At 45.1% G+C, this 72089-nt stretch overlaps 1 protein-coding gene across 2 annotated transcripts; it reads left to right on the top strand.

Moving 5' to 3' along the window:
- Window positions 1-21717: 21717 nt before the first annotated feature.
- Window positions 21718-61957, top strand: B3GNT2 (UDP-GlcNAc:betaGal beta-1,3-N-acetylglucosaminyltransferase 2). Of its 2 annotated transcripts, none has more exons than XM_075925617.2 (2): window positions 21718-21858; window positions 53639-61957. In XM_075925617.2, exon 2 carries the CDS (start codon window positions 53648-53650, stop codon window positions 54839-54841), a length of 1194 nt encoding a protein of 397 aa, XP_075781732.1. In that variant the 5' UTR covers window positions 21718-21858; window positions 53639-53647; the 3' UTR covers window positions 54842-61957. The 2 variants fall into 2 exon arrangements, with proteins under 2 accessions (XP_075781732.1, XP_089633658.1); XM_089777532.1 differs by lacking the exon at window positions 21718-21858 and adding an exon at window positions 48793-53498.
- Window positions 61958-72089: the final 10132 nt, after the last annotated feature.

Genomic DNA, 72089 nt, shown 5'->3' with positions numbered 1-72089 from the left:
CAGAAATTATAAATACCTTCACTAGAAAAAGAAGCATATCTAACTTTTTTTTTTAAGTCCCAAACTAATTTCTGTTTGTCCTCAAAGCTTTCCTTCCCCTTCAAGAAGGAATTTGTGCAATGATATGTATGGTATGACTTAACATGTAACTTGAGGAAGGTTTCATTTACCTAATGAGAGTAAGTATGTATTTCTTTGCAAGTAATTACAAAAAATTACTATATCTAAGGCCAGGTCCACACTACAGGGAAAGGTTGGCTAAGGAACACAATTCCAGTTAGGTAAAAAATGTAACTGGAATTGACGTACCTTAAGTTGAGCTTTGGCACCACCCTTGCAGTGTGAAGTCAACAGGAGAAATGTTCTCATTGACTTTCTTTATTCCTCTTAATAGCAAGGAGTACTGGCACCGACAGGGGTACCCTCAGCATTCAATTTATTGGGTCTTTACTAGGTCCGCTAAATTGAATGATGGAAAATTGACCACCACAGCATCGATCTTCCTGCAAGTGGAGAGGTGGCTTTAGGAAAGAGGAACAAGGTGGGAGCAGTGTAGTATCTTTTATTGGGCTTCTGGTGGTGAAAGAAACAAACTTTTGTGCTTCTTAAGGTCTGGGAACAGTGTGTCAAAGCAAAACAAAGGGTTGAACAGACTGTTGAGCATAAGGAGTAAGAAATCATCCAAAAAATAATGCCATCATCCAAAAGAACATCACTGCAACAACATGACTTTTTGTCCTGTAATAGCAGAGGTGTTAACAGAAGTCTGCAGGCCCACATCCTAAACTCAGAACTCCAGTCATCTGAAGAAGTGAGCTGTGCCAATGAGCGCTCATGATACCATCTACATGTTTTGTTAGTCTGCAACAGGATAAACTTAAAAAACAACAAATGGTCTGGTAGCACTTTATAGACTAACCTGGTTACCTCCTGAAGCCATGGTTATTATAGTTGAGGTATTTGATGCACTGGATGAGGTACAGCACATGCTGGGATAGGCGTGTGCTAGGGTGCTTGAGAGCTGTGCCCTGGTAGGCACTAATCACCATAGCAGTGAAGAAATGGCGACAGATTTTTGCATTTACTGTTCTAGCAGCATCTCATGCTGCCTTGAGTTGGTTTGGCCGAGTCGGTTGTTGAACTTGGCAAAACTCACATTGACTTAAATAAAGCCAGGACTTCAGAGCGTCTGGTCCCTGGACGCAGACGTAAAGTAGCGCGTCTTCCGCATTCCGGGCCTGCAGCGTGTCGCTAGCTATTTGAGCAACTGCTGGACACTCGTCGTTCAACAAACCGTCTTGGTTTCAACTTAGTGTTTTCTCCTTGAGGGAGGCAGTGTGGTCCAGAGACACAAGAGTGCGGGCCGAGGGTGAGGAGCTCCTGTTTTCTAATCCAAGCTCTGCCAGTGACTATTGGGCCAGTCACTTTTAACCTCTCTGTCAGGGGTGGTGGATAAAATAGTTGGGGGCCTTCCCAAACCACCAGCTCTGCCCCCCCAGAATTCTGTCCCGTGCACCTGCCCTCCCTGAGGTCCAGAGCCGGGGAGGCTGGGGCCATGCGCTGCCTCCCCCAGCCCTTCCTTCACCCACTGCCCATGCTTTCTGTCTATCTCCCTGTTTGTCAACTGGAGAGAATTCTCATGTGCCGATCTCCCAAGGTGGGGAGGGTTGTGAGGATCAGTGAGTTGATGTGGGTAAAGCACTTTCTAAACGTAAAGCGCTGGTGTTTGGGATTAGTCAATCCAGCCATGTAAATTGGTTAAATCCCAGTGTGAGACTCTTCAAGCCTTATGTTGGCCAGATGTCCAGCGGCTCTTAAGGCGTTATTCCTAGCAGAGAGAGCTGCACAGTACTCAGGCTTGGTCTGGCATTAGCACGCGAGAGAAAAATGATCAGGAATTCCAATCTTCATGCTCTGGGGATCCAGCGCCTGCCTTAAACACAGGCCATGCAAGGAGCTGTGAGGGGCCCAGCTTTCATAAGACAGCCTGATCTTTTCCTCCAGCAGTGCCTGGGAATAGAAGCAATAGACATAGCCTTCCCACCGACGGCCATCAGCATAAAGGGAGAGGGAGGTAACTGGTCATCCCTATTTCTCTTTGTGTGGTCCCCCCTCCTCACATGGCTTTTCCAGAGTAGGCCGTGCCGGGGGACACTCAAATAGCAAAGCCAGTTGGCTGTTGCCAGAGTGCGGGACAGGGGGGAGGTAGGGGCCTTCACATGGGCGGCTCCCCCAAAGCCCCTGCAGGGCAGCCTTTCCACCAGTGGAGGGGCCCCAACACGGTGACACAAGGAGATCTCTATGAGGAGATGCTCACCGAGATGCCGTCTCAGCTCCCTCCCAGAGCGGTTCCAGGATTGTGCTGCTGGAGCCGTGTTTTCAGGATGTGAAACTTAGGTCTCCATTTCCTGCAACCCCGAGGAAACAATTTCTGTATTTCCCTCAGGTGCAATTAGCCGGCAGTGCCACCCGCACGCCCCCAATCTAACCCATTTTTGAGCACCACCATTCAGAACAGGCCTCTCCTCCACCTTTTCCCAACCATTATCTTTTGCCGAACAAAGCAGCTTGCCCCCATTTTATAAGCAAGGCCTTGCTGCTTCAGTGCCAACCGGGAGTGTCTCGCTGTGGGAGGGACAAAGCTTGTGAAAAGCATTTGGATTGAAACCAGGATGCTGTGAAAAAAACGACCTTGGTACATTTGAATCCCTTCATTGTTGAGAGTGATCACAAGGCCCAGTGCCGAAGGAGTTCCATACTTTGAGCACTAATCTCATTTGTAGCCCATCACTCAACATCTGGTCAGATGATGGGCCTTGGGGGACTCTGCCCTGTCTGTTTTTGTGGTGATCACCCATCTTTAAGGGGCTAGGCATTTCAGTGGGTTGATGAAGGAAGCTAACTTTACCCCTGCCGACCAAGAATCCTATTTCGGTTCATTTTGTTCTACAGCCTTAAATCATGAACATTTTGACACAGTGCAGTCAATATTTCCTATGCTGTTTCCCTACCTTGGGTCTCACTGATAAAGTTTTAACCCTGCCTGCACTATATGCTTTCTCTCTTTCACATATTGAAATGAGGGGAAAATGGGGGCTCGCATACCAGCATAGTTAAACTCATAAACCTCCCCCTCAAAATGTCAGTGCAATGATATTGATTGAAAAGGGGCTTACTTCATTTGGAAATAGGAACCTTTAAGACAAGTCTACACTACAGGGCAATGTCAACCTCAGCTACACAACTCCAGCTCCATGAACAGCATAGCAGGAATTGTCGTACCTTTGGTCAAGTTGCTGTAGTGTCTCCACAAGGGGAGGGAGGGTCAATGGGAGAAACTCTCCTATTGACTTCCCTTATGCTTCTCATTCCAATGGATTACCAGAGTTGACAAGAGAGTGATAGGCGATCGATTTAGTGAGTCTTTGCTAGACCCACTAAATAGACCCTAGAATTGATTGCCTCAGCGTTGACCTCCAAGTAAGAATAGACATGACCTTAGTTTGAAGTATCTTTACAGTGATATAACTGCATCCACATCAGGAATCATACTGGTATAATTGCTTCGGTTAAAAAAAAAGGTACACCTTCCCCCCCATCAAAATACTTATACAAGTAAGAAATGTGTGTGTAGATCAGGCCCAAACAACAGTGATTTCCTCTTCAGAATTAATTTGATTATTTAAAGCAGAGTGTGCAACTTTCTTTAAATATGACATTTGTTATAATGTCTTTAATTTGATAGGTGAATTGTAGGAATGAAATCCATTGAAAATTAAGAGATCTCTTTCAAGAGACACACATCACAGTGAAAGCTATTTTAAGAAAATTCACAGCACCTGCAAAAACAGATTGTTTAAAGATAAACTCAAAGCAGGTAGAAAACTGTGTCTGTACCTTTGTTTTCTCCTTTTCTTCTTCTTCTTTGATATGTAAACACCAAAAAGGGTGTTTTCCACCGCTCAGACACAAAAAAGCATTTGGCTGTTCTGCTTGTTTTTTATATTGGAAATTCTGGTCTTGTGTTCCGGATTCAGCTGTCAGATCAGGGGCAGGCAAAATATGGCCTATGTGCTACATCTGGCCTGCCAAATCTCAAGATCCAGCCCAACGGCCCATCATCGACACAGCTCCAAGTCTACGTTGCTCAGCTGGGGTATTTTTTCACACCCTTGAGTAACATAAGTTACATCAACTAAAGCACTAGTGTGGACAAACCCTAAAAGAGGTAAGTAGGGGAGACGTTATGTTTGTTTTTGTTAGCACTGATGTAACTCAAACTCTTGACAAGCAGTTGAGACTTGAGAGAGCGGAACACGAGATTTGAGGTGCCTCACATTGGGAAGTGTAAAAAAACCAGCTCAACCAAAATTCTCTCTGGTTTTCTCTACTTACCTCATAAAGAAACAAAAAAGATCACACTCCCCCATCTCCCTTTGCAAGGGAGCTGCAACACACATTCTGCTAGAGAAGCAGAACTGCAGTCAAGTGGTATGAGATTATTTGGGGGGCAGAGATACTTCTGCCAGCTTTCTGAGGAAATGAGAGAGATGCTTAGGTGGGGAGACACTTCCCTAGCAAAGAAGGCTGAATCCCCATGACTCCCTCTCTTATATGGCACATCCTCTGCCACATTCTCTTTACTCGCCGCCACCAACCATACTGGGAGGCAGGACAGCCAGGATAGAAATCAGACTGGGACATAGGCCATGTCTATACTCAGGATGCTAACTAGTGGTTAACTCACTAAGCGAGTACTACTCGACTAATTAATAGGCACTTCTGCATTCCTCCTTTGAAATGTACGAGAGTCCCTGCTGGGGCTCTTGTACATTTTGAAGGAGGAATGCAGAACTCTGCATGCAGCCCGGGGCCAGCGGGAAGTCCCACTGACTCTGGGCTACATGCAGGCTAGCTTTGAAATGTATAAGAGTCCCCAGTAGGGGCTCTTGTGCATTTCAAAGCAGAAGTGCCCTCATGGAGCCCGGGGTCAGCAGGGGACTCTGAGCCCCCCACTGACCCTGGGCTCCATGCTATGCTGCTGATTTGAAATGCCACGCGGCACCCAGGGACTCCCCAGCTGATCCCAGGCTCCGCACAGCATTTCAGCATAACCCGGGATCAGCTGGGGAGTCCCTGGGTGCCGCGTGGCATTTCCCCAGAAGCTGGGGTCAACTAGGGAGTCCCCAGATGATCCCGGGTTTCATGGAAATGCCGTGCGGAGCCCAGGATCAGCTTATGGAGTCCCTAGCTGACCTCGAGCTCGGAGCTGCTGCTTTGAAACGCTGAGGTGGCATTTCAAAGGGGCAGCACCGCACAACTGAGCTGGGGATCAGCTGTGCAGCACTACCCCTTTGAAATGCTGAGACTATTATATATGGGCAATAAGTCTGTGATTTTTCTAATAGCTCTAGGTGTCTATGCAAGCTCTGTTTTAAATCGACTACACAAGGCAATAGAAATCATCGTGTACAACTTGATACAAATAATTTCCCAGAATTCTTAAATGCCACTAATATGTGGCTTTTTCAACTCACTCTTCCACCTACTATACTAAAGCACCACTTCCTGCACCTACAAAGTCTTTTGTTTATATAGGGTCTGTAATGGGGTGGAGTGGCCGCCCACTGACCCCGAGGGGGAGGTTTCCTTTCCAGAGCCTTGGTGGCCCTGACGACCCACTTGACCAGAAGCCAGGAGGTGGGGCCAGGGATATAAAAGGTCAGCCAGAGAGGCCAGCATGAGGCCAGCAATGGGAAGGAGCCAGAAGCCTTCCCTGCACACCCAGAGAAAGAGCTGGACCCAGGAGCGGCAGCGGACTGGCCTGGGCCACCGGGGCCCCTACTAGACCGCAACCTGGAGGGACTGCTTGCCTGGCCAGGGATTCCAGACCTACAAAACCTAGACGACCTGCACCAGATTCAGGTATCATCCAAGGGAAGGGAAGAAGCCCAGGGGAGACGGACCACCATTTGTCTGGGCCCCTACTAGGGCAGCGCATTTCAGAGTAGATCCCCACTGACCCAGCAGCAGACGGTTCTGCTGCTACTAGGGCTCTGGGCTGGGATGTGGTGAAGTGGGTGGGCCCGCATCCCCCCTGCCACTCCACCCTTGGGTGGCCGTCTTCCCCCCTCGGCTGTTACCCCACAGCAGCCTGCACCTGACGGACCCCCGCCCAAGCAAGGGGACCCAGATGGGTGCACGTACCAAGACTGTTGAACTGTTTGTTTGCCTGCTGCCACGCCCTGAGCCAGGACTTGGCTTTGTGAACTGTTTGTTGGCTGTCCCGAACTGAGGCTTGGGGCTCAGAACTGTCTACCCATTTACTGCCTGCCCCGAGCAGTGTCTGGACTGTTTAGTGACCAGCCATCAGCCCTGAAGAGCTGAAGGGCCCAGCTAGTTCCCCAAGAGACTAAGCAGGGGGGAGTGGGGTGGAGTGGCCACCCACTGACCCCGACAGGGAGGCGCCCCTCCCCAAGCCCTACTGGCTTACAGGGTCTAGTTTAAGTAATGGAAAATATCAGTGATTACAATTAAAATTTGGGCTCTGAAAGGTGGATGTTGATAGTATTTTGGACTCTTGAAAGAATGTTTTCTGAAGAGGAAAGAAGGGTGAATGGACACAAGGGACAGTCAGACACTGGTGAAAGCAAAATGTCTGAGCGGAGCATTATGTGTGAATAGAGCTCAGTAGCCCCAGACAAGTTGTTAATCTTTTGGTTAGCATGTTATGTAATCTCTTTCCCACATTTTTGACTGGTCTGGCCTTTTGGCAACCCCTTGCCACATGTTGTGTTAATATGAGATTATCCAAGTCTGGGGCTGATAGTGTCAGTTATCCTGCAAAGTAATCCGGACCGAATTATGCAAACTGCAATACAAATCAGTTACTTTGAAAATGAGCAATTAATGTCTCCTTAAGGAAAAAATGAGTAGTCCTGTAGCACCTTAGGCTACATCTACATTGCAGCCTTTGTCGGCAGAGACCATGCAAATGAAGCGTTCATTAGCATTTCTTGCGCTCTCATTTTCATACTCTCTTCTGATCCGTTTTGCAGAAGTGGATTTTGTGCAAAAAAACGCAGCGTAGATGGGGCCATTTTCCTCAAAAAACAAAACTTTTGTGCAAGAACCCTTATTCCTCAAAAAAGCAGGAATACAGGATCTTGCGCAAAAGGGTTTTCTGCCCCATCACACTGCATTTTTTGGTACAAAAACCTCTTCCACAAAAGAGGATCAGAAGAGACTATGCAAATGAGAGCGTGAGAAATGCTAATGAGCACTTCATTTGCATTGTCGCTGCCGTGTAGACATAGCCTTAGAGACTAACAAAATATAGAGTATCATAGTGCAAAACCCACTTCCTCAGATAAGTGGACTAAACAGTCTCTGAGGAATCTTTTTCTCCCCTCATCTGAAGAAGTGGGTTTTGTCCACAAAACCTTGTGATACTCTCTCTATATTTTGTTAGTCTCTAAAGTGCTACAGGACTACTTTTTTTTTTTAAAGTTACATACTAACACAGCTACCCCTCTGACACGCCTTAAGGAAATGTAGTGGATAAAAATGTTTTACACCTATGCCTATAATCTTCTACAAATGTCTCTAAATGTGCACAGCTAGAAAATCCATAGCCACTCCCTGATTTGCTACAAATTGTATTCTAGGAACATCAACCAGGGTTTCATTGCAAATGCTGACCTACCCAAATGACTTCAGCTTCTTTTGAAACATCTGTTTGAAAGCCTCTTTTTTTATGCTACATATGAGGGTTATGCCCATTTTCTACTACAAATGGACATCAGAGTAACTCTGTTTCTCCGGGATGTGAAACCTACCCCCCAAATCCCGAGAGATGTAGTTATAACAACCTAACCCCAGTGTGGGCTGAACTATATTGATGGGAGAAGCTCTCCCGCCTCTCATGGAGGTGGATTAACTGTGCCAATGGGAGAAACTCTCTTGTTGGCGTAGTAACATTTTCACGGATGTGCTGCAGTGGTGCTATTGCAGCTTTTTAAGGGTAAACGTGCCCTTAGAATCTCCCGAATGGTTTTCTTTTCCTTCAGGAGTGATGAAGACGCAGTTGTCTGCCAAAGATTCCGCTCATCCAGTCCTGACACACATGGCCGGTTCTTGGCTCTGCTTCCAGGGATGGAAAGGCTGCTGAAAGCTGCCACCCATTCCCCTTATCCTTTCAGAGGGAGGGAGTACGACTGGAGCTGTGGTATGCTAAGTCTTCCCCACACACATCTGCCAGTGAGTCTCTGTCCTGCTGGGCCCTAATCGGGCCTGTATGCAAGAATTTCAAGGGAGGGTGCGAAGTGTGGGAGGGCTGGTGGCTGGTCTGCCCCCACATCCCGCCCCCTGGCCTCACTCCTGGGGAGGGGAGAGGTTTGGAATCAGCCCCAGACTTCCCCCAGCAATGCACCACTACAACCTCATGCTTACTTGAAGGACAATGGGGGTGGGGTGCACTTGCACCCTTCGTATACACGCCCTGCGTATGGACCTGCTAACCCTCCATTCTAGACCCCTTTTGGCAGAGACTGTCTCTTTGCAGTGAGGGTGAATCTTGACAAAAGAGTTTGAAAGAGACCACCAGACTCATTGTGATCGTGACCTAAGACATAACTTGAATCAAGCACTAGGGAGGTTAAAAGGGTAAGAGAATCCTACATGTGCAGCAGGTATCACAAGCCAAGGGAGGCTCTTTCCTTGTGGCCTGGGCTGCGGTAGAAGCTAAGGCAGGCTGGCCTGCTGTCAGGACTCAGGGTGACTAGGGCTGGCATTCACACTGGCCAGTGCTCTGGGGCTGGAGGGTGGCAGGTCTGCACTGCTCAGCGTCTCAGGGCTGGGGGCACTGAAACTGAAGGTGCTAAGGCTATGCTGCCTGGCTGGGGCACTGTCTAGGGCCCTGGCAAACTTGTCCACTCCCCCAGAGAGAACACTCAACCCTGCCATCTGACGCAGCTGAGACTTTACAAGTGTAAGCAGGGTCTGACTCAATGCTTCTATTACAGCCAGCTGGAATGGGAAAGAAATCCTGGGTGTGTTTATGCAAATGCAGTTTGCCCCTGCTTTGCTCAGACGTGTTAGATATTTGGCTGTTACAATGGTGCTTTGCTCAATGTAATCAACTTCACTGGTGTTGGGTCACACATTGTGTTAATACTAATTGCAATGTCTGTAATTATTGGGGGAATGCAAAAGAAGAAAGTCTGTGCTTAACCTGGCACAGAACCTCTGTTTAAAGAATGAGATTCTGGGCCTCTGCATTTAAATACAATTCACTCAGTTTGCTCAGACCTGCTAGATATTCAACTATTACACTGGTGTTTTGCCCATGGTAACCAGTTTGGCTGTTGTGGGGTCACAAGTTGTGTGAATGATAAATGCAGGAATTGTGAGATATGGTCACTAATGCTTACTAGGAATTGTAGGAATGCAGACAAATCAGACTGGCTACGTCTAGACTGGCATGATTTTCCGCAAATGCTTTTAACGGAAAAACTTTTCCGTTAAAAGCATTTGCGGAAAAGAGCATCTAGATTGGCACGGACGCTTTTCCGCAAAAGTACTTTTTGTGGAAAAACATCCGTGCCAATCTAGATGCGGTTTTGCGCAAGAAAGCCCCGATCGCCATTTTCGCCATCAGGGCTTTTTTGCGCAAAACAGTTTTTAGCTGTCTACACTGGCCCTCTTGCGCAAAAAACACTTCTGGAAAAGGGCTTTTGACCGAACGGGAACGTCAAAGCATTTGCGCAAGAAGCACTGATTTCGGACAGTAGAACGTCAGTGCTTTTGCGCAAAATCAAGAGGCCAGTGTAGACAGCTGGCAAGTTTTTGCGCAAAAGCGGGTGCTTTTGTGGAAAAACTTGCCAGTCTAGACGCAGCCACTGTGTTTAACTCAGTTAAAAGGGAAGACCCTGTCAGTGTAAATACACTTGGATGGACAGAGGCTCATCTTCAAGCCCTCCCTCCCCAGCTTAATCTGATAGGGCTCTGGGAGTCAGCAGGCTGCCTGCCCTCCAAGTGTGAGCTGTAAGACCAGTTCAGCTTGCTTCTCCCCACTGTTTCAATGATGGAACTAAAGAAAGGCTCCATGAGGAATCTCTTTTAGTATTTAAATTTACTCTAGTGGATGCTGGAATCTTTTGTGGTCAGACTCTAAGAGCTGAAATCACTGAGAGCTGAAATCACTAGGTTTGGCCCAGAGTCAAATCCACCACAAGCCAGCGGAAGATGCGATGAGCAGCCAGCAGGACAGCAATGGAGAGGTGTAATGAGAGGCCTGCAGACCAGCGGCAGCGAGGTGAGACTAATGGCCAGCAGAGCAGCATCAGGGAGCAGCAAACAAGTGGATGGTGAGTGACCAGCAGAGTGAGTAATATGCCTCCTACCTCCCTCTAACCTCATGAGGGGTGGTGAATTCTGCGGATGAACCTCTGAACTCTGGGTCTGCCCTGACCCAGGGCAGCGACTGGGAGTGGGGTGCACAGAAGGGTGGGGTATGTGAAGGCGACATTTACGCTTCTGGACTTAAGAACCTGAAAGGAAAAGATCATGGCCCGACCTGCCGGAGCTGGGATGCTTACTCCTGGTTTTTGGTTACTCTGTGGCGTTTTCCCAAATAAATACCATGTTACTTCCCTCCCCTTTTATTAAAGGTTTCTATTCTACATTCAGACTGTGCTTGCGAGTGGGGAAACATTGCCTCTGAGGCATCCAAGGGTGTATCTCAATTTCCCAGGTTACTAGGTGGGGGCGCAAGCCAGTTCTGCGTTGGATGGATGGAAAGGAACCCATAGATATTGAACCCTGTCCTGGCTACTGCTGGTGCTATCTGGCAGAAGGGTTACACAAGCTATGGGTGTATCTAGTCTGGGCTTTCATTGATGAGATGCCCTTCGACTACCTAACTACAACTGCTTAGACTAGATGGATCCTGAATTGGCTTTTAACCGAAAGAGACTTCCCTACCTGCCCTCACCAGGAGAAATATATTGTAACTATCAGGATTTTTTTCCTCAGACAAGTCCTATTTACACACAGCAGCACTGGCCAGAAGACTGAATAAAATCCACTTGAAAAGTTACTGGTTCTCAACTAGAGATAGAACAATAATTCCTTTTTAAACAAAAAACCATTCGTATATGTTACGAGGCTGGCAAAACAGTATTTCCTTCCGTGTTGAGGCTTTTATTGAAGTGATATTATTTTCACCTCCATTCAGTGGCATCCTTTCACTCTACCAGCATTTTCCAGCAAGGCACTAAAACGGGTGGAGAACCTTTTTTGGGTCAGGGGCTGTTGGTCCCCAGAAAAATCAGAGACCACACACTTAGAGGGGCCTGGGCTTGTAGATTATTGGGGGCCTGCCTAGGCTCTGGGTTGGGGCCAAATATGTTTCATGTGAGAAGTAAAGTGAGGAGCCCCTGACTGAAAGGGGAGAGACCCTCCCCACATTCCCCTCAACACCAGAGCTTAGGGGGGTCCAGGCTAGTAGATTGTGTGCTCTAGACCCACAGGGTGATAGATGGTTGGAACACCAGTGCGGGCTCCCCACTGCTGAGCCTCCAGGGCCAGATCCAGGCAAGCCAGGGGTCGCATCAAGCTCCTGGGACTGAGGTTCCCCACCCCTCCTCTAAAAGCTACCAAGAAGGAAAACGTTAGGTAATAGTCTCTTCCTGGCTATCGTAGAAGGAGAGACAATCATTCACTTTTGGGGGAAAAAAATTACTGGAACAAATTCAGAATTGTTGAAGCACAGCTGTGTGGAAACCCTCCAACTCTCAGAAATAACTTAGATTTTAAAATTTCAGGAATCCGTCACACGCGATCATTGCCCCCAGGATTCTTGACATGCTCTTTTTTTCTTATGGGAGACCAAGGTCACTTGTGCAGAACTGTCCAGATTCAGAATGGAAACACTCTGGAGATTTTTGGACAAGGAACAGACAGCAGACATTTCTGTAAACAACAAAACTGAGCCCTTGAAATGGGCAGAACATGCTTTTAGTTATGTTTAGAAGCTGCCAAAAAGCATGACAAGTGCTTAAGAAGGAAGCCTTCTAAATGGAGGAAGTGACATCTTCCTAAGCCTGCGAGATGCCTGTGTAGCTACAAACACCACCCGTGTTTTGGCATGAGGGTCAGAAAGTCATTACAAACTGAAGTTCTGAGCTGCCACCGTCCTGAGCTGCCTCGGCACGCTGACCCTGTCTTTGCTTAGGAACATGCTGTAGGACAGGACTGGGGAACCTTTTTTGAGTCAGGAGCCCATGATCCACAGAAAAATCAGTGGGGGAGGGGGGCCACACGAGAGTGAGAAGGGAAAAAAAAAAAGCAGCCCCTGACTGAAACAGAAAGACACTTCCCCACATTCCCCTCACACACCTTCACCTCGGTCTAGTGTACCTGGAGGGGCCAGGCTCTGGGTTGGGGCCAAAAATGAGGGGTTCAGTATGTGGGAGAGTGCTGCCAGGAAACTGGCTAGGGGTGTGGGGACTGGGCAGGAGGTAGGTGCAGGAGCAAAGTGGGGGGTGTAGGGTCACTCTAGGCAATGGGGAGGGGGAGGTGCTTACCTGGTGCAGCTCCCCAGGGGATGCACATGGCTCTGTATACCCCAGTCACTGCCCCCTGCTGTTCATGATTATGGCCATTTGGAGAGGCAGGGGGAAAAGCCTCCAGGCAGCTCTTTGCTGTGCCAGGCGGGGAGAGGGGGAGTAGCAGCCTGCAGAGCCACTTCTCCCCTTTGCCAGGCACAGCCCATGAGTCAGATCCTGCTCTGGCTTGCCTGACTCCAGCCTGTGAGTTACATCCCTGCAAAATGCTGGGGAGGATAGCCAGGTGAGCTGCGGGCCAGATCCAGCTGCTGGGCCTTAGGTTCCCCACCCCGAGATTATTGGGCCAGCAATTTCCGTGTCTTACCTCCAGCTGTGGATAAAACTGGATGCTGCAAAGGAAGACACCCGCCTGATTTTTTTAGGGTTGCAACAGGGCTGGAAAATTCCTCCTCAACCCTGGCAGAAAGTCAGCCAACACTCTAGCATACAGCTTAACCCGACTCTCCTTAGATGTTGTAGCAGGTGCCTGTGCAAAGGTACTCATGATCATGAAACTACTTTGAATTCTGTCAAGCCATTTGCCTTGATAATATCCTGTTGTTTGAATTCCCCAGGTAAATTAGGAAGTGTCTCTGTGGGTATATCCAGGCACGTCCACAAGTGAAACACATGCATGCATAAGGTCTCATGTGGTCCCTCCAATTTTGTTTTTTGTAAGGAATGAATAGTGGACCAATCACAATTAAAAACCTACACATGCAATGACCCCTCCCTCTTATTCCCTTCTCCTCTTACTTTGTCCCATCCCTTCATTCACTGATTTCTTTTCCATCTTCCATCTCCACTGAGTCACTATTCCTCCTTGGTAATTCTGTACCCCTTATTCCTTATCACCTCCTCCTACTCACGGGTCCTGAGACCTACAGGCAGGACCATTTCTCCTGCTGCGATATTGAGTTAGAGGAGTGTGCAGCATGTATGGAAAGCTGCAGGTGGCTTTCACATTTGGGTCCCTTCCAGATTTCACATTTGGGTCCCTTCTGGGTCTCATGCCTCCTACCATTGGAATCAAAGGCTAAAGTCCCTTGGACTTGGTGCAGGATCAGTACTCTGGAGTATGGTTTACAGGCTGAAATTTTACAGTTGCGGGAAGCTGATTGTAAATTTGCCTTTCAGTTGAAGTAGGAAGAAAGTAGTCCAGTTGTACTAGGGTTCAAACCTTCCTTGATGTTTGTGTTTCTGTCTGCTAACTCCTACCAGTGTTAGACATAAATTATCCAACTTTTACATGACTTGTAACCAATTAGACTTATTTTCATCATCAGTCATATAAATAAAAGAATATCTGAAATGCTTGTAAATCTATTAAATCAGTGTGTATTTGCACGTTTGTTGCCTGGAACAGCAAATGCTTAACTCTATGCATCTTAAATTAATGGAGTTATGCATTGAAATTTTTGCAGTGTATTGTGGGGCTGCTGCTATGTATTGTGAGATGCTAGTCTTTTGATTGGCAGTTTTTAAAGGGAATATTATGAAGGGCCCAAAATAAAACTATTCCCCTAATAAAACTATTTTTATGACTCCTTTTTTATTTTTAGATTATGTAAGATATCCCGGTTGATCCAAGGCGGTCTCCTAACATACCAGCTCAGTTGGGGCCACATTAATGAGGCTTGGGGGGTTTTGAAGGAGTTATTTGCATCTCACTTGTATGGTCCCTACTGACTTTTCTGTGGGTCAGTGACCCCTGACCCAAAACAGGTTCCCTGCCCCTCTCATAAATAAAGACAATGCTGAAACCTTTTGGGTTTGACATTTTATTTAAAAATGAAGCCTGGCCAACAAGCCCCCAGTTGGGGCCAAGCCCCCATCTGGCCGCAGCTTCATAACACTCCTGAATTCTGACCCCCCAGACTCCAAACTTGAGCCTATCACACTAGAACCCCCTTTCCTGAGCCTCTCACATCCCCACACTCCTGCACCCCCACATCCTCAGTCTTCTGCCACAACACTCCTGCACCATCCACATACTGGAAATCTGTGACCTGAGCCCATCATACTCACAACCTCCCTGAGACCCTCACACACCCAACCCAAACTCCTGCACCCTCACATCCATAAGCCTGTGGCTTGCTCAGCACCCCAACACTCTCTAGCCTGGAGCCCCCTTCCCGAGCCAGCATCCCTTCTCCACCTCCTCCTGCATCCAAATTCCCTCCCAGAGCTTGCATCTCTCACCCCTTCCCACACCCAAATCCCTCATACTTACCCCACAGCCGCACATCCTGTCTCAACCCCGTGATAGTGTATAAGGGCTGGGGATAGCAAGTGATGGAGAGGGGAACAGAGAGGGCAGGGCCTCAAGGAAGGGGTGGGGTCTTGGGGAAGGGATGGGGTAGATCGTGGCTTGTCCTGACATTTAAAAAGTGATCTTGGGTATAAAAGGTTGGAGACCGCTGTCTTAAGGGCTGCATCTACACTGGCATGATTTTCCGGAAATGCTTTTAATGGAAAAGTTTTTCCGCTTTTTGCAGAAAAGCGTCCGTGGCCAATCTAGACGCACTTTTGCGCAAAAAAGCCCCGATCACCATTTTAGCCATCGGGGCTTTTTTGCACAAAACAGTACTGTGCTGTCTACACTGGCCCTCTTGCGCAAATGATTTGCACAAGAGGGCTTTTGCCCGAACGGGAGCAGCACAGTATTTTCGCAAGAACACTGACGATCTTACATGAGATCGTCAGTGTTCTTGTGGAAATTCAAGGGGCCAATGTAGACAGCCGGCAAGTTTTTCTGCAAAAGCAGATGATTTTGCGGAGAAACTTGCCAGTCTAGACATAGCCAAGGTGTTTATATACCATGGTGATGAATGTAGTATAAAGGCTAACTAAGATTCTGAAAGAGGAACTATTAGAGTTGAGTAATCTGCATTAGATATTATAGAACCCCCTAAAATAGACAGAAAAGGGCCTGTCATTCAAATTAGATTAAATTTGATTTTATGTCTCATCAGGGCTTATGATCATGGGATCATTAGTCATCAGACTCGTCACTGCCAGCAGCTGAAAACTGGAAACTGAAACCTATAATCAGAGATAGATTAAGATGTATTGGGGACAAAGAGTATGTGGGACCCACCCCAGCCACGGTCTCTGCTTTTCCACTGGCCTGGCCAGAAGCCATGCTGTGGTAAGAGCTGTGTAGGGAGCCCGGGCTGCTCTGGGGAGCCCTGGCCCTATGCCTGCCTGGGGGGCAGGGATTCCGGCTGGAGGCTGCTCTCAGGCCTCCCAAACCACCACCCAAGGCAGCTTGAGGAGGGTTCTGGGCTTGCCACAGCTACTTGGGCTTCCTGAGCGGCTCTAGACTAGAGTGACTCTATGTCCTGTTTTGTCTGGGACAGTCCCCTTTTCAAGCCCTTCCCTGGACAGCCTGACTTTTTTGGCAAAACTCATCATTTGCCTTGGTTCTTCCTGTCACGTGATCGTCAGTTTTGCCAAAAAGGGGCTCGAGTAATGCAATGCTTGGGCCAGCCCCATGCGGGGGATGGGGACATTTAGGCTAGCTCTATGGGGGAGGGGAGAGGGATGGGGAACTGAGGGGTCCAGGTGACCGGCTCTGTGTTGGTCGGGGGAGAGGAGGTTTGGGGGAGGGGTTCCCCACTGGGAGGGAAAGGGGGAGATGGGGGTTTGAAGGAGCAGCTCAGACAGTTCTACGCAGGGGGGTAGGAGGAATATGCTCACCACTACAGCCAGGGGGATGAAGAGGAACAGAAGGCGAGGCCAGAATTCAAATTCTAAGTGCATTTTTCTGGGACTCTGCAAAGGGGAAAGGGTCCAAGCGCCTGGGCTCCAGCCAAAACCCAGCTATCTACACAGCAGTTTTACAGCCCAGTAGCTCAAGCCCTGCGAGCCTGAGTTAGCTGACGCAGGCCAGCAGCAGGGGTTTAATTGCGGTGTAGACATAACCTCTGGGGCCAAAGGGGGGCCATGTTCAGACTGTAAAGGATACTGCAGAGCACTTTCGTTACTACTCTTGCCTGTGACATACATAAGGATCTTTTCTTTTTCTCTGACCTGAGAGACAATAATAGTAATTTTTAAATTATATTAGTCATAAATATCACCTTTTAATCGCCATCGTAGTTAGACATGTTAAAATGAGAGGGTTTTGGTAAACGCATAACCAGCAGTTACATGTGGGGTGGGGCAGGCGGCTCCCTGGGACCCAGTACACGTGGAGAGCTGGCTTAAAAGCTGGCTCCCGATGCGTACCGGCTCCCGCAGAGCCACATGCCTCCTCTCCCACGCTACTGCCTCTGTATCAGACATTTACATGTGAAATGAGGCCAGCTCCCTACGAGCATCAGCTCTTTCCTGTCCCTCTCCCCATGCTGTTGCTTCTGATGGGGACCGGATCCAGCCTGTGGGCCATAAACTTTCCTGCCCCTGCTTTAAATGGTAGCCTAGACAAGGCTTATAGGAGAAATTTCCCCCGACTCTAGTCAGAGGCTATGGAGATCGAAGAGGTGGCTTGTAGATGCTTGCCTGGAATCAAGCATGAGGAGGTTTGGTTGGGAAGAGAGTTTATATAGTGTGTTAATGAAGTTGTATTAAACCAGACCCCCAGACAAGAAGATGTTCTGAAACTCTACTCATTGGTGTGTAATTATACCAGTCAGAGAAGGAAAGTGAGGTACTACTTGATGCTGTAGATAGAAGTAACACACAGTATCACATTTTCCCTGCATTATAAAGAGACTCCAGGCTACTGGGAATCAGTGTTGGGTAGCAATAGTTTTGTTTAGATCTGGTTTTTTTCTTTTCCATTTTTTCTGACTTAATTCACAATGGTAAATATGGAACCTACAGTACAGCAAATACTCATACTTGATTTCAGTTCACTCTACAGATTCCTAGTAAATTTAAAGGTCAATGACATTCATTTAGCCAGAAGTACACATCTGCATAGCCTTACAATTGTACTCCCATTTGGAACTATCATTAAGAAATAGAAATCAGGAAAATTTTACTCAAATGGGTCCAAGGACTAAAATACACATTGAAATGTTTCAATTGAGCTATAATATGTATAATATGTCATATAATCTTCCTCTAGATTCCCAATGAGAATTTCAGGACAACCAAAGAGAATCTGTTGCAACTTTTAAGCTGGAGTACAATGCCTATTGGAATAGGATTTGGGAGTTGTAAGTGCATTGCGGATCCCCATGCAATGTGTTTTTAATTAATCATTAGTCATGTACTCCAATGCTGATTCATGCCTTAGTGCCTTGATGTAAGGAGCTTCCGGTAACCTAAAATGCCACACAATAGAGGGTGTCCACGTGTGCTTCACTATTTTTGTGGACCACTGAAGCATGTATGTTTCTAGAAAAAATATTAAAACATTTTCAAAATAATTTTGCCTAGTGATTCTGAGAGAGTTGCTTTCATTAAAAAAAAATTTGGGCTTCTGCTATAGGCTGGATCAAGAATGCAACTTGAAAATAAAATAACCTTCCCCCAAAATACTGTTTCCCCCCTGTGTAAGCAAAACAGTTGCCACATACACACTTCCTGAAAGCAGTAAGACCGTGTTTACAATGGCTCGAACTTGCGCCAAAGTGGCTGCTCTTGCGCAAAAACTTGCTGCCTGTCTACACTGGCCGTGTGTTCTTGCACAAGTAAACTGACGTTCTACTGTATAAAGTCAGGGCTTCTTGCACAAGAACTATGATGCTCCCACTCAGGAATAAGCCCTCTTGCACAACTGTTCTTGTGCAAGAGGCCAGTGTAGACAGGCAACATGAATTTCTTGCACAAGAAAGCCCTATGGTTAAAATGGCCATCAGAGCTTCTTGCGCAAGAAGTGTCTACACTGGCATGGATGCTCTTGCGCAAAAGCACATGCCAGTGTAGACGCTCTCTTCTGGAAGAGTTTTTGCACAAGAACTCTTCCACAAAGAGTTTTTGAGCAAGAAGCTGCCAGTGTAGACGTAGCCTAAATATATCTTCAGATGACCAGTATGAAAAGACTAATATATATGTGTGTGTGTACATGCTGAAATTGGTCGTGCTTGTGAGATTAGTAGAATGAGTAAGGCCATACCTGCCTTTCCTACTGGTGGACACTTTTGTATTTTATTAAAGTCAGCAGCTTCAAGCTGAAAGATTTCTCACTTTTTATTATGGCATGTTGATCAGAGTTTGTAGTCTCATCAGCATGGGAAATAAAAGTTACAGTACACTAGTGATTTGCTTATTCTTGTGCTTAACAATCTTTTTGCCTTGTATTTAACTGTGACACTCATGAGTACCTTTTCCCAGACCTGAAGAGCTCTGTAGAGCTCAAAAGCTTGTCTTTTTCACCAACAGAAATTGATCCAGTAAAAGACATTACCATATTCAGTGGGTATAATAGGCCATGACTGAGCTGCTGCCAGGTGTCTGTGCCATGGTGGCTGGCCTGCACTCCCCTCCCTGCTCCACCCCTTCCCCAAAGTTCCCACCACAGCCATGTTCTGGTGAACCTCTCCTTTCCTCTTCCACTCCACCTATCCACCCTTTCTGGAGGTTCCTATCTTACAGTCTATCACTATAAGGCACGTTTTCTAATGCCTTTTTCATTCTCTTGGCTGTTTCTGAACGCTCTCCATTTATCATCATCCTTCTTGAATTGTGGACACCAGGACTGGATGTTGTATTCCAGCAGCAGTTGCTCCAGTGCCAAATACAGTGGTAAATTCACCTCTCTTGACTACCACTTTACCTTTCATTGTTTATGCTTCCAGCGATTGTTTTTGGTCAAAGCATTAACTGGGAACTTATGTACAGCTGATTTTATGCCATGACTGCTACATCTTTTTCAGAGTCATGGCTTCCCAGAATAGCGTATGCATTTACATTTAGCTCTGTCAAAACATATTATTTGCTAGTGCCCAGTTTACAAGCTATTCAGATCACTCCCTGTTCCCTAGGGTGTATTTTGGCTGCATAAGTAAAGAAATGGATATGAAGGAAATTTATTTTATGTCCAAAGAGCTAATATATTTTAACCTACTTCCTGGGATTCAGAGGAACAAGGGATGGCAAGAGATCAAGAATTGTCTTCGCTTCTGTCTGCCTGAAGAATCTTTCTCTCTCTCTATGGCTATGTCTACACTTGCAGCTTCCTGCACGAGAAATATGCAATTGAGGCTAAGCGTGGAATATCGCCGAGCCTCATTTGAATACCTAATGAGCCACCATTTTGCAAAAGAGGCTCTTGTGTCAGAAGGAGCTGTCTACACTGCCCCTACTTGCGCAAGAAAAACCCTCTTGCGCAATGCAGCTATGCCGATTATTTTCAGGAACAATGGCATTGCACAAGAGGGTTTTTCTTGCGCAAGTAGGGGCAGTGTAGACAGCTCCTTCTGGCTCAGGAGCCTCTTTTGAAAAAAATGGCAGCTCATTAGGTATGCAAATGAGGCTCAGTGATATTCCATGCTTAGCCTCATTTTCATATTTCTCACGCAAGAAGCTGCGAGTGTAGACATAGCCTACGTGTATGTGCATTACAGAGTCAGGTAGACAGGGATGTTGGGCAGGTTGCAGAGAGAGGCAGGGCCCTCCATGTAAAAACCCCTATGCTATGACGTGGTGACAGGAGTCAAAGAGTGTGAGGGTAGGAAGGCTACTGTACTGAGGTTTGGTCCCACACATACTGAGTTGAGAAAGAGGGTCAGAGAGGTAAGGATGCTGGACCCTGTGTGTGGCAATGCCATCATGTTGGGACAGGGTGGGTCCTCTGAATTGCCAAATTCAGGTGATCCAAAATCAGGTGTCAGTGCCCCCAAATCATCAGATTCACTTAAAACCCAGGAGATTCTTTGTACGCAACGTAACAAATGCCGGGTTATTTGTATCCGGTTTCTGCGCCTTTCGGGTGCCCTCACTTCGTGGGTCCAAGCTTTTCTCTGCAACCAGGAGAGCTAGCCACCGGGGCAGGGCTGGACAGAGGTGAGATTCCGTCATCGCTTCCTCCCAGCAGCTGAGGCTTTAAGGAAAACAACCAAGAGTCCAAGGCAATGAAATGGCAAGGGGCAGCCACACTGGCTCCTCTCGGGATGGCGAGGCCATTAGGCTTGCGATGGAGATGGGAACTAGAGGGGCTGGGTGCAGTGCATGTGGCCCATGCATGCCAGTGCCTTGCCACTCCAGCCCAGGGGCAGGGAGCTCACGCAGTGCTGCAAGACCAGCTGCTTTGGTCCCTTCCAGTTGGCACAACAAGGGTGGGGGGGGGGGAGCTTTGCTCAGGCAGTAGTAGCAGGATAAGCAGCGGTGCCCAAGCGAAGCAGGGCCCGTGGCTCTGGCGTGGATGAACCACCCCCCCTGCAGCCGGGTCTGCGTTACGCAAAGTCCCGGCCTTCCCGCCCGAGCCTCCCGTTACCTTCTCCGCACTCCCCCACCTACCCACCCACCTGGCTTTTCCGTGCCCACAACCTACGTCAAACACAAAACCGATCGCGGATTCCGAACACAGAGGGAACGCGCCCTCCCGAAAGTTCCCTCCCGCCTCCTCCGCCCGACTTCAGGAGCCTCCGCATCCCCCGCCCGCAGCTTGTCATTGGCTGAGAAGGCAGCCTGGAGCGGGGCGGGGCTTAGAGGGCCGCGGCGCGCCACGCCACGCCACGCCTCCCCTCCCCTGCCCGGGCGGCGCGCGGCCAGACTGCTGGCTCCGGAGCCATACCTGTCCGGCCGCTCGCTCGCTCGCGCCGCTTGCCTCGGTGGCAGGCTGGAGGAGGGGGCCGCGCGCGCGCGGCAGGGCAGCGCGAGGGAGGGGAGGAGAGGGGAGGGGGAGGCGACTGTCAGCAGCGCGCGAGGGCAACAAGTGGGCAATTTTTCCCGCCAGCATGTGCCGCCGGCGGCTCCTCCCGCCCGCGAGGCTGGCGCCGGCGCCCCCCGCCCCTTGAGACCCGTGCGCCCCCAGCCCAACGAGGAGACGCGGCCGCCGCAGGGGTCCGAGCCCCCGGGGACTCTCGGGAGAGAGGCGGCGGTGCCGCTGCCCAGCCCTCCGCCCGCGGCGGCCAGCACCCCCCGCTCGCCTGAGGAGACCGCCCGGTGGTGAGTCGGGGCGGCGGGGGGGGGGGGGACCCGTCCCGGGAGCCCCGCTGGCCGGCCAGAGCCGCCGCCCTGCCGCAGGGGCCGAGCCGGATGGAGCCCGGCTGCTGAGGCCGTGGGGAGAAGCAATGGTGGATCCGCCAAGCGCCACCGGAACAGCCGCCGCGGAGCCCGGCCGTTGTCTGGCAAGGTGTGTACCGGGCGAGGCGGTTTACACGGCGCCGGGGCAGCGCGTCCAGGAGCCAGGGGGAGGGCGGGTGTCGGGGACACGGGGCTCGGCTCTGGTGCGAAACGATTCGGCCGCGCCGGGCTGCCCCCGGGCGGAGTCAGGCCGGAACGCGATGCTCTGGGGCGGGGGAGCCGCTGCCGTGCCCCCGGCGAGGTGGGGCCTGCCGGCCTCCTAATAGAAGTGAAACCGTAGCGGCCGCCGCGGCGGATGCTGCTGTGACCAACTCGTCCCCTGGCTGTGGAAAGTTACCTGACATCTGCGGACGGGGGCGGGAGGGAGCCTGGCACCCGCCCGTCTGAGTTCGGCTTTCGTGCTTCCCGTGCGTTGGGGCACACGGGACGCTTCGGGGTGAAAGCGCAGGCACCAGCATGTGGCAGCGAGGAGTGTTGTGCAAGGGTCTACACAACCACATAGAAACGTGTGTGTGTGTGGAGGGTTGTGTCCCCTCCTACGCTGGGTCTCGCTGGTTGTGGCATTGAGGAGTGTCTCACTGCCCTAAACATCACCATGTTGCAGGATGCGAGTTCTTATTTATCCAAACGAGATCCTTACAACACCTTTCTGGTTAGTTGAAGTCTTGAGGGATATAAAGTGTGCGTCAGTGTATAGTGAAAGGAAGAAAAAATAAAAAGCTGTTCTTGGCAGAATGCGCATGTTCCTTGGATCAGGCTGTTTAGTCCTCTAAACCTTCTTGAGACATACTGTACTCTGTTAGGGAGATGTCAAGTTACTTGCTGGGAACGTGGCAGTGCAGCACAGAATTAATTAGTCGCCCAGGAAAAAAAATTATGATTGAAGTTACTCAAGAAACCTTTTAGCTTGACCACCAGAAAATATTCCACGTTGCTAGAGTTTAATAATTAACTCAGATGTTTGGCGCAGTGATATGGATTGGGGGCTCACTTAGTTAATATACACTGCTTTTAAATTTAACATTAAACTCCTTACCTGATTTTGACACACTGAAAGTGATTGCATTCAGGAAAATTAAAAATGTACGTTAAACAAAGCTGCATATATTATGATGCTCTCTAAATAGCGATTTCAATGCTGCACTTTGAAAAGAGTATAGAATTTCTCTGAGACAGCCATAATCCTTTGAGCATAAATATTATATATAATTTCTTTGTAAAGGGATGCTGTTGAATACACTTCCTCCTGTGTCCCAGATAATTCTTGTGGTTTCACAATCAAGTTTTCCAGTTCAGATTTTTTTTCTTTCTCAGTAATTAAGAGAAACCCCCAAAAACTAATAGGAAACTGAGTATGTGTGGAAAGAAAACAATTAAACTGATTGTGAATTGATCCAAATCCCTCTGATGACAGTGGAAATAGTCACGTTGATCTGGATCAGGCCCAAAGTGCTGTCAAATGTACACAATAAATAAAAAAAAATAGATACATTGCTTTAAAACTCTACAAGGTCCAATAAACTAGAAGTGATGCTTGTAGTAACTCTTAAATTAGATGAAGTCTGATGACTTTCAAAAATGGTAGTGTTCCCTTAATACATGTTTGGATGTTTTCCTCATTCGTTTTCCTGTGTTTAAACATTGTTTAATTGGGAATAATCTTGAGACTAGTTCTGGGGCACTTTTGTTAGGGTAACGCAAATCCTACTTTTGTATTTATTTCTCTTAACATATTGTGCTATCATTCATAACCAACCTGTTTTTTTTCTCCTGTAATAAAGTTTGGAGATGAGTAGGTTTATGATGCACTGAATATAGTTAATAATAATTAGAATGTTGTACAGTGCCTTTTGTCCATAAATCTTAAGGGCTCTACAAAGGAGTATAAGTATTGCTATCCCTGTTTCAGAAGGGGGAAGCTGAGGTACAGAGAAGTGAAATGACTTGTTGAAGGTTGCACAGCAGATTGGTAGAGCAAGGAATAGGTCAGGTTTCCTGATATTTTGTCAAGTGCTCTGTCCAGCAAATTATGCTCCATTTCTCTTTTGCTTATTAGCCAGTCCCTGTATGTTTTCAGGGGCAGTAACAAAAAGATTTGGTGGGTTTTTTTGTTTTTGTTTTTTAACTTGCAGGATAGAAGTAGCACTTGAAATGTTCTAAAGGCACTGATGGTGTTCTTGGTGTTGAATAGAGCACAAATATAATAGTAGTCTTAATTGTGGGAAGACTACAACTAAAGGCATAAAGATAAAACAAAGGGATAAAGGTAAGATGCACCTGGTGAACATTTTTGTCCCAATTCCACAAATACTTATGCTCATGCTTCATTTTCCCTTGTAGAATAGGCCAGTTGACCATAAGAATTTGAAGTGGGTCTAAAGATTTCTTAGAAGAGCTGATTACAGGGCTTATTTTCATGGGGATTGTTCTTAAAATCACTAAAATTTATGGCCTGCTGTTGCAGTTCTGCTTGTGGTAGGGCTAGTTTAGACTCGATGAAGTCAGTGACAAATAGTCTAACCTTTTCTGAACAAAGTTAGGTGACAGTGGATAAAATAGGCAACTTATAGCGCTCCCACTCATGTAACTGAAATTGTGAGAAATCCTGGGGGAAGAAGCTTGCGAGGCCTGTGTTTTTAATATCACAGCGGTGCTGCGGTATCGCTTTAGTATTGTTTTACTCAGATGTGGTGGGTTTTGTTATGCAGACCGCTGAGCACTCTACAGTAACAGTGGGTAACTCCTCAGGTTAGGTTTCCATTACAGATTAAAGAATAAGAGAGCACTATCCTCTAATATACTTAACTGTATAGCTGCACACTATAAGAGCTCTTTTTTTAGTCACCAGTACATTTCATATTGTTTTTGCTAGTTTTCTTTCTTTTTTACATTTCTATTATTCTTCAAATAAAAGGGGAGTTTTTACTTCAGCTTTCACAGCAAATCATATCCCAAACACTGCCGCATTCCATGTTATGACAGCAAATTAAAATAACACTGTAAAGCGCAATCTGGACAGACTGAACTTGATACTCTAGACCTCTGTTTTGCATATTTCAACCCTTGTGTATGCTAAGCTTTTGATACTGTTGACTACTAATCTTTTATCCTTTTTAGTCAAACTATTTAAGGCCAGGAGTTGTTTTTTATATATATAACTTGAGAAACACAAAAGATGTACTGTCAAAAATATGCTTGAAAACTGAATTTTTCTTGAGGGTTGACCTAATAAGTAATATTGCTGGCTTTCCTTTCTTTAAAAAAAAATTCTTTAATCAACTATGCAGGTATGGTTATTTAACATTTTCAATTAATTGCATCAGATTTTTTTTTTCATAGTGGAAACAATATAAGGAACAAATTTAACTTGTGTGGTATCTTGAGCCTTTTAAAGTATGAAATTTGTCAGTTTTTAGGTTAACATTTTGGGCAGTCTGTTAATTGTAACCATAGCGTGTAAAGCTGTTTTTTAATTTTTTTCTCTCATGTGTATGTAGTATTTTGTTAAGTAACTTGAGTGCTGAACTACTGGCTTTGTATTTTTTTTAAAGAAATCTTTGCTTTTTCTCCTTTCCCGACAGGCTCAGTTTTAATATTTGTTTCAATCTGTAAACCTCTTTAAAAGAACCCTTTCATAAAACCTTTTTAATTAACAAATTATTTGGGTCCTTGTGTTTTATGCATAAAAGGAATCATTGGATACTTTGTGCAGTGTAAAAACATTTGTAAACCTTAATTGAATGTTGGCCACAAAATGAGTAAGAGATTTTTTTTTTTTTCTTGGAAAGAATACAATTAAAATCTGCTATAGTGTAGTCTGCATAACAATATGCATTTTATGTCATATTGTACTGCAAGGGGATATGTACTATGTTTTATCTTTCTGCAGTCACTCAATGATTACATGACACAATTTCTGTGTGCCTACAAGAAAAGCGGTGTCAGTAAACTAGAATGGAAAATGAAGAGTGACATTTGAGAACATATTAGGAACTATATTTTTCTTGTTTCAGAACAAAATTTACAAGGCATTGACTTCAAATTAGAGAGTATACATCTTAACAGATGAGAGGTATCAATGTTTCTTGTTTCTTAGAAATATTCTTTGGGGATTTGGGCCCTGATCCTGCACCTCTTAAGTCATGGGAGCTTTTCTACTGATTTCAGTGGATGGAAGATCAGGGATTTTGGGCATAAAAGAGGCACATAAACTGTCACAATTTTCCAGTCTGTGTGAAAGAATTGGATCATTAAAATGTACTAGAGTGAATTGTGCAAAAGAATGATTGACTAGAAACCTCATGAGAAACAATTAGCATTCAAATAAGAGAGAGAGAAAAATCCCAGAGTGTGAGGGGTGTGGTACTTGGTTTACTTAATGCAGAGGAAGAATTGATGAAATAATTTCATCAGATCAGTCATCAAAAAGATTTGTTTTCTTTTTGGAAAAAAATTGTTTTGTTACTTTAATACTGTAGTAGCCAATTTTTTAAATTACCGTTGAGAAAATCTGTTAAGGTTTTATATTGTGAAATGTAGGTGTTTCACTCAAACTTAACTGTACACCTGCTCAAAGAAGTAAAACCCAGGGCTTTTATTGGTGGTAACTTATATGCTAACATGAAGGAATCTTTAAAACCACACAAGTTATACCACTTAGTTGTACAGGAATTGTTAAAGTAGTACACCCGCCCTCCCCCACTGTAGAGACTGTTATACTAGCATAAAAGGCATTATACCTACAGCCCTGAAAATCTGCAAATATAAAGTGGAGATCTGTGGCTAATTTTTGCAGATATAGGTGTGGATACCAATTTTGCATCTGCACAGGATTCTAATTATACCAGTATACAGTAGCTTATTCCTTTATGTGACTGAGAATACTTGTATAACTATATCCACCCCAACATACTTCTAACTAAAACTAATTATACTGGTACAAGATAGGATAACAAGCTTTGTGGATAAGGGGGGAGCAGCAGATGTGGTATATCTAGATTTGATACAGTCTTTCATGACTTATTAATAAAACTAGGGAAATACAATCTAGTCAAGGCTCCCATAAGGTGGATTCATAACTCTCTAGGAATGGTTATGCAACCAGTTATCAATGGTTCAGTCATTTTGGAAGGGCATAACAAGTGGGGGTTCTGCAGAGGTCAATACTGGGACCAGTTCTGTTCAATATCTTCATCAATTGTTTAGATAATGGCATAGAAAGTACACTTAGGTTTGCGGCTGTTATCAAGCTGGGAGGGTTGCAAGAGCTTTGGAGGATACAGTCCTATTTCAAAATGATTTGGACAAACTGGAGAAGTGTTTTTAGGAAAATAGGATGAAATCAATAAGCATAAATGCAAAGTACTCCTCTTCAGAATGAACAATCAGTTTCCCACATACAAAATGGGTAATGACCATCTAGGAGAGAATATTGCAGAAAGAGATTTAGGGGTCATAGTGGACCACAAGCTAAATATGAGTCAATAGTGTGACACTGTTGCAAAAAAAGCAAACCTGATTCTGGGATATATTAACAGGATTATTTTAAGCAAGACATGAGAAGTAATTCTTTTGCTCTACTCTGCACAGATTAGGCCTCAACTGGATTCCATTTTTGGGTGCCACATTTCAGGAAAGATGTGGAGGAATTGGAGAATGTCCAAAAAAGAGCAACAAGAATATTAAAAGGTCTAGAAAACATAACCTATGAGGGAAGATTGAAAGAATTAGGTTTGCTTTGTCTAGAACAGTGGTCACCAACCAGTAGATCGGAATTTATTGGTACATCTTGGAGCCTTTGACAGGTGATCCTGACAGGTTTGGCCGGGAGACCACCAAGTGCCAGCACTTAATCTATCCCTCTCAGCGCTGCCGTGTTGCTCCTGCCCCTCTGCCTTGGAGCTGCCTCCCACTTCCAGGAGCTTCTTGCTTGCTGTGCAGGGCACAGGAGGAAGAGGGAGGGAGTGCTGATGTCAGGGTGCTCTTCCCCCCACCCTGTACCCCATCTCCACATAGTGGAGGATGATGAGAGTTTGCTGGCTGCTTTGCAGGGCCAGAGTAAGGGTAAGCCCCCTGCACCATCACCCAGAAGCCATCTGTGGTAAGCAGGACCCAGTTGGAGCCTGCATTCTGAACCCCAACCCCAGTCCTGAACTCTTCTATATCCCAAATCCCTGCCCTATCACTGAGTCCTCCTGAACCCAACTCCCTCCCAGAGCCTGCACATTGAACCCCCTCCTGCACTTCAGCTCTCTGCCCCAGGCTCAGCTCAGAACCCCTCCCACACTCCAAATCCTTTAGCCCAAGATCAGTCTACATCCCTTTCCCCTCCATCACAGCCCTCTGCCCCCAGCCTGATAAAAGTGAGTCAGGATGGGGAAGGGAGAATGCACTCTCCAGTTCTCCACCCAAGGGAAGATAAGACTCCTTTAGCTGAATCTGTAAACATTGCTAAATTACTTTAAGTGCTGTAGGAAAATGGGAATTTGGGAAATATTTGCGTATATGGAGTAGAATTAGTTGATCCTTCATGTGCAATTTTGTATCTCTGGAAAATGTTCAGTTTGCAAGTCCTCTAATTCATGTATGAGAGAGGATAAGGAATTCTGCCTACAGATCTTAATGAACAGATCTTTGACATATATTCTACCCCACCCTCATGTGTGGCTTCTCAAAGCTTAAGAGCCTGGGAGCTGAGACTCACTAGTAAATTAGTAAAGTCTAAGGAAGTGGTAAGCCAGGGAAACATATTTGACACTAAGAGCTTGAGCAGGACTCCCCTTGATACAGCTCAGTCTGAGACTTCATGACTCTGAGTAGTTACCATTGAGGCTCAGTTTCATCTGGGCATTGAAGCATGACTGGCAGGACTGAGGAAAGGTGGAACTATCAAAGCCTCCATCTTTGGCAAGGAGCTCAGCACCTATAGCAGCTCATACTGTAGCATCAACATCAGCACTTCGACAACGTACTCTCGTATTACTGCCTTCTGCACTGTACTTTTGCATGGAATCCTGAACTGGCACTGATGGAGAAATCAGAAATGAGCCACTTGTGACCCCAGAGATTTATAGCAAAGAATGACCTCCTGATTGTTCTGGAGTCAGAATCACCTCTCTTGTCAACACTGGCAGCTGTGTCCACATCAAGACGTCAAATTTTCTTGGGGCTAATGATCCCCATAGCCCTATTCTCTTTTCTGAAGGACCTGGCTTTGACAGTGGAGCTAGACTGTGCTTTCTCTTCAGCCTCATTGAAAGTCCCTGATGATGATAGAGCCTCAGACATATGCTCTCCTAAAAATGGCCATGTCGTCATCATCATATGTGGGTCTGAGACCTTCCTCTAGAGCTAAGTATTGGGACATTCTGTCATTAGAAGAAGAACACTAATTTTTTACACCCTAGCCACTAGAACCATATCAGCCAGTTTGTGGTTTTTTTTGTTTTGTTTTTTAAATAAAACGGTGGAGTCTCTGGTACTTCCAGAGTAGGATTGAGTAATGCAAGAGAATGTCTACTTCAGCAACAGCATCTAGGGATGACTCTGTGCCACCACAACCTCTGTTCAAGACCTCTTCAATGCTAAGAGGAAGAACCTGAGAAGATAGCACCCATAGTTGAACTCCCATCTCCACAGGCCACATCCTCATTTTTCCCAGATGAGGCAGTCATCTCTCAGAAGCTCCTAGGAGCTTCTAAAGACAGCAGTTAAAGCTCTCCAAATTAGGAATGTTTAGCAAATAGTCAACTACTTGACTTCCTGATAAGTATAAGCTTATTGGGTAGTTGAGTGGAGTACTTGACTACTTGTTTTTCCCCCCCTCCTCCCTCCGCTATCTCTGTATGAGAGGTAGCAAGGTCGGCGGAGGGGAAACAGGAGCCTGTGCTGAGGAGGAGCTGGCTTAAAAGCTGGTACCCCCAGTACCATCTTAATAGTACCACCTCCTCCGCCCCTCCCCGCTGCCTCTATAAGAGACATGTGGGGAGAAGGGAGGCTGCTGTAAAGCAGCCTCTGCCCACAGTGGGCCAAGTCTCACTGTGGGCGGACACTGCTCCAGCAGCATCCCCTAAGCCCTGGCTGACCCAAACGGTCTGCTGGACTCAGCATGAGCTGGGACTGAGCAATCCCAGCTTGCGCTGGTCCAGGATGCTACAGCGCTGTGTTTTAAATATAGTAAGAGCCATCGGGCTCTTACTACATTTTAAATGTAAAGCCACAGTGCGAGTGGCTTCCAGAGCTGGCATAAGCCGGGGTTGCTCAGTTCTGGCTCCAATTGGCTCTGGAAGCTACCTCCATTGCAGCTCTTCAGTGCAGCCCCTTCTGGACTAATTGCATAGTTGATACAAATTGTATCAACTTCATGATTAGCCAGATAACCGCAATTTAACATGCTTACTCCAAAGATCCAGGAAAGTACAGGATCAAACTGATAAGATTGTGGATCTACTCCAGTTCTCCACACAGGGGAAGATAAGACTCCTTGAGCTGAATCTGTAAACATTGCTAAATTTAAGTGCTGCAGGAAAATGAGAAATATTTGCATATATGGAGTGGAATTAGTTTATCCTTCATGGCTAATGGTTAAAGCATGAGTAGGCAAGAGGCTGCCAATGGGCCACATCTGGCCCACCAAGCCACGGCATCGGGCCTGCAGCCGCCATGCTAAAACCCTTAGAGAACAGTTCATGCATTAAACAGCCAGCTGCTCTCTGCTCTGGATGACTGGGGAGGGAGGAGAGAGTCTTTGCATGCTGCCCTCCCCCCAGCAAAATCTCTTGGTTCCTTTTGACTAGTTTCTGGCCAGTAAGAGCTGAGAAATTTTGCTGGGGGGCAAGAGCAGCATGAGAAGCCTCTCTCAAAGCCTCCCATACCCAGAGCGGAGCCATGTGGAGAAACCTCACCCACCCCCTCTCTCCTCTAACTACATGCCTCAGGCTTCCACCCAAACCCTCTGTACCCCTTTTCCCCCTTCTTCCAGGTTACAACTCCCTCACAAACTCTGCACCTCCTCCCACATCCCTCCCAGGCCACAATCCTCTCTTGCACCTGTACCTCCTCCTTGACCCTTCACCCCATTCTCCTGCCCCAGGTCACCACCAAAACCCTCTGCAACTCCCTCCCAGAGCCCCTCCTCCAGGCCAGAATCCTCTCCTTCACCTTTATCCCTCCTGGACTGTGCACCCTAAGCCCCTGACCTGGATGACAGCCCCCTCCTTCACCCAAACTTCCTCTCAGACCCCTCATCCTCTCCTGAACCCGTCCCCTACCTCAAGCTCCCTTCTGCACCCAGCCTCTGTCCCAGACCCCACATCCCGTCCATCAAAGTGCAGCCCTTGACCATGTGCCAAAATCTTGGAGTCTCTTCTCTCCCTCCCCTCCCCCACATTAAAAATTATTGCCCACCCCTGGGTTAAGGCATTTGCCTAAGATTGGTATCTTCTTGACTGTATGAGAGACTTGTGTGTAACCTGCAAAACATTTTTTTTCAAAATGAGATTTGAGATTTTACTTTTGTGAGGTATGAATGCCTGAAAGTGGTTAGTTTTTGTTTTTTAAAAAAAGTTTTTATTTCTGTTTACTTTGGCAATCTCACTGATGGCAAGTGTTTTTCTTCATACCTTTGGAGAATTTGTGAATGACTTAGAGATTCTTAAAATGACTTTTGACACTTTATTTGAAAGAAGGAATGTGTTGAATCTCTATTTTATCCAAAGGACTTAAAGTTATTTAGATGCTGATATAAATCTTCCACTGCACACTGAGAACATTGGGGGGAAAAACACTTTCTGTAGTCCAGAGATTATACAGGTATTTCATACAAAATGGATCATGTTCAATGGGAGGTCTGGAAAGAGAGGCTTATCTATTCCAGAATAGACTATATAGTCTGATGGTTAAGATACTCATCTTTTGGCGAAGGAGAACAGGTAGGCTACATTCAAGTCCTCCTCCAGAGAAGGGATTTTTAACCTAGGTTTCCTATATCCCAGATATGTACTCCAGTGACTGGGCTGTTTTGGGGTAGGAGTGTGCATTTTCCCTTTCAGTTCTGTAAATCTAGCCCTCATCTCTTTTTTGCTTTTATTAAGAATGGTTAAAAATGCCTAGAAACAAAATGTTTAGTTTTCAATATTATTATTATTATTATTATTTTTACTTTGATTACCAGAAATCTTTATTGTTCATTCAGATGAAACTGGATTCTTTTTGCCTTTTAGCAACTGCCAGCAAACTTTAAGGTCAGTGAGTGATATTAGAACTGGGACAATAAAAAAAACAAAACCCTGTTGTTGTTACAGAAAGTGTGCTAAGTATAATCAGGTAATGAAATAACCTAGCTGTGGTTTAACTTTTTTTTTTTTTGGGGGGGGGGGGGAGAGGGGAAGGGAACAAAATGTTCATTGTTATCTCTTCCTCGATGAAGCTGGTAGTCTTTCTTTTGAATGTCGTGTTCAACTCTGTATTTCTTCGTCAAAGTTGGACATCCAAACTCTCCAGCCAGCGAACAGCATCGCTGTTTAGATTGTGGATATCCTCCAGTGAGCCAATATATTTTCATGTTGGGCATTCCGCAACAATGCGATTCATAGTTTGCGGACTTCCACAATCACATAGTGGAGATGGCAACAAATTCCACGTATGCAGTAGATAACCATACCTGCCATGACCAGTCCTAAGCCAGTTTAGAACACACCACAGTCTCCGGGGAAGTTCAAAACCTTTCTGCTTAGTGATGGGATCCAAAACAAGATGTTTGTTTGGGACGTCTACTTGCTGCCATTCAGCTCACCATACTTCCTTAACATTGGCCATGACTTCCTTTGCTCGCTGCTAGGGGGGCTTGCCGGATTTTAGACGTGATGTTGGCGGCTGAGGTATTTCTGGATGGGAAGAAGTTGGCTGCTGCGGTTGATAAGTTGGTATAGTCTGCATTCCTGCTCCCGTCGACAGATGCTTGGTGGGGAGATGTTTGCCATTGTGGTGACAGCCTTCCTGTTGCGCTACTGTTACGTGTTTCTTGGATCTGTGCTACCATCACTATCTGACTGAAATAACTAATATCATCAACTAGTCACCGAACGATGAGCACTTGTCCTCCCGGTTCATTCAACACTATAAAGTTGGTAGTTTTAGTAGTTAAAAGCCAAATAGTGATGGCTTCTTTAAAGTCTGGTTAATCAGTTTTACTTTGGATTTTTTACCGTACCATTCCTTTGGATTCTGGGTTTCCCCTCTCTTTTACTTAAGATTGTCTTCAGGAATTCCCATCTCTCCCATATGTCCTTCTCCAAAAGGGTTACATCATGGTGACACTCCAACTGAAGAATCTCTGAGAGTTTTGTCAATACAACACCAAGAAAAGTATCAGAGGGGTAGCCGTGTTAGTCTGAATCTGCAAAAGCGGTGAGGAGTCCTGTGGCACCTTCTAGACTAACTGAAGTGTTGGAGCATAAGCTTTCGTGGGCAAAGACCCACTTCGTCAGATGCAATCTGGCTTCAGTATTCAAAAGTGAATAATACAAAAATAAATTACTACTTTCCTGTTCAGCTATGTACATCCCAGACAAGTAAAGAAAGAACAAAGAATGACAACTTCTTTACCACTGCCGAGTTTTCTGTGGGCCGACTAATAAAATTTAGGTGCTAAGAATATATGAATACATAATCCTTAATATATTTTCTGTCACCATGTTAATCCAGAAAACATTATAATAGTATAGTATAAACTGAAGGCACATTTTTTATCTTCGTCATTAATTTTAATCTTGCTCGTCTGATATTTAAGGGAAAATAGTTATGGTGAGAGGGACGAAAAGGGTTAGCAACATTGTAAGCAAGTTCTGTTTGGGAAGGGAGTGAAGTTTGTGTGCTTTATATTGTAAATATTTGTCTGGGAAGGGTAAGATTAGTTGCAGACACGCCAGCAGGAAGAACTTTCATTCTCAAGAAAAAAGAGGAACTCTGCTTGAATTCTGTTAAGTTGCACAAAAGTACCTGTGAGTTGAGTTGTCTGTCCTGAGAGGTGAATCTACTAGGAAAAATTGCAATTACAAATGAAGAATAATGTTGCCTTCCTCCTCAACCCCCTTAAAATTCTGTCCTTATACCATTTCCTTCTTGTATTGTTTTCTTGTTGCGACTTAGCATTTTCGTGACACTACAGTACTTTGTATTGCACCAACACTTAAGTTTTTGGCTTGCTCTTTTTACAACTAGGAAACTGGCTAGATCGTTGCTACTTCTATGTACTGTATTTCAAAGAACTCTTTGCTAGGTGTAAATGGTGTAATGTAGAAGGCTTTAGAGAGCATTGGGCTCTTTTCCAGAGGGGAGAAGGGCCCCAATATAAATGAGGCCAATTCAGTAAGGGTGGATCTGGCTCACTCCCAGCAGTCAATGGGGAGGTGCAAATACCAAGAGAAGGAAAATTGCTTTTGTAGAGAGAGAACCATTATGTTTTTATTCAGTCTCAATTTGATCATGTTAAATATGCATATGAATTGCAGCTCTGCTGTTTCTCTTTGTAGTTTGGGGAGGTGTGTGTGTGTGTGTGTGTGTGTGTGTGTGTGTGTGTGGTTTTTTGTGAAAGGATGGCTATTTTTCAATCTGTTACTGAGTGTCCGGGGAGGATAAAGTGTCCTTCTTTCTTACCTTTTTGATGTCTGATTTGTGTCCATTTGTCCTTTGGTGCAGTTTGGTCAATATACATGGCAGAGGGGCATTGCTGTCACACAGTGGCATATATTACATTAGTAGATGTCCTAGTGGATGAGTCCCTGACAATGTGGCTAGGTCCTGTGATGGTATTATTTGTATAGGTATGTGGACAGAATTGTCAACAGGTTTGTTGCAGGGATTAGGGATGTTAAGGACTAGTTGACTAGTAGACTCTCCAATAAGCAAACACTTACTGGATAGTCAGTTGACTAGTTGATCCCACCCCTGCTTGCTTCCTCGATCAGATAGAGGGGGCAAAGGGAGGAAGATAAGAGGGTACTCCAAAGGGGCAGCACTGCACAGCTGAGCTCGGGCTCAGCTGTGCAGCCCTGCCCCTTCAGAATGTGAGGCGGTGTTCAAAGGGGCAGCGCTGTACAGCTGGGGAGTTCGCAGCATGTCCACAGAACCTGGGATCAGCTGGGAAGTCCCCATCTGATCCCGGCTCCACATGGCATTTCAAATCCGCAGCGCAGCATGGACTCCATGTTGTGCTGATGCTTGGAAATGCACAAGAGCCATTGCTGGGAACTCTTGCACATTTCAAAGCTGGCACACTGTGTGCAGGCCAGAGTCAGCAGAACTTCCCGCTTGCCTGGGCTGTAGGTGGAATTCCTCATTCCTCCTTTGAAATGTACAAGAGCTCCATGAGGGAAGTGCCTATCGACTTGTTGAGTAGTTGGAGAAAATTCCATCAACTACTCTACTCGTAAAATAACCATTAGTTAACATCCCTAGCAGGGATAGCTTTCTGTGTTAGTATTTCTGTGATGTGGTGTGTGGCTATTAGTGAAAATTTGCTTCAGGTTGGGAGGGCTGTGTGTAGGCAAGGATTGGAAATTTTCCCTCTTTGCTATTCACACATTCCCATCAACTGCTGTGAGTGAGCCAAATCCACCTTGATTGGAATAGTTAACACTGATCCTACACTTGATAAGTAGATATGCTTGTGTGTGTGTGTGTGTGTGTAATTATATATAAAATAAAATAAAAAAAATAGGGGGCTGTGCCCCCTACTCACTGCACTTGCCAACACCCTGTTGCAGTAGGTAGGGAACCACAGGTCTCCCACAGCCCCCGGTCACCAGGAGGGCCAGGCTGCAGCCATGCTAGCCTGGGCCCCTTCTCCCTCCATCCTGCCCCTTCCCCCAACCATGCCAGCCAGGGCCCCTTCCCCCGCGCCCCCTCCCCCTGCCAGCCTGGGTCGTTTCTCTTCCCCCCCAATCCTAATCTCCCCCCTATTCCTGGCTGTGACTGGCTCTAACCTCAGTGGTTGGGTAGGCTCAGGTGCCTGCCCGCCCCGTGGGGAGCACAAAGAGGTGCAAGTAGTGCAGTGGGGAAAGCAGCAGCAAAGAGAGCACTGCCCCAATCTTTCCCCATGCATTACCGTCTGCGCTGCTCACTGCCCCAGCTCTGCCCGCAGAGCCCAGGGCCACCTATCCAGTGGCCGGGAGCGGAAGGAAGGAGCAGACGGGTTGGTGCGGTAGCTCTCCTGGGTGGTTATGGGGTGCTTGGGCAGCTGCAGCAAGTGCAGCCACTGGGAAAGGGTGAGTCTTCATAGGGGCAGCTGGACTTTGGGTGGTCGGGCACTGCATTTTATCTCCCCAAGAGTCATAGAATCATAGAGCTGGAAGAGACCTCAGAAGGTCATCAAGTCCAACCCCCTGCTCTAGGCAGGACCAATTCCAACTAAATCAACCCGGCCAGGGCTTTGTCAAGCCGAGACTTAAACACCTCTAGGGATGGAGACTCCACTACTTCCCTAGGTAACCCATTCCAGTGCTTCACCACCCTCCTAGTGAAATAGTTTTTCCTAATATCCAACCTGGACCTCTCCCACCACAATTTGAGACCATTGCTCCTTGTTCTGCCATCTGTCACTACTGAGAACAGCCTCTCTCCATCCTCTTTGGAACCTCCCTTCAGGAAGTTGAAGGCTGCTATCAAATCCCCCCTCACTCTTCGCTTCTGCAGACTAAACAGACCCAAATCCCTCAGCCTCTCCTCATAGGTCATATGCTCCAGCCCCCTAATCATTTTGGTTGCCCTCTGCTGGACCCTCTCCAATGCGTCCACATCCTTTTTGTAGTGGGGGGCCCAGAACTGGACACACTACTCCAGATGCGGTCTCAACAAAGCCGAATAAAGGGGAATGATGACATCTCTGGATCTGCTGGCAATGCCCCTCTTAATGCAACCTAATATGCCATTAGCCTTCTTGGCTACAAGGGCACACTAGCGGTGGGGGAGCCCCCAAGAGCTCGCTGCTGGCCAATAAGCCTGGCTGGGAACCCCATTCCTAGCACCTGTCTCCAGGCTGCTGTCCCAAGCCCCATACCCTCCTGCCTGCCCCTGGGCTGTCACTGTTGTGATGTGGGGTCTGCCAGGTACTGTGCCATGTTTCTTAGCGTTGAAAGCCCTGTGGCATGGGGGTGGCAGAAGGGGAATAGGGGCTTAGTTTAAAATAGTAATTCCAAGTAGCGAGGTTGGGCTTAAGCTGGGGGCAGGAGGAGAGAGGGAAGAGGTGGGGTGGGACACAGAGTGATGTGATGAGGTCATTGTGTTGTCCTGCAGGAAAACTGTTCTTAATACATAGAGAGAGAGAGAGATCCCTACTTCTGTGATTTCCACTCCATGCATCTGACAAAGTGTTTTTTCCCAACAAAAGCTTCACTGTCCCATGGAATGGTGCCTAGACCACAGCCCCAGTTAAGAACAAGAGACCTCTACAACTTGGCTTGAGAGCCAGCTGGCTTTATAGCTCAAGCTGTAGAGGCTCCTATACTAAGTTTCAGAGGTCCCAGATTCAAATCCATCTGGTGGTAATTACACCCACATAAATTTATTAGGCATTAAGGTGCCATAGTTTTGGCAGATACAGACTAACATTGTTATCTCTCTGATACTTCATATTTAGAGACAACCATTTAGGTAAAATGTGGGCAGATTTCTGACAGTTATCGCATTTTCTTTTTCTTTCTATTTTGAAGTTTCCAGAGTTCTGCCTCTGAATTGGGGCCATGGATTATAGTTCCCGTCTCATGAACTTTGGTTTAGATGCTTTTAATTTAGTTTCACAAAAAGCTGTTAGTGCAATCAGTATTCTTCTATCAGGACTCACTCCCTTCACAGTACTCCAAGCTCAGAGAGAGGAACATAGTTCAGTACCACACTTAAATGTACTGCCTCTAAACTACTTTGCTAGCCATTTCTCTTCTGTATTCTCCCCCTCCTTTTTTGCCTGTCCTCCGCTCCCTACTGTGCACCTTCAGCAACAGGTTGTATCTGTTTCTGCATGTAGTACTTCCCTTATGAAAGCAAACATGCCTTAAATTGATGACTTACTGCGCCTGTTGTGTCATACAGAAACACCAGAATCAAGGCTTTATCAACCCACACACTTGAACTATTTTAACTAAAAGCAGATTTTCAAAATAATTTAGCTAAATGGATAGAAATTTGTGTCTATGCCAGTCTTTGGCTACTGCTTTCTCTTTCTTTGTTGCAGCTGGCAGCAGGAATCATTCTTAGGTATGACCTACCTTTCACTGGCAGTTATACTGGAGGACACTAGGAATGTTAAAACAAGTTTATTTGTGTAAATATGTATCCACTGAAATTTACATGAGAGCTGACTCCCTGCAAGCATTGGCTCCTGTTTTCCCCTCCCCCCGGGGCACTTCTCTCCTCCCCTGTCCTCCCCTCCCCCGCACCTGGGGCAGTCAGCTTGATGGGAGCAGGTACATGTGGCTCCCTGCGTGTACCGGCGCCTGCCTGCCCTTCTTTCCCTGCACTGCTGCCTCTGTATGAGAGGCAGCAGTGCAGAGTGGGGGAGAGGTAGACCAATGGGAGCTGGTGCTTGTAGGAACTAAACTGGCTTTTAAACCAGCTCCCCGTGAACACTGGCTCCCCTCCCCCTGCTGTGGGAGGCAGCGAGGGTTGCTACCTGTAATCAAAAGTGTTAACCAATGAGCCCAAGCTCATTGGTTTTAACTTTGTTCTTGGCTACATGGTCACATCCCTAGTGAGACCTCTATGTGTATGTATATTTTTATACCATTGCAACAAATAGGACTGGTAAATTTTTCCTTGATTTGAAAGAGTAGTAGATATATCTGTGCATCAGTGTAAACCCAGAACAACTACATCAGTGCAGCTACACTGATGTGAAAATACCCAGGGCAGACAAAGATTGAGTCAGAAGCAGTCTGGCTTCCTTGGGACTTCCTCCTTTTTCTTGAGTTCCTATAATACATAGATCAGGGACAGAAGAGACCATTATGATCATCTACTCTGAATGGCAAAGGTTTTCCATGATGCTAATGATTTCTTTTCCTCAAACCTCTTCAGTAAAGTCTGTCTGCATGACCTATTCAGATTGTTACATTTTATGCTGCTGGAGCTGCTGTTGCTGACAAGCTGCCTGAACTCAAAATTTACACCACTAACATTTTGGTCAGTAAGTGCAGCATGCCCAGACCAGATGGGAAACAAGAGTTGTCTTAAGACACAGCTGTGTGAGTTTACACAAGGGAAAACATGTGGTGAACTGCATTACTTATTTTGTTGTTTTAAATCCAGTTCCTCTGATTGGCTAGCAATCTTACATAATCTAGTTCAACAGCAGTTGCTGACTTTTATGAAACTTACTGAGCTGCTTGTCAAACTATCGTCTTTTAGCAATGAGTTCTACTGACTTTCCCTTTAAAAGAATATTTGTCTTCAATTTTAAACTTGCCTATTTAGTTTGTGCTCCAATATACTGTATACAGATTGAACCTGACTAGTGGCACCCTCAGCATTTGACCAGTTCCGTACCAGAGAATTTTCTGGACCAGGGTAGGTCAATATTGTCTAGCAGCATAACCAACACTTGCACTGCTTACTGGGCAGTTAGGGGTAAATTAGAACTAAATAACAGCACAGAACAAAGAGCCAGGTCTGGTGGCTGTAAACAAACATTACAGGACTGCAGAAAATTTGGCCATACCCATGATAAGTGGACATCCGGCTAACTACAGTCATTCCTGACTACAGATGTTTCTGGACCGGAGAGTTCTGATTCAACCTGTAGTTGCTATCCTACATAGCAGGGATTCTCAAATTTCATTGCCCCATGACCACATTCTGGCAACAAAAATGTGTCCACAACTCTAGGAGGGGAGACCAAAGCCTGACCCTGCCTGAGCTCCGCCTTCCCAGGTGTGGGGGGAGAGGGTGCGCCAAGGCCCAAGCCCAAGGGATTCATCCCATCTATAACCTGAACCTTGCCACTGAGGGCAGTAGCCAAAGCCTGGGTCCTGGTTGGTGGGGTTCAGGCTTGGGCTTGTTTTATTGTCTTGGACCCCAGCCAGTCTAATACCAGCTCTGGCAACCCCATTAAAACAAGATCACAATCCTACTTTGGGTTCCTGACTCTCAATTTGATAACTGCTGCTATATAGCGAATAATATAAACGTTCAAATGGCTCGGATACCAGGAGACATCTACTTACCATCTAAGATGCCTGCTGGAAACAGCTAAAACTGAACAGGGGGAAGGATTGGGCCCAACCTAGGAGGCTGCCTAGCTTGTGAAAGAGAGAATTAGAATTGTTAGGGTAAGAATTTGCATGTAACAATTTTCGTAGTATATTAGAAGTAGATGTTTTGTTTATTTTGACTTAGTAACGTACTTTGTTTTCACTTTTATATTCACTCAAATCCTACTTTATATATAAATATTTTAGAGTTTTTGTCTATGGTGCCATTTGTACAAGAACACCTCCTAAACTGTAAGAGCTAGGACCACCAAATTTGGTATGCGACTTCCTCTTACCCTAATTTAAACCAGGGCCAGGGTTGGATTATGCCTGGAAAATGTGAGGTGCTGGGAATGGGTCTGTTTTCTATACCTTGGAAAGGGAGGAGGCAGAGAGGAGGAATACAAAGAAGGGGGGCAGAGAGAGGAGGAATGTGATACTGGGAATGGCCACTAGGGCAGATGCAGCACCAAGAGAGTGGCCAGCAGGACGGAGGCTCCACCATCTTGTCTGCCAGCACAATGGGACAGGAGGACTCCTTACCAAACCTGGAGCCTGCCCTCCCAATTAGCGGGCAGCTGGAAGCAGGGGGCAGCCCCAGAACCTTAACTCTCCAGACAGTCTGTGGCAGGGGGGAAGGAGGGGGTTGGGAGTATCTCCTGGAACACCCCCTTCTCCTGCTTACAGCTGCAGGCTGCAGGAAAGGCAGCCCCTACAGACATCCTGTAGGCCGTGTGTGTGTGTGTGTGTGTGGGGGGGGGGGGGGCTGCTGCAGAACGGGGCAGCCCCGCAACCTGACTCACTCCCCTCATAGCCTGACGGCTGGGAGAAGAACAGGGAGGGCCTGCTGGCAGCAGAAAGCTGCCCCAGCTCCTCTGGGAGGATTTGCCACAAGAGCAGTGCCATCCTTGCTACCATGGGCAGCCCCAGTAAGCCCCTCTCAGCCCTCTGGCCTGAGACTCCTGACCTGAGCCCTGTGCCTCCTGCCTGCTGTGAGGCTCCTCCCTCCACCTGCCCTGAGCCCTCCCCCCACTCCCTTCACCTGCCCTAAGCCACCCACCCCTTGTCCCTCTTCACCCCCAAACTCACTCCAGCCTTCGTTATCCTTCATTTTTGAAAAATCCAGTAAATAAAAGCATGTGTATCTTTTTCGTTTATTTTTTAAAAAATACTTCAGCTAAAGACCTGAGCAACACTGGGTACATCTGCTAATACTTAATAAAAACACTTCTCTTTATTATCAAGCCCAGTGTAAATAATTACCACCTGAGGTGGAGCAACCATTGTGCATATTTTTCTTTCATTGGTAAAAAGGTCAGACTTATAAGCTTTCTCTGTGTACAACTTTTATACAAAGTAAGAGATTTATTTGGGGATATGGTCCCTGTTGGAGGTTGAGTTCTTCGGTGCTCTCAATGGCCTTATCTAATCCCTCCCAGAGTAGAGCTGGTTCAGGATCTGTATTGCTCTGCTTGGGTGCAGTAATGCCAACTCTGTGCTTTGGCCAGGGGAGACCAGAGCTTCTGGCCTAGTGGGACATAGGTTGGGAGTCCCAGCGGGCAGGAAGGCAGGCATCAGTGACTTGATTAGCCCATGGGGTGGCAACCCCAAGGAGACTTCTGTGATCTAATCCATCATAGTGCCTACTAAAACCACTTTTTTAAAGAAAATAATGAATTTGAGGAAGTTAATTGCTGTAATTTAAGAAATGGTTCCCCTTTTCTGTCATTCTGCCATTAACTTACTCATAATATGTAAATTGTATTTTCAGAAATGTGGTGGGGTGGCTGCCCCACATTGTCCAGGAAGGGGTTAGAGCAGGCTTAAGGGAGCCAGTGCAGAGTCCTAGCCAATCAGGGAGAGACTTTTAAGAAGTCAGTTGGATGGTAGCTTGGTGGGGCAGTCCTGTATATAATAGAGATGTAATAGTGTAGTTGATCAACTGATTAGCAAAAGCTTATCGGTTAATGGTATAGACGACAAGCCTCCCCACCCGCCAGTAAAATTTTTAGCCGGCTGTCAAGCAACCTGGCTCAGTCCTAGCTTGTGCTGGGTCTGGAACCTACCCCTGCTGTGGCTCTGTGTTTAAAGTGTATTTGGAACCAGGTGGGCAGGCAGCCTGACTCAGTTCTGACTTGCGCTGGGTCTGAGAGCTCAGGGACATCCCCCCCCCCCCCCCCCCCGGACAGAGGTTGTGACAGAGGCAGCAGTGTGGGGCAACTGGCAGCTGGTCCGTGGGGGAAGCTGGGTTTTAAGCTTAAACTGCCAGCCCCACCTCTGGGGACTATAGAATAGTTGAATATCAGAGGGATAGCCATGTTAGTCTATAAGGTGCCACAGGACTCCTCACCGCTTTTGCAGATTCAGACTGAAATGTTGGAGCATAAGCTTTCATGGGCAAAGACCCACTTGCATCTGACGAAGTGGCTCTATGCCCACGAAAGCTTATGCTCCAACACTTCAGTTAGTCTAGAAGGTGCCACAGGACTCCTCACTGCTTTTGTAGAATAGTTGAGTAACCAATGAAAATTCATGAGGCTAACCAGTATTTAACATCCCTAGTATGTAAGGAGCTACCCAGCAGAGAGAGGCAGTTGGGTCCTAACCAGGGATAGGTGCTGGACTGGTTTCCAGGGAAGTACTTTGGAGAAAGCAGTTCTAGTCAGGCTCAGGGAGCTAGATAGAGGAAGGCTTCAGCCTGTTAACTGCCTCCTGTTTCTCTGGCAGGTAAGAGGAGAGTGAAGGAGAGCAGGGATAAGGCTGCTGGCAGAGGGTCCGTGGGTTGGGACCTGAGTAGTGGACGGGCCTGGGTCCTCCCCTTCTCCTTTTCACCATACTTTGCCAGGACAAGTGGCCTTTACTTACTATGACTTGCCCCTGAGGCAGAGGAGCCAGGCTTTAGGGCCACAGTTGGCCACAGTGGCAGGGGAAACTGAGGACTGCTAATACTCCAGAAGGGGGCAAGAGACCTGTATGGTGGGCAGTGTCCTAAAGAGGGAAGCACCCTGCTGAAGATTGAGCTAATTCCTGGAGTGACCAGCAGGAGATGCCGTAGTAGTGACAAGAAACAACAAAAAGCAGTATGCTCATAAAATGTTAATGTAAAAAAATTGTAATTTCTTTTATTAGGTCATTACTATCCTAATATTTCACACAACTAGCATTGTTGCATAGAACTCTGCTTTTAAAAAGGGCTTATAATTGTCCCACAGTGAACTAAACTGAATCTAATTTGTCACTAGTGATTGCTGCCAGTGCTGCCGTCTTTAGAACATTCTTTTCAGCGACAGTACTTTAACAGTAGTTATTGAAGTCAAAGGAAACAAAATGTAGCAATAGTCAGTTTTCATACCGGAGGGAGGTAGACAGTGGGGTCCCCCAGTGATCTGTACTGAAATCTGTGCTGTTCAGTGCATTCATTTAATGATGTAGAAAAGGGATTGAACAGTTAAGTGGCTAAGTTTGCACGACATAAAATTATTCAGGTTGGTTAGTTCAAAGCTGGCTGCAAAGAATTACAGGAGGATCTCACAAAAACTGGGGCTTGTCCACACTATGAGGTTAGATTGAAGTTAGCCATGTGAAGTCAATCTTTATAATGAATGTGTCTACCCCACTAAGCCTCTTCCACCAACCTTAAGGGATTTTAAAATTCACTGCTGTACTGTACCTTGATGAGAGGAATCATGATAAATTTGACCTTTCAGGGTCGAATTTTGGGTAGTGTAGACACAACGCTGTCAATTTAACATTCTTGCAGTCTGGGAGGTGTTCCACAGTACCTCAATGTGACTGCTGGCCAGCTCTTTCAACTCTGCTGCATTCCTAGGTACCCAGGAAAAGCCCTGGAAACTTGAATTTAATTTCCCGTTTGGTCAGTGTGGACACCCGACCACAAATGCCCAGGGTCACAAACAAGCTTCAGCATGCAGAAGATACTACAGCTGATTCCTGTGTGGGGAGAAGAATCTATGCTGGCGTAACTCTGAATCAGCAGAATAAACGCTGATATCTCTGCTAAAAACGCACAGAGCATGGTGGGAAAAGCATATAGCCAGGATGCTTAGCAGTGCCATGTTAGAATGAAGGAGCTTAGGCAAGTGTATCAGAAAACGAAGTAAAAGTCACTCCCGGACAGAACCACAGATATTTTGCTTCCATAAGCAGCTGCATGGGATTCTAGGGGGACCCGATCAGTATCCCAAAACTGTCAGAGGATATTTCCAAAGCAATGCTTCCTACAGCCTTGGGCAATAATAAGGACGTTAGAAGATGATGATTGATGAGAAGAATGCTCAGCAGGGGCAAGAGGAGGATCAATTCTCACTGACAGCCAGGAGCTCTTCCTAACTGTAGAGCCACTCCCTTCCCAGGGCCTGCTGTTGCCAGACCTGAAGGTGGGAAGGGTTGCTCTGATGAGTTCATATTTGTGGTCACTTTACAGTGATTAAATGTAATTGGGTTCAGTGTGTGTTCTGTCTTGAACAACTGAGTTAAAATGGCAGCTGGCACACCTACACATCAGGTTTTCCCTGGAAAAGTTTAACATGTGGCGATGGAGTGGGAATCCTTCCTGCCCATCTCTACAAAGCTTTCATTGAGAGATTCTTCAATCCTTTTCAGAAGATTTCTGGGGAAGGCTTTTTCCCTCCTGTATAGTAGGACACCTTGCAATGCAAGTCAATGGTAAGCGATTTGGCATCATTGCAGCACAAAGCAGAACAGCATAATGTCCAGGTCTCTGGTGGCATTCATTCAGCATCTGCTTCCTGTCATTCTCTCTAATTTGGAGAAGACTGATATGGTGACTGATCTGAGTAAAATAGGCAAAGTTTTGTAGCTGATAGCACTGAATCCACCTCTGTTTGCTTGTCTCTCACAAATTGAGCCCAGGTGTGCTGCCCTTTTTGTGATGGACTTGAGGGATCATCCTGCAGAACTACTACACTTTGCAAGCATGCGGTGGGGGTTTGGAAGTGACCCAGCACTAACTCTACACATCTGTGCCTCTATTCCTCACACCCACTATCCCCCCCCCCCCCGCCGTTTGCATATGCAACCATGTGAATGAGGGCTCTAGTTTACAAGCACCCTTTCCTACATGTTTTAGAGTGGAAGCAAAAGACCCCTTGTAATGTGTTACTTACTATACCTACCTACAAATCGAGTTCTACTGCCCAGCGCTCTGCCATATGTTATTTTGCTAGCAGGCGCTCAATTTAAAGTGCAGAGTTCAGCTTTGTACCTAATAAACGTTTTGTGCTTTATTCCCTGTAAAAAAGTTAACCTATTGTTTTTTTTACAGTATATCTCTGTAAAATGTATACTTGTTTTCTTCTCCCCTGCCCCCATGCAGCTTGTACCTCTCTCTGCTCTAGCAGTTAAGCTTTTTCAGATTAGAAAGTTGACATACATAGGACAAAATATTTAACAGGCTCATGCAATCCACCTGCACTGAGAGGATACAATTCAATCATGATATCAGCGGCCATCCACAACAGGAGGACAGGAAAGCATGCGGGGAATATGGAGCATAACACGCAGGATGAGACGTTGACACTCATAGGGGAGCAGATCTGATGAGGCACTGGGCAGAGGTGCAGGTAAAGTAGCTAGAGCACAGAACCCCTTGCCCCCATTGATAAACCCACCTGCCCTCCTAACCAAGTTCCATATGCTTCTCTTCCAGATGTCTTAGATTTCAGGGGGAAGACCTAGGAAGCCTTTCACTCAACTCTGAGGGAAGGTTAATGGAGCATAAGGATGTTATTCCCACAGTGATTTTAATAAGCTGCATGTCCTTGTGTCCCTCCTCCCCTCTAGTTATCAGACCCTGTCACACCCGCAACTCCTTTTCTATTCAATGATGCCTGTGTTCACTATGTTGCCTAAATAAAAATGTGTGATTTAAGAACAAAAGGACCTTTATTCACTGTGACAACTGTGGTTGGAGGTGGGCAGTAAACGTACAGTGGAAACAGCTTGGTAATGAGCAACACTCATAATTGTCACATCATTATCTGGTCTTTTATTAAACTGGTTTTTGAGGCACACTGTGCATCAGAGAGGCATTGATAGGCTCTCCTTATTGCTCTGGTGTCTGGCTGCCCATATTTGGCCATCAAGTGATCTGCCCCTACCTCTTTCCCTGCCAGAAACTTTTCCCCCTTACTTTCATAGATATTATGCATCATATGGCAAGCAGCGTCAACAGTGAGAATATTGCTTTCACTAAGGTCAAACCTAGTCAGTAATCTGTACCAGTGCTCTTTTTAAATGCCCGAAGGCACATTTTACCACCATTTTGCACTTGCTTAGCCTGTAATTGAACTACTCCTTACTGCAGTCCACAGAGTTGACTGGTGAGAAGGCACTCGGCGTCACCAGCCATATGACCCTTTTTCCCCTTTTCCCCCCTTCCTCCCAAGCCTGAGGAAGGGCTGGGACAAGTTACCTCCACCCCAGCTCCCATCTCGCCCCTGTCCTCTATCACCCTTGCTCCACCTTCACCTCTCCTCTTTTGTGCCCTTGCTCTGCCCATGCCTCACATCTTCCCCTAATTGATGTGTCCCAGGGTACTACCAGGGTTGGGGGGGCTGCTCCAGCTCCCCTCACTCACTGGCAGCGGTGGGGGAAGTGTAGCAATGTGGCCCCAGCAAACTGCTCCCTAGCTGCATCACTCCACTTCTCATCAATGGGTGCAGGAGCATTCCTGCCACCTCCCTCGAGTGATGCTTCAGGAGAGCAGAATAAACTGAGGCTGCATTGCTCCCCTATCTGTGCCACAGCTCATGAGTACGAGGTGGGGGCAGACTTCTGCTGCAGGCCCCAGGCCTCCTCACTAGTTCTCCTGTAATACCCAATAATTCTGGCCTTGCCAGTTGCTGGCCAGCCCCTTACGCCTCCTGCCCATGGCATTTGGGGGCATGTATGCCCCATACCTACACCTGTGTCATCACTGGCTGTCCAGGCTGCCTGTGTGAGGTTTCATGAGTCGGGAGCAAGGGGTGGGCTGAGTCTCCAAGGATAGCTGTTGGAATTCTAGCATCACCAATGGGAATTTTCCAGTCTGGAAAGACACACTTCTGTTTTTCAACTTTCTGAAGAGATCAGAGTTCCTAAAGAGACATCATACACCCTTCCCACATTGATATCGGTGAAATGGCCCTTGTGACCACCAATGTTTGCAGTACTATTGAGAAGTACCTTTTGTAGTTTATGTACTCTTTGGCAAGGTGGTCTGGTGCCAAGATAGGGATACGTGTTCCATATATAGCCCCACCACAGTTAAGGAACCCATCATGGCAAAGCTGCATATTTCCTGCATATTTCCCAGAGTCACTGTTCTTTCTAGTAGAAGAGTATCGATTGCCCTGACTACTTGAATCACAGCAACCTCCACTATAGATTTACGCACTCTGAATTGATTTCTGACTGACTAGTAGCTGTCTGGCGATGCAGACTTCAACAGGGCTATTGCTACTTGTTTCTCAACTGTCAGAGCAGGTCTCATTTTGGTATTGCTGTGCTTCAGGGCAGGGAAAAACAATTTGCAGGAGTCCATAAAAGTGGTTTTAGGTATGTGAAAGTTCTGTGGCCACTGGTCATCATCCTGTAGCTACATAACTATGTGGTCCCGCCTGTCTGTACTTGTTTCTTGGGACCATTGGCGTTCTGTGTCAACATGCCTGGCTGCTGCCAACATATGCCAATATCTCCATTCAGTGCATTTCTGTGTATCTGTATGTGTGGCCTCTTCCCATTTTTCTTTGCACAGGTGGGTCCAGACTAGGTTCTGGACAAACTGGAGGATAATGTGCAAGGTATTTACAATGCTTGCCACAGCAGTCTGCAGCTGAGTGTCATCTATGCTTGCTGTGCTATAGCATTTGACAAATAACCAGAGAGAAAAGGATGCAAAATGACTGCTGTTGCTTCCTCTCTTTCTGCCTCCCTCCTTGAAAGCAAGCGCATAATGGGAGGCTGACAGCATGTAATCGGAACCACCCATGGCAATGTTTTTACCCATCAGGTTTTGAAGCCTAACCCAGAATTGAACCTATGGGATGGGTACCCATAGTGCATTACTGTAAGAGTGATGATAGCCATGGTAGTGGGAACGCACTCTGTGCGCTGTGGGTATGAGGACATGCACCTTTTACGTTATAAAATTGGATGCTAAATGTTGACCTCAGTAAATTTGATCTTATTTCTAAGAGTAGACATACTCTGTGTTACTATAGCAAAATGGCAGATGAAATTCAGTGTTGATAAGTGAAAAGTAATGCAATTTGGAAAATGTAAATTCAACTATTTATGTACCATGGTGGGTTCTAACTTAGCTGTTACTCAAGAGGAAAATCTTGGCTGCACCATGGATATGGATAGTTCTTTGAGTTCTTCAGCTCAATGCAAGCAGCAGCCAAAAAGACATAGCAGAATTTTAGGAACTATTAGGAAAAGGATTGGAAATAAGAAGATATTAATAATGCCACCGTATAAATCCATGATGTATCCATATCTTGAATACTGTGTCTATTTCTCTTCACCTGATGTCAAAAAGGATATAATGAAACTGTAAGAGGTTGAGGACGACAAACAGTACCAAAGGTATGGAACAGCTTGGCAAGATCAAAAAGATTAGGGTTCATCTTAGAAAGAGATGACTTTTTTGTGTGTGTGTGTGTGTGTGTGTGTGTGTGTGTGTGTGTGTGTGTGTGTGTGTGTGTGTGAGAGAGAGAGAGAGATCTATGAATCATGAAGAGCATAGAAAAAAATAGTGTTGTTTACCCTTTCCAACAATAGTAAAACTGGCGGAAGGGCTGTCATTCAAAATTAATAGGTACCAGATTTATTACAAATAAGAGTAAGTACTTTTCACACACCATTCATGTTAACTTGAACTTACTGCCATGGGTTGTTATGGCAGCTAAAAGAATAACTGAGTTAAAAAAAAAAACTAGATTAATTCATGGAAGATAGGCCAAACAATGGATATTAGACAAGATGGTCAGGGATGCAACACTATGCTTGGGGCAACACTAAACCTCAGATTGCTATAAACCAGGAGTGAAGACGGAGATAGATATTCCAAAATTGCCTTGTTCTGTACAATCTCCCTACAAGCCGCTATCAGAGATCGGATACTGGGCTAGAAGGGCTATTGATCTGATCCAGTCTGGCAGTTCTTATGAAATTGGCTGATATGAATATAAATGTGGCCAGCAATGTTGACTACAGGTTGAACCTCTCTAGTGTGGCACCATGTGGACCTGAATGGGTGCTGAACCATAGAATTTGCCAAACTATGGGAGGTCAGTATTGTCTAGAAGCATTACTAACACTTTCACTGCTTACTGGGCTCTCAAGACATTTAGGGGTAAATTATAGCTAAGTAACAGCACAGAATGCTGAGGCTATGTCTACACTCACGACTTCTTGCGTGAGAAATATGCAAATGAGGCTAAGCATGGAATATCACTGAGCCTCATTTGCATACCTAATGAGCCGCCATTTTTGCAGAAGAGGCTCTTGTGCCAGAAGGAGCTGTCTACACTGCCCCTTCTTATGAAAGAAAAACCCTCTTCTGCAATGCTGCTACGCTGATTATTTTCAGGAATAACAGCATATAATGGTCTTCTGTTATGTGTTTTAGTATTTAAATTCCTGGAATGTCATTGCTGGTTAAGTGCTGTCATATGGGTGGAAATTGGGTAAATATTGCATTTTATTAATATCAGCAGAACTGACTTAAATGGGGCCTGTGTTTTATGTAGTCTTGCCTTAATCTTTGTATTAATGCCCATCAATGTGAAAGCTATTTGCCTATCTTTGCATGTACATGCAACCACACTTAAGTTGTGGCCCTTGGCATGTACTGTGAATATCATTGTGGCCCCTGGGGCTTCCAAAGTTGAGTAGCCATCAAGGATGAAAACCTATGAAAGGGATGAAAACCTGACATAAAGGATGAAAACCTATTATTGCCGCCATCAATTATTCTCTTCAGTTAGCAAAGATCTGTGGGTGGTAGTCGTAGAGGTTCCAGATCTGCTGATAAACAATAGAAGTGTTAATGTGCTACATGATGGAATCTGTTTATACAATTTACTTTATTAAAATCCTAGGAAATTTAAATATAAAAAAAAACCTTAAAAGAATGTGATTGCAAAGACAAACATGCAAGCACTTAAAAGTTAAAAAAATACCAGAATTAAGGTTGCCTGTGGAACTTTAATTCATCCCTCTTGGGCATAGATACTATGATAAAGTCTTTGTATGATGGCATACTATTGTTTTTTAACAGGGCCCCTATTTCAATCTGTGCACAGGATGGACTGGCTGTAGAGATGAATCAGAGTTGTGTAGTTAATAGAGTTGTGCAGGCCCTAGAATTTCTATCCCATGGAAAAATTCATATTTATTAAATGGTTTTAATTTTGATTCAGAGTGAAATATCAGAAATTAGAAATTGTCTGCAGAACAGAAACGTTTTCAAAAAACTCAGTTTCAGGGGAAACATTTTTTTTAAAATTCTGGACCAGCTAACCACATAGCTCCCTGGCAAGATGGCTGAAGAACCAGGCAAGAAGGGTGGGGAATGTAGGAAGCTGGCCAGTTTGGGAAGCTAAGTAGCCTGGCCTGCTCGCTGGGGAGCTTGCCAGATGGACAGTTTGTGAAGTGTGGAATGTCTGCTGGATGAACTGCTGGGAAGGTGGGGAGTTGTCTGTTCCATATTGAAACTTTCAACAGAATCAGCACATTATCATGGAATATCTAGGTTCTGTTTAATTAGTGTTTCCAGTGGAAAACTTTCATTAGAAAATTTCCAACCAGAGGCCTGTGCACAGGAATTTCTGGCAGGGGGAGGTGTTTTTTTTTGTAAATATTGATTGTATTGTCGTTCAATGAACATTCATAAGAGGTTAATGAAAATTTGAGTGGAAACGGTGATTGGTAAAATGATTTTTGTTATACTAAAAATGCATACTGTAATAAAGGTTTTATAGAAATTACCTTCTGGGATCATGGCGGGTAGCGCAGCCATCATGGCCCCCCCTCCCTAGGCTGCCTCTGCCTGCTGCTGCTCTATCTGCTCCGCAAGACCAGCACTGAGTGCAGGTGGGGCTTCCAACCAGCGGGGCTGGGCCCGGGCCACTCCTCACAGGTGGTGGTGGGGGATGCTGTTCCCCTGGCCCTGACGCTGTTCCTCAGCTTCACCTGTCCTGCCCCTCACAACACAGCACTCTCCCATCCCCCTAACTGAGCTTCCTCATGCTTGCTTCGGGAGATCATGGGGGGAGGGGTCCATTCACACCCTTTCCACCCCCTGTGTACGGGCCTGCATAGGTTTGAAAGAGACCTCAGGAGGTCATTGAGTCCAATCCCCTGCTAAAAGCAAGGACCAAACTCAAATTCATCATCCCAGCCAGGGCTTTGTCAAGCTGGGACTTAAAAATCTCCAGGGATGGAGATTCCACCACCTCTCTAGGTAACCCATTTCAGTGCTTCACCACCCTCCTAGTGAAATAGTTTTTTTTTAATATCCAACCTAGACCTTCCCCATTGCTCTTCATTCTGTCATCTGTCACTATTGAGAACAGCCTCTCTCCATTGTCTTTGGAACCCACCTTCAGTTGGGTTCAAATCCCCCTTCACTCTTCTCTTCCAAATCCCTCAGTCTCTCCTCATAAGCCATATGCTCCAGTCTCCTAATCATTTTCATTTCCTCTACTGGACTTTCTCCAATGCATCCACATCCTTTCTGTAATGGGAAAAGGGGGCACAATTCGATGCAGTACTCCAGATGTGGCCTCACCAGTGCTGAATAAAGGGGAATAATCACTTTCCTAGATCTGTGGGCAGTGCTCCTACTAATGCCCCCCATTAGCCTTTTTGGTTACAACGGCACACTGTTGACTCATATCCAGCTTGTCATCCACTGTAATCCCCAGGTCCTCTTCTGCAGAACTGCTGCTTAGCTAATCTGTCCCCAGCCTGTAGCAGTGCTGGGATTCTTTCATCTCAAGTGCAGGACTCTGCACTTGTCCTTGTTGAACCTTATCAAATTTCTTTTGGCCCAATCCTCCAAATTGTCTAGGTCACTCTGGACTCTTTCCCTAACCTCCAACATATCTGCCTCTCCCCCTAGGTTACATTGATAGATATAATTCATTAAACGGGCAGTTTCATCTTTCCACCCTACAAAATGACCTCAGACCTCATTTTAATGGAGTCACTAGGGCTGGAGTTAGACTGGTTGGGGCAGAGGGCCAAAGGTGAGACTTGTGTTCTCTGCTTGAGGCTCACGTCTGGCTTCAGGCCTGAGCATCGGGGCTTAGGTTACAGGCTGCCCAGCTAAGGATGAAGCCCTTGGGCTTTGGCTTTTGTTCTTCTGCCCAGGGGCTGTGGGGACCAGGCTTTGGTTTTTCCCCCCTTATACTTCCGTCTGAGGCGGTGGGACTCAGCCAGGATCAGAGTTTGGTCCCTGCTCCCGAGGTTATGTAGTAATTTTTGTTGTCAAAAGGAGTGTCATGGTGCAATAAAGTTTGAGAATCCCTGATGTAATCTATTAATTGGTGTTTTGTGTTATTTGACATACTAACAGGTATGTCAAGAAGAAGGTAGCAATGGGTAGAGAAAATTAGATAAAATATCTGGCCAGCACATTCAAAGCTTAATTATGTATTTAATTTTATATAATAGATGAAAGTATATGCTTGGAAACAATATTATGTGATAGTAGACTATTATTTTAAGAGTCCTGCCAGAAGAGGGAAGGAGTAGGCTCTGTGTCTTTGAGAGGGAAAAAAATCCCCTTCACAATATTGATAAGGTCTGTAATATGGCTTCTTTTGTCTGACTCTTTTTTGGTAGTTCTTCTCTTACAGATTACTCTAGTGCTACCTTCTGCTACAACTCATTTTCTTTCCTAGCAAGAGAATGAAATTCAGAATTATGAACAAGGTTTGCTATTGCCTATGCAGGCCTGAATAGCAGCTTAGAAACTGCCCAAGCTTTTCAGTTTCACTTGGCAGCTACTTGGGAAAGCTATGGAAAGTGACAAACTGTAGACTCGGAAACTGAGTTTTGCATCAGTTCACATTTGGAAGGATTTCACAACTGTAAGGGATGGAGAAATAATTAGAAAAAGACCAAAAAAAAAAAACTCCAACCCCATCCAACTGTATTCTGCAGAACTTGAGACCTTAGGCTCACCTTATTACTAAGGGAAGGTTTACCACCTGCTGAGAGCAAATGGGTTTTTCAGAACTTTATTATTGTATAATTTTATCTTGTGAATCTTTTGGAAAGATATCGCTTGCAATTCTGCTTTAGAAATTCAAATTCAAAATTTTTCATCATTGTTTGTTCTCTTGATTGACAAACTTCCTAGTTCTAATGGAAACAAACCTCCGATATATACAAGTGCTGTCTTGCAGCTTAGAGGGTAACAATTTCATTTTGCATTTTCAGTTTGTAAATGTAAACTCTTGGTTTGCTGATTTTTGTACATCTCTTGTATTCCTATAAAAATAGAAACCTGTTTGAAAAAACTGAATAAAATCTAACCACAATTTTTCTTTTCAGATATGAGAAATGAGTGTTGGACGCAGAAGATTAAAGCTGCTGGGAATTCTAATGATGGTAAACTTTTTTATTTATGTGATTGTGGAAGTCTCCAAAAGTGGTGGTCAAGAGAAGAATTCAAAAGGACAGGTTATATTACCCAGCAGCAAATTCTGGAGGAAATACACTCCTCACAAGGCCTATTGGAACAGACAGCAACAGAAGCTGGAACTCTTGTACAACCCCATTTTGACCTTGCTTTCCAATATGACTGTGGAAGAAAACTTAATTTCTAATGCTACTGTTCTGAATTCCTGTGAACCTGATCCATCAGTAACTTCAGAGGTTAAAGACTTTGCAAAATTGCCAGACAGATTTAAAGACTTCCTGTTTTATTTAAGATGTAGAAATTATTCATTATTAGTGGATCAACCGAACAAGTGCAAACACAAACCTTTCCTGCTGCTGGCTATTAAGTCACTTATACCGCATTTTGATAGAAGGCAAGCAATTAGGGAATCTTGGGGTAAAGAAATAAAATCAGGGAATGTAACTGTTGTAAGGGTCTTTTTGTTGGGACAGACCCCTCCAGAAGATAATTTTCCTGACCTTTCAGACATGTTGAAATTTGAGAGTCAAACTCACCAAGACATTCTTCTTTGGAACTACAGAGATACTTTCTTCAACTTGACACTGAAAGAGGTGCTGTTTCTTAAATGGGTCAGCAGCACATGTCCGGATGCCCAGTTTATTTTTAAAGGGGATGATGATGTTTTTGTGAATACCCATCAGATCCTGGATTACTTGAAGAGTTTATCAAAAGACAAAGCCAAAGACTTATTTATAGGTGATGTGATCAAAGATGCTGGACCTCATCGAGAAAAAAAATTAAAGTACTACATTCCTGAAAGTGTTTATGAAGGTTCTTATCCTCCATATGCAGGAGGCGGTGGGTTTCTGTACTCTGGTGATCTGGCATTAAGACTGAACAATGCATCTGACCAGGTCCTCCTCTACCCTATTGATGATGTTTATACTGGAATGTGCCTTCAGAAACTTGGGCTTGCTCCGGAAAAACACAAAGGCTTCAAAACATTTGATATTGAAGAGAAACACAGAAATAACATATGCTCCTACACAAACTTAATGTTAGTACATAGCCGAAAACCTCAAGAAATGATTAAGATTTGGACACACTTGCAGGATCCACACTTAAATTGTTAAATGTTTAAAGTAATGTGCATAAGTGTCTTCAATTTATTTTTCAAGGTTGGGTCTAGTTTCTATACTGAACCATTAAAACTCTTCTTTGTTTTCACTTGGTGATTTTTAAAGTTAATTCTCCTAAAATCATTAGCTAGAAACATTTGTCCAGTACTTATAAAAGTAAAAATAATACTACAATAGCAAATTTTTGATAGTATGGCATGAACTGAGTCCTACTCTTTCCACTGTTCTAGAAGTTATGATGTTTCAATATTTCACCTACAAATTGTAAAATAGACTTGAGAAGTTATAACTCAAAATCCTTCATTGATTCATGATTAGTTGTCACCATAATGTTGGAAAAAATGGATTATTCACTTTTCATTGGTAGTGCATCTTTCTTTAACTGTGGTGGTAGAAGCTGTAAACACAGACTTTCCTTGAGAAAACATGTTTGTGTGAAATAGCACTTGAAATTGGGAAAGTCTCTAATTTTTACACAAAGTAAAAAAAAAAATTACCCTAATTATTGAAAGCTTTTTAATTTTGTAACTCTTTCTCTATCACATGCTACTCCTGAACAGTATTCACTCACTTAAATGTGATCTGCTGTGCAAAATGTCTGCCTGTATCAGAAAGGATACTGAATCTCTGCTGTTTAAAAAAAAAAAAAAAAAAAAAGTTACATTCTAAAATCACAATATAACTTCAAATGGGATAAAGTTTAAGAGATGGACATGTAAGGGTGCGAGGATAACTTTTATGTTACATTTTACTACTAGGCAGTTTTCTGTCTTGAATCTTGATTTCTGTCTTGTTAAACTTTACAGAATCAAAGTTCTCCTGTTGTTTTATTTACATAAAAGATAAAAGGCTGCTCTGGCCAGTCCTTGTTTTCTGTGTTGGTGTTAAAAACAGTTATCAGGTAGCTTAATTTGATATGGATAACTGAAGTCTGTAATTGCATATCACTCAGGAAAGCATGGATTGGATCTCTTCTATAAACTAATGATAAATTTACAAAAGTGCACATCTTAAAAGTTTAAAGTTCTGAAATTGAGATTTGGAAATTTCATGATGTGTCATGGCGGTTTAACGTATGTACCAAAACTCCAGAAATCTTTTCTTGCCATATTTCCACATGTTGCTTATATAAGAATTTATTCAAGTAGTGACACGTTCTTTGTGTGTGTGTGTGTATGTATGTATGTATGTGTGTATGTATATGTGTGTGTGTGTGTGTGTGTATATATATATATAAATATATATATATATATATGAGAGTGCCTGACTATTTATTGTTCAGATTGAAGACCAAAACATTTTCTTAAACATATTTTGTGTAACATTTTATTTGTATACAGTGTTGTCAGTCAAGTATTTAAATAGAGCATGATATTTTAAATCTGTTGATGTAATATGTTAAATACTGTTGTTTTTGAATTTGAAAAATAAAATTGTGATTTACGTAGTTCTTGTGCCTCTTGTATATTTTGTATTTAAAATGAAAGCTGCAAAACTATCAAACATTTCACTGCATAACCAGTAACAAGCTATATTGAAGAATTTAAGACTATGATAAATTAGGAGTTTATTCAGTATATTTCTGTTTTAATCCTAGAATGCAATAGCAACTGAAGAAAGACAAATGTTGAATTGTAATTATGTATTAACTGTCTAGGCATTGTAATACAAGTAAGCTAAGACAACACTATAGTAAAGAGCAGGCATAATTTTTAATGACATTTTTTAAGGATCTTAGGGAAAAAATATCATTGGGTTCAGAAACTGGATCCACTCATGGAAGTTACTATGTGTCTGAGCAGGATGGAAAGGGGATATTCAAAAGAAGTTTGGAATGAAATTAAAGCATAGCAATTGTGCCCAACATTTTACTTATTTTGGTACCATTTAAATAAATACAACAGCCACATCACTTAGGCTTGGTTTCTTTACACATTAGAGGCTCTTGTTCTTCCTTTCCCTGAAGGAAGTGATGTTCCCTTTCCACTCCACCTCTACCACACATACACTTGAGATTCCTGGCCAATAAGCAGAACTATGGGGCTGTGCCAAGGATCCTAGCATGTTTTAGTATGTCCAGAGTTATATGCTGCCTCTGTCTGTCGATGTGGGGGAGAACTGGGCTGAAAGAGACCAAACAGTTAAGGAAACCTTAAGTACTGGAGGGAGGGCGGCAGAAACTGAAAAATTGGAACTTTAGGGAAGGACAGAAACACAAATGAAAGTGGGGTACAGAGACCTATAGGGGTACATCTACACTGCAATGAAAGAACCTCAGCTGGCAGCTCTAATTCAGGCTTGGGCTGTGGTAAAACTGCTTTGTAAACATGGGGTTCAGGCTGAAGCCTGAGCACTTGAACCACCATCTCACATGGTCTCAGCACCTGGGCTCCAGCCTGTGCCTGAATATGTACAGAGCAATTTTATACCTCCACAACGTGTCACGTGAATGTCAATTGAAGGGGGCTAGCCACAGCTATGCCATGGGTCTTTTAGTGCAATGTAGATGTACCCATAAGGTGGCGTGTGGAAAGAATGAAGTATTTTTGTATAGAAGGATGGGGATCTGCTTACGCACGTGCTATTAGCTAGTTGTCTAAAAGGGTAAGGGCCAGCACCTAGGCACTGTCCCGATTTTCTCACTCTCCATTAAGGAGAGTACATACTTCCTCTTCTATTCTGAGAGAATGTTCCACACTCTGGGTTTTTCCCCTGTGAAAAGTTTCCCTTCCTTTTTCTAGGAATTTTGCTTTCTATGATAGTGCAATGCTTACTGGATTTAAGTTATCAATTGATTTCACCCTCCGGGTTGTGGGAAGGGGAGAATGGTAAGAACGCATAGAGGGAACAGCTTGGGAGCTCCGGAAAGGAATAGCAGTGAAAAGATTGGGGTGCTTGTGGAAAGAGGGCAGTATGGAAGGAATTGGAAAACCCAAGTGATTAAGGAGCATGGGAGAGAGGGAAAGAGGAAAAGAATGGGCACTTGGTAGTAGAGAAATGATAGGAAAAAGATGTCAGTGACTTTGTGCATGAAGAGCAAACGAGTATCATCAGTATCAACCTGGTGTTCCCTTTTATAGAGACAGACAGATGGGCTCTTCAGACAAAAGAGCAGGAGGGGAGCAAGTGAGAAAAGCAGGGATAAATTTAGAGAATAGAATAGTACCAGGGGAAACGAACATTAAATGGAATAGAAGATATATTGGAGGGAGAGGGGTACCTAGGATATATGTCCTGGGGCAACATGGAACTGACAATAAGAGACAGAGGAAATGATAAAAGCTTTAAAGGTTAGTGTATTTAAATTGTTCAGGTTCCTTATTTTGCTCAATCATAACAGTGTCGGAGTGCTGAGTACTTGATAAACAAAGCATGCAGTCTAGTATAAAAGTGAATTGGTGATTCAATTGAGCTGGCATGCATTGTGTTGGAAGACTGAATTAAGGGCATGTGAGATTAAGTAAACACAAGGGTGAGTAGTTATTGGTGGAATGGCATGTTAAAAACTTGTAGCAGAGATTTGAAGGAGAGGAGTTACAATATTTAGTAAATGGAGGTGTGAAGCTGTTGCAGCTATAGGGAGCTACGTGAAATGCAAAAATTAAAGCTACATTTTAATTTTTAAAAAGTGTGTGTGTGTGGGGGGGGTGGAGCCAAGATGAAAGCACAGATTGCATCATGCAGGAGTGCGGAAATGTTAACCTTGCTGCGGATTCAGAAGAAAATGACTGGGACTAGTGAGATACATGCAGCATGACTGACAAAGAAGGTAGCATTGGCTGCAGCTTGGAGAATAGAACAGAAGGGAGAAAGGTGGAGGCAGAAGCATTCTGTACCAGTCTGTGCCAGACAGCTGTTAGAGGCACTGTATTTATTGGGTCTTTATCCTCAGAAGAGTGGGGGAAGGAGAAAATATGAATAGGTCCCCTGAAAGGAAAGATTATTCAGAAATGTTAGAAATTGCTATTTTCTCCTGCATTGGTTTAACAGCTCTGGACAGAATTAATCATTTAATGTCCAGTCCTGCTGAAAGGAGACAGATTTCCCTTTTATTAAGCTGAAATCTTCTAGCACATTAACTAAACCTAGCTTGGCACCTTCCCCATTTTCTCTGTCTCCATTTGGGAGACTGCATGCTTCCTTGTCTGTTCTAAGAGAATGTGCCATTCGAAGCATTTTTCCCCCCTGTGTAAAGTTTCCCTTTAGACTTAATGGATTTGTGGTGTTGGGAGTTTCCATACCAAAAAAGGTTCCTCTTACAGTTATCAGTTTATTGCCAGAGACTTGGAAGGTTATATTTGCAATGTTATTGAGGCACCAAAAGATGTAGATAAGTATGCAGTCATATGCTGCTTTCTGTTTTGCTGCGCAGCATATTGGATTTTCAGCAAGGGTCTGAAATCTAGACATCTTCACCTTCAGGATGATCATGCCGCCAATATGAGCAAGCTCTCCATTTTTCCAGTAGTAACCTCTGGGACCCACATCAGTGAGTATAGAACTTGCCCTGCAGGTTTGTACCGTTCACAGGAGATGCCTCATGCCAGAAACCCTACAAGCAAGGTTAGGTAAGGAGAGGGAAAACAGCTTGAGTGTACAATGACTGAGGAGAGGGGTTCCTTTTATCACAAGCAATTTAGCATGAAAACTTGCGTCTTCTGCATCTCACAGTCCTCCTTTCCTCCTCTGGGTGACCTAAGTTTCCCTAGATGTGTATGGGATGATGTCTGGGAATCATCTTGGAGGTTGGACCCATCAGAGGGAGACCCACAGGTAACAGCTGGCTCAAGATGAGGATTAGGGAAGGGGGAGGACGGTGGTGGAGCTTCAGACAGAAGTAGACTTGCAGTTGAAGATTCTGGAGGGCTCAGTTATGGTTAAAAGGTATAGGCTGTGAGAAGACACAAACCGCTCCCTTTTAGGAGGGAAGGGAGTAGGGACACATTGTGTATGAGCAGCAGAGTGGCAGAGAAGCTGCTGCTTGTACTCCTAAGAACCCAAAAGAGCTAGCAGCATTTCCTTTGTTGTGTAGCTCTCCTGCAGCTGTGTACGATATTACAGCCATTATGCAGCTTGACCTTCAAGGGAGATTTGTGAGTGTCATGAGGTATGTGACATTTGGTGAGTCTGTCTAAACTCTTTTGGTTAATCTCAATTTGTGATTTTGTTTGCTGAAATCTAATTAGGCCTTTATAATATATTTGCCTTGGCTAAGAAATGTCTAAAATATTTAACTTTATTACTAATGAGCTCAAGCTAAATTCTAGCATGATGACAGTGCACATCCTAAGCCAAACTTCTCATCCACTCTGATTTGGTGGAGTACCTCACTTTTCACCATGTGTAATCATTTACATCTTGTGCAAGAAGGAAAATCAGGCATCTCAAAAGACAGCTATCTCAGCAATTCCCATTTGGGGGTCTACAAACCTTTATGTGGGTCTGGAAAAACTATTCATGATTCAATTGTTGTATACCTTTAGACCTTATAGGGATCATTTTGTGTAATCAGCATAAACCCAATGATCTATTCCTTCAACTAATCTACAAAGGAGTGACCCACAGATTGTTGGCTGCCAATTATTTCAGCAACAAAATTTCCTACCAAATTTTCCTTTATTAGAAGTCTCCACTGTTGCTTTCGATACAAAAAATAAGTGATTTTTTTCCACCAAGAAATCACCTAACAAAATTTGAAGCCCTTAGACTTCTCCATATGAATAGGGCTTCATTTCCCCTGTTTGTAAGTTTGCACCAGTCAGATCCAGAGGGTGCCAGACTAAAGAGGTTCAACAAGTATATCACTTTTCAAGGATAACTTAAAAGACACCAAGATTGATTTAGCAATTTCTGGAAATCAGGATGAAGTTAATAAGAAGGAAAGCCACAAATTTGTGAATGCTTGAAAATCCTGATGTGCACTACCTATGGTCATCGGACCAAAACACTAGACGAAGAACTCCTGTTTTATGAAAAGTAATATACAACCAATGGCTGGCAGCTCTAGGTTCTAATTTTAGGTGGGGAATTTTGATTTGTCATTGCCAGTCCCAAAATCATGATTGGCATAAAAATCATGAGACTAAATAAAAAATGGAGAGTTTTTTTTATTTGCTTTCCTGCTTTTGAGAGTTTAGGGCATGTGGGCTTGATTTTCAAGCTAAGGGATACTGAAGGAAGCATGTGTCCTCAGACTTCATTCTGCAAAGGAGCTGTCTGGAGCACGGTGGTTGAGTTGGATCTCTGTGCCTTCGGTAGCAGATCTTCCTCTCTCTGTTTGGATGTTGTGTGTTAGATTTCAGGATTCTATGAAATAAAGCAATGTTACACTGCAGCCTTTCAGGAAGAGAATTTGTTCTGTTTCCAACTCTCTGTGTGTATGTCATGAACAGAGTAGAGCCCAGTATTCCTTTAAGGGATTCTCAACTGGGATATGGTCACATAAGGGTTTGCCAGATAATACCCTAAAGTACTCTAGAAAATAGCTGGTCTTCCATTGAATATAACCCTTCAAATTACTAATATGTTGGGATAGCTTACCATGTTAAAAGTGTGGTACAAGCTGGACTCACCCGCCCATTTCTGTATAGCTGACAACCTCTGGCTGAGTTACTAACATCCTTAAATCCTGATTTAAAGACTTTTCTAATATGCTTTTTTTTGTGTGCATACCGCAAAATGGACATTGACCAACATTTACTAAACGAGTAAGACCACTGTTTACCCCACGTATGATGGTCCTTCACTTGTACGTTCTTGTTCTCCCTTTGGATTAATAAACTGTCAATTATAGTAAATGTTTTAGTTATATTGCTTTATTCGTTTTTCATTTTCAAGTGACATTCAACATATAGACAGAAAAAGGGGCGGTGGGGAATCAGATACAGACCAAATACTTACACACTGAAAAACACCAAACTCTGTCTATTGTTCCTGTGCAGTAGAATGCTGGACTAAAAGACAATATGAGAATTAATTTTTAAAAAATGCAAGAGTTAATCAGGGACCCATTGCCGGCCTTCATCCAGGATTTTCCATGTAGCTCCTTTCTGTAGAATGTTTCCATCCCTTGAAAGTCTCAGAGGGTTAGCTGTGTAAATCTGTAACTTTTTTTTTTTTTTTTTTTTTTAAAGAGTATCCCTGTAGTTCCTCGGAGACTAACAAAAATATATATATAGTATGAACTTTCATGGGCAAAACCCACTCCTCAGATGAGCAGAGAACCTACACTTCCTAGGAACAATAATTATTCTAACCTGGAGAGAACACTCAGGATATGGATACTGGAGACAGGGGACCAGAAAGTTTAGTCTTGGTCTCACAGATAATTGAAAGGCTTTTTCAATGAAATCTAAGTCTGGCACAGCGCTAATCCAACGTAAATGTGTAGGCAGTTTGGCCTACTTCCACGGCAAAGAAGTAAAATGCATGGAGATCAATAAAGAGAGATGAATGAGCTGTCACATAGAGTGGCTTGCAGTTGTCATTATACTATCTTGTGGAAGATAGATGGGAGGGTAGCAGGAAATGAGCCATCTTCAGAACTCAGCAAACTTTTGTAATCTGTAGCTGGCCCCACCGTATGTGTTAGAGCAGCTTCCACCTTGTTGCAGGAGGAAGTTCTACAAACGCTTCCCACTCATGCAGTCTCCAATTCCGGTATATTGGCGAGAGCCCTCGTATTAGTGACTCTGATGGCATTAACACTTTTCAGCTTAGTTAGAAACACTGCAGAGCACTGGGGTGCTGCCTACACTCCGGCCTGGCTTAACCAATGTGCACTTGAACAGGGACCCCGTCAGCGGCTGGGTAAGTGGGGCCATGTGGTGGCCAGATCGCTTTGTTGGCTCATTGCCTCATGTGCTATAAGGGAAGGACCCTTCACCTTCCTGATCTTATTGCCTTGCTCCTGCATCCTCCACAAAAGAGCTTTGTAGCCTGCTGCTGACTGCCGAAGGCATGCTACCTGCCCCAGGACCTGTTTCTTTTAGAAGCAAAGTGCGCCCAGGCTAATGCTGCTGTAAAACAGCCATGAGAGCTAGGGCTGCTGGTGGCTGTCTCATGGAAGGGCCTGTGGCCTCTGGGAAGGGGAGGAAATAAAGCATATGGGCCTTCCAGAGGATTTTAATGGATTTTGTGGCTCTCTTCTATCACTCTGTGCTCTGTCTAGTTTAAGGAAGGTGTTTGTGTGTGGGGGGAGGCAGAGGGTGCAATTTCCATTATGCAGACATCCACTCAGCTGGACTGGTGGCAGTATCCGCATATAGACATGGCTTAGCCCTGCTGATTGTCTTGTGCTTATCAGCATGAAACTTTTCCTTCCCCAACACATCATCTCTCAGTTTTCTCCTCTGCATTTAAGCAAATGTAAACTGATATGACTGACAGGCCAAAGGGCCAGTAAAAAGGATTGGCACAAGAAAAGCATCTCACCAGAGCAGGGAAGAATATGAGTGAAAGCAGGTAAGTAATACCTACTTACAGCTTCACAGCCTGTAAGGATAGGCTCAATGGTACAAGACGACTCCATGCTCTGTGCATTGTAGAGGGCCTAAATTGGGAAGCAGGAATGCAGAATTATGTGACACACGCCACACACTATCCAGTCCAATAAGTAGAGCTGGCTGGAAAAACTTTGACAGAAGCATATTTGTCAGAACCTGCCATTGAAATTGAAATGCTTTGCCAAATTGGGTCAATTCACTGGAATGTTGTTTAGAAATTCTGGGGCGAAAGGTTCCAACACTGTTGACGCTTTCATAATGAAATGTTTTGATTTTGTGGTTTTGAAATGACTTTTTATTTTTAATGCTTTATTTTGGGTCATTATAGATTTTGAAATGTTTGGATGATTATTAAAAAGGCAAAATCGAAATGTTTCAATTGATTACAAATGATTGTTTTCCTCCCCAAAATTTTCCTTCATGGAGAATTCCAAAATTTTCAGATTGTGTTCCAATTCAGAACGAAAGCAAATTTCAATATCCTTCATGAAATGGAGCAGGTTTACCAATCAGCATAATGTCCATTGTCATTTATTTGAATGTTAAATGTATTTTATGCTGTGCCCCCCCCCCGATGATTAGTTTTCAGTGTAGTGCAGATTTGTGCATTGAACAGAAATGTGTATTGTATCAGGTAGCTGCATTGGCGATGATGCTGGGTAAGAATAGGAGGCAACTAACATTGGAGTAGGGTTTTGAATTCATCATTTCAGTGAACCTTAACATCAGGTCACTACCCCACTACCCCATCGCACTCTGCTTCTGCAGCATCCAACAATGAGTGATAAAGGCCCTTATCATGATGTTTCTGCTAAAATGATGGGCAATAAAATACGTTTGAAGTATATTATTGATTCTCTTCATTAGTCTTCAGAATCAATACTCAGAAGCCTTACTAGGAACAGAGTTATCTTTTCAAGCTGTCTGCAGACTCAGGAAGACATCCACTTCCTCAGTTTATGTTCAGTTAATATTTTAAAGGTTATCTTTTTAACCATGAGAACTGCAGACTTTTTAACAACAATTCTGGCAACTTCAACAAGGGCAATTATGTGGCACGTTGGGCAGCTGGATAACAATTGCTTTCTTGACTCTCAAAATATAAAAATGAAAAAATTGATATAAAATTGAAAAAGATTAATAAAAGTAATAAAAAGAAGATTTTAAAATAGACCCATCAACATTAAAGGCATGTGCCAGGCTCTACTATTACTCCATACTTACTATACCAGTAAACCAGCATAAGAAAAGAGCACTATAAAATAATTCCCAGAACATACTTCATTAGGAGAGAGCTGAGTTATGCTCAATCATGAAATGATCCACATTTGTGTTAGGCTAACAATAGGTATTTGGATGGTGAGGATAGAGGCCAGCCTGAGTCGCTGGGCAGAGTGAAGGAGGTATTATAAACAGAGAGGAAGTGAAACAGGGTGTAGAAAGTCAGAAAGCAGGTTAAGAAGAACTAGAGGGAGATAATTAGGCTGAGAAAGGGAGGGAGAACCAGAAATGGAAGAAAATCAGAGGCACAGGTGTCAGGAAACAATGGAGGGAAATGAGAATCAAGCAGTGTGGAAACAAGGAAGGGATGAAACTAGACAAAAGGGGCAGACTAAAACCAGAGATTGGGGTCAAAACCAGGCTGGGGAAGAAAGGTTTGTTGTGGGAGCAGAGGAGAGTTGTAGGCAGGCAAGGTAGGCTGGAATCACTTTAGAACAGGGCTACTCAACTTGTGGCCCGTAGGCTGCATGTGGCCCATGGCCCGTTTGTTTGTGGCTCGCAATGCAGTTTGGGTACACGGGACCTGCGGGTGGGAGCCAAAACAAAAAAGTAGTCAATGGAATGGTCTTCTGTTGAGATGTGTTTTAGTAGTTAAATTCCTGGACTGTCATTGCTCATTAAAACTGCTGTCATATGGGTGGAAATCGGGAAAATATTGCATTTTAATATCAGCAGAACTAACTGAAACAAGGCGTGTTGTGTAGTCTTGCCTTAATCTATGTATTCATAGTCGTCAGGGTGAAAGAAGCTATTTGCAAATATATTTGCATGTCTATGCAACCACGCTGAAGTTGAGGCCTTCGGCATGTGCTGTGAGTATCATTGTGGCCCTCGGAGCTTCCAAAGTTGAGTAGCCCTGTCCTAGAGTAAAGCTCCCGCTCCACAGACCATGAGGAGTGCTAGATGGGCTGGCCCACGAGCCCTGAATATGGTTGTGGGGAGGAGTCGACAGGAGAAACTGACTCTTTAGTGCCACGTCCCCACACAGGTATGTAGCCACAGGTAGGGTTGCAAGGTGTCCGGTATTCACCCGGACAGTCCGGTATTTTTGGTTCTGTCCGGTAAAAAAAATTTTTTCAGAGAATACCGGACACCTAAAATGTCTGTTATTTTCTGAATTTTTCCCTGGCCAGGAGACGAAAATTCTGGGCACCTGGTAACCCTACAACCACTCAGCACCCGGCCTCCCAAACCCCTTGGTCCCCAACACCCCCAGCCCCCTGACCCCAGTCCCCATGCTTACCTGGTTCCTCAAGGCTGCCGGCACAAAATGGCTGCCAGCCAAAAGACCTAGGGGAAGCAATGCTTTCCCCTGGGTCTTAGTGCTCAACCGCTCCCCTGTTCCTATCCCTGCACTCACTCTTAAAGGGGACATGCTGTTTTGTTGTAATGCTGTTTTATTTTAATTTTTTTTGGCTTAATAAGTCCTTGGAGTCCTTTTTTATTTTGCTCAACAACTTTGGTCTTCCCCCCTACCCCTTCCCTCCCCCCTTCAACAGATTCTCCCCCCCCCCCCCTTTTTTTTTTTTTTTTTTGCAGGGAGAGAGGAGGGTCAGTTTTTTTGTTTCAGCCATCTGGCAACCCTAGCCACAGGTGGGCCTTGGTGGCCCACAGCCCATCCGCTTAGCATCCAGGCCCACCTGAATCTGAGCTGCGTTGTAGCTGCCGCCACAGCACTTCTGAGGCACCTGAAATCCTGGAGGGAGCCATTGTTTGAGCTGTGGGCCAGAGGGTCCCCACTGCTCTTGGCTCTGGGGGCTGCCCAGCCGCGGGAGACACAACGCCACGCTGCAGCCATGCACACTGAAGCTGGGAAGGATAATGCCCTAGAGACATATTAGTGCCCCAGTTATTCTGCCACCTGCCTCCTCTGCCCGGCCATACTATTGGGCCGCTAATGTGGGGGTGAGGAAGGATAGGAAAGGAGGCAACAGGAACACCATCCCTTGCGTTCAGCACAGGGCCCTGGGCCCTTCCCCATGCAAAGTGCAGCATGGGCCATTTGTGCTGGGAAGTCAGCCCCATGAGAGGTGGCCACCGCGTCTCTTCCCCCCGCTGCTGGAGGGGGAATGGTCAAACCCGCACTGGCAGCTACTCTCATGGGAGGGGGGCGGGTAGTGGACATGCAGGGCACTGCACTGGGTCCCTTCCCGGTTCAACAAGGTGCAGCACCACATCTGGCCCCTGTGAGCAAGGAGCAGGCACCGTGGCTCCCCCAGGTGAGGTGAGCTGAGCCCATCGGAGAAAGAGCTGCTCGCGGTGGTTGTCCAAGGTGTGGATAGCCTGTGCCTAGCTTGGCAGCCGAAACCCTGTGTCTGAGGGCATCAGGGACAGAAAGAGAGTGTGGCATTGGGGGAGATGCTGAGCTAGGCAGCTAGCTGTCCACCCAATCGTTAGAGCCCACCCATTCCTAGCTACACTACTGCTCCCATATGAGACCAGGATGGGTAGCGACAGAGCTGGCAAAAAATCCCACCTCTCCTTTCATCTCTTCTCTGACTGAATGATGGTGCTGCCATCTAAAAAGAGGCTGCATGGACTATGGGAGAGGACATGTGCTGTCACTGTAGGGGCAGAGCAGGCTGGCTGGCTGAGCTTTTTAGGGCTGGAGAACAGGCCTGGCATGTCCCTATGAGCCTCCATTGCATTTAATAACTATAACAAAAGGGAGGAAGTGCCTTAATCCAGGATTAAGAAGCCAAACCCAAATGTGTGGGCAAGGAGCCCTCTTACTAAATGGAGGAATCTGGAAAGCTATGCTGGCTTTCTTAGGTCCATTGAACAGTACTTGAAAAATAAGGCAGTGTGTGAATCCTGTTCTCCTAATTGTTTTGCTTGCTTTGAACTATACCAAATGAACTGCCTGGCAGAAAGACCCCTACCTTATATGACTGTTTTCTGGGTATGTTTTTAGTACACTGCTAACCAGAGCTTGACTGGGAGAATTGGAAGGCAGAACAAGCTTTCTGCCAGACTTGGAAAGGAAAACTCGGTGCCTGGTAGAAATGGAGTTGTATCTAGAAAGGTAACAGAAGGATAGCATACCAGGTTAAGGGATTTTCTGCACCAAAAGATCACATAAAAGTCTCAGGAGAGTATCTGTTACACTCAATTTTTTAAAAGTTATGGACTAATCCAGTAGCATCTCAGAGACTAACGTGTATGTGTATATGTGTATATAAAAGTAATAATCTTTCTTTGGCAAAACCCACTTCCTCAGATGAGTGGAGAAAAAAGGGGGAATCTCCCAATGACACAAAAAGGGAGAGGGGGAGAAAAAAATACCTGTCAATTGTAATGCCAGTGCTAATGAGACTGAGCGGGCTGTAAGTGTCCTAATACTAAGCTTTTGATGTCATTTGGGTGTTGAATATAATGACCCATCTAGTTCATGTCTTTGTTCAAGCCATGAGAGAGAGTGTCAAAAGATGGTAGAGTTTGTGGGACAGTGGGGACAGTTATATTGGTATGAAAGTGATTGTACTGGTGTACATTAGTCATCGTCTTGTTCTTCTTCGATGTCCCATGGGTGCTCCACTCAGGCCATGGAGCATCCCAGCACATTTGATTGGAGATTTTGATGGCAGTACCCCTCCCCCGGGTCTGTGCATGGGGTCTGCCAGTCTCACCAGCTGCCAACGTATCAATAGCACGTGTATGGTCTTGGCGCCTCAGCTCCTTCTCTCCCACCCCTGTCCAGAGATGAAATGCAGCAGTTCTCAGCAGCAAAGTTTCTTTGTATATTCTTAGTTATTTCATCTCAGATACAGCTAGAGGGTGAGGTCATTTCCTGTTCCAAAGAAAAAAGTGTTTGCTTCAACCTGCCAAACTGGACTCAAGAGGTGTTCCTCTTGCAGAGAGGCCTTCTTTGTATCAGGTGGCCTCTCTCAACATGTTCACTGCTTGGGGGAGTCCCATGTGCCCCCAAAATGCTCCCACTGTCCACAATGACAAGCGCGGCCTCAGAAGGTCAGGGAGCTGTGTCTGAAGCTTGTACTGCTTCAGGACTTCTTCCGACCGGCACTGACCCTGAACAGAACTCAGGGGCAGAAATGCAACAAAAACACTCAAAGCCCTCAAGGAAAAGACCAGCTTCTTCCATTGCCTCAGGCAGAGTCAATAAGCACAAACTTTTGATTTCTTCAGTGCTGGCCACCCCACGGCTGAGCACTTTTCACTCTGCAGGCACCTCAAGCACGGGCTGTGAGTTGGCTGCTTCGAAAGGTGCTGAGGAAAAAGGCTTTCAGCTGCCCACCTCCCACAGCATCAGCAGTCACAGTGGTCCTGGAGCCGACCTCAGGCTCAGGGCAGACTATTCAAACAGCAGGAGCTGCGCTTGCCTTGGATCTTGCTGCCCCACTTCAGTCTTGGATGCTGCCGATGCAGCAACACCCAGTGTCACTCACACGGCATCCCAGCACTCTCCTCAGCTTCCACAGTGCTGGCCCCTCGTCACCTGAGCGCGGCACCGCAGTCCCATTCTGCCCCGGAACAAACATGGTGGTTTGGCTCGGCTCAGCACCAATCCTTAGTCCAGCTGACCTCATGGTCTCCCACTCCCCAGGATCTCCTCCCCTGGATGGGGATGTCTCACCACAATATTGCCTGTCCCCCGCCCTCTCCTCCCCTGGATGGGGATGTCTCACCACAATATTGCCTGTCCCCCGCCCTCACTCCCCACCTTACCCAGCAGGTGGGTTGGGTGGGGAACCTTTTTAGTTGTCAGGGGCCACTGACCCACCAAAAAAATCAGTTGAAGACCACACAAAAAACACCTCACTGACCTGGCCCTTGACTGAGAAGCAGGAAGACACTCTGCACATTTGCCCTGCACACCAGAGCCAAGGGGGGCACAGGCTAGTAGATTTTGTGGGGCTCCCTAGGCTCTGGGATGGGGCTCCCCCATTCGGGACTGAATCCAGGCAAGCTGGGGACTGGATGTGGCCCCCCCAGGCCATAGGTTCCCCACCACTGAGGACAAAGGCCTCTTTCCACACTATTCCTCACCAGAGTATGGGGACTCGAGAAGGCAAAACATGCCTGCCAGACAATCTCCATGATATGCTTCCTCTCCCGGATGGCACCACCCATACCATTCCCTGACCACTGGCAGTATTGGAGTACATGGGACTACTACAGAGTGGGACATGCTATCCATCCCACTCCATGGAGGCAAGTCCACAACTCCCCCTCCCCCCACCTCCCCACAACATTTTCATTAAAGACCTGGAAAATGGAGTGGAGAGTGTGCTTATGAAATGTGTGGAGGACACCAGGCTGGGAGGGGCGGTAAGCACTTTGGAAGGGAGGATAGCAATGAAAAATGACCTTGACACAGTGGAGAACTGGTAGGAAATCAACAAGATGAAATTCAACAAGCACAAGTGTTAAGTACCACACATGGGGGGCAGGGGAGAAGCATCAAGTGCACAAGTACAAAGTGGTTAGGCAATAATGGGTCTGGGATTTATAGTGGATCACAAACTGAATATGAGACAACGATGTTACGCAGTTGTCAAGGAGGCTAGTATCCTTGTGGGAATGGCCCCTGATCCCTGCGGACAAGTTGTTACTGGAAAAGGCATTGTCCCAAAACACACTGAGAGTAGCTGGTGCAGCAGGCTCCACGAGTTTGGGAGCTGGCAACTTCAGTGCTTTGTGGTCTCAATTGCTGAGGCACAGGGGCAGCAGAAGGGTGGGCCTTCAGATAGCCAGGATCCACTTCCTTATGTGCACATCGTCCTAGGACTGAACATAAAGGTGTGTTTGCAGAGGAGGGAGGGAGATGAAGAGAGCCAAAAGATGGAAAACCTTACTGCCACTTTTTACAAGTACAAGGCCGTGTGAGTCTGTACATGTAGCCCTGTGGCACCTTAGAGACTAACAGAAATATACAAGTAAGTTATGCTAAATTGTGATAATAAATCACCTAGAAATGGGGAGTTTGGTATTTCTGTCAATAACTGACTTTCAGACTAAAATTCTCCTTTATTTCTCTCCCATGATCTGGCTTGTTTAGGGGAAAATACTGCCTGCATAGTCCTTTCCCCATGTTAGACTCACCTGGTTTTCATTAGGATCTTTCACCTTTGCAATGCTGTTAAAATACGTCTGAATTTACTAAGAATAAGGTTGGTCCTAAGTCTTTCTGGGCTACTATGAGCGTATTGCTAATCAACAACTGGTAACTTGAACTACTGGAGACTGAAATGAAGAGCTATGCAGCTGTGGAAAAGCCAAGGAAATAGCCCCACCAAATCTTTAAGAAGCTGCCCGTGACAGAGGGCAGTTTTATACGAGGGCTCTCCTGTTGTCACTTTTGTTACCAAGTACTCTTGCCCACTTCGGGGCTGTTGTTGGCAAAGTATAAGGTATTTCAATGGCAGGGCCTTACTCCAAGGAGCTTACAGTGTAAAGGTCTGAGCCAGCTCTTATTGCAGTCAATGGGAGTCAGAGCGAACCCTCCATTAGACAACAGTAAGTGATGACAAATCAACAAAGCGAGTCAGGAAAGGAGAGAGCAAGGCGAGGGTTGCAAATTTGAAAAATTATGAGAGAGGGGCTTAATACCATGGACTCATCTGGGCTGCTTTTAAAAATAATTATAAATGAATAAATGAACTGGTTACCAATGAGATTGGGAGCCCATTACCCACCTTGCTGAGCAGGTCCTCATACAAGTGCTCCCACTGATATCAGAGGGACTGTTCCCCTGAGGACCGGTGGGAAGATAGGCGTTACAGTCTTGCTCTGTGTTCAGGGCAGCTCATGAATGTGGTGCCGGCTTTCTAATTATTTCCTTTAAAAAACTAGAGCATTCTACTAACTTTATTCGCTGAACTTTTCCAAAACCCATCTGCTCTCTTGATTTCTGCTCAAGATTTTTGTTTGGGAATTAATCTAACTGTCGGAAATCATTCAACTAATGCAAAACTTTCTCTCTCTGCATAATAAGGATCTATATATAGCTGGGTACATGTTCTGAGATTTGCATGTAGATTGTTCAGTCAGGAATGCACTTGTTATGTCTCGTTCCCAATAGCTCTGGCATGCATATTATTTTTAACATCTGAAATCCCATACCTGTAGTAGCAGTGTGTTCACTTGACCTGAATATTCTTGCAAACAAATTGAATATGATCATAATAGTCACCAAAACAGGTCATTTTAAACTTGATTTTAAAATTTTTAATTGCAAGTATTTGTATCCACAAAGTCATTCTGATTGTTACAGTTCTCCGGCCATGAGAGCAGAAACATCTAAAGTGACTTAGGTCCAACCAAAACAGTTTGAATTTAGGAGCCGTCATGTGAAATCTTTGCCCCTTTGAAGTCAGGTGATGTTTTGCTATTGATTTTGTTGAGAACAGGATTTCACATCAAAAGCTTGTAACAAATTCCTTGTTAACAAGCTAGCGATCAAGAACTAGTCGCTGAAAACATCCCACACATATTTT

This window comes from Pelodiscus sinensis, chromosome 3 (assembly GCF_052426305.1).
Source record: "Pelodiscus sinensis isolate ZL-2025 chromosome 3, ASM5242630v1, whole genome shotgun sequence".
In the NCBI taxonomy this organism is placed as follows: Eukaryota; Metazoa; Chordata; order Testudines; family Trionychidae; genus Pelodiscus; species Pelodiscus sinensis.
This window is presented reverse-complemented; position numbering and strand designations above follow the sequence as displayed.

Excerpts from the sequence above, each read along its gene's own strand:
- B3GNT2 (XM_075925617.2), top strand. The coding sequence starts at position 53,648 with ATGAGTGTTGGACGCAGAAGATTAAAGCTGCTGGGAATTCTAATGATG.